Below are 72,089 nucleotides of genomic sequence, written 5' to 3'. Positions count from 1 at the left end.
CACCCAACTTTGTCCCACACTATCCACATGTGTCAGCATCATATGAGTCTGGATATGGGGGAGATGATTCCAGGAACCTAAACTGCTCGGAGTCACCAATCGAGAATTCGACTGGTTGGCGTTTCGGGGAACCATTTGAAGATGAAGGAGAACCCATCACTTGTGAGTCAGAGGATGAAGGAGGCGCGGTTAACCAGAATGTTAACCAAAGCTTTGGGCACGAAGAGAAAGACACCAACTCCATTTCTTTAGATTTGGAGATGGGATTACCCAAAACATCCCAGTACGTCGTATGTGAGAGTTCGGGAACCAAGAAAAAGAAGAAGAAGAAGATGAGAGGTCAAGTGAGTAGGAATCCTCCATGGATGGCAGAAGAAGGCGAGCTGTATCCCACTGGGGATACATATGAGTCTTTATCCAGCTACTTTGGCATGACAGATCTCTGTCTCGGCACTTCGTCCGATTCAGACTGCATACCTACTGGAATGACCTTCATTCCGGACGGTGTTCGGAAGACAAACCGCTGTACCGGATGGACCCCAGGGATGTACGCGAAGGCGAGTTATGATGACGAGGAGTAGAGCTCCAAGGAAGAATAAAGTAATCTAGGTGGTATTGTAATAGAACGTATTTTAAATTCCCGTTGGCTTGGGCTTTGAGCCAAATAAGTGGTTTATATACACCACATGTAATATAAGTTTGTGTGTGTGTTATGTATTATACAAAGTATATGCATAATAAATGTTTGTTTTGGATTTGCTTCTTGATTTCATTGTGTGACTAGTTCTGGGCATTGAGTTGAGCTCAGAAAGCATTTGCATGGTGTAATTATGAGTAATCGCTCTTTGTTACAGGACTAGGGGGAAATGGCGTTAGTAGAAACCGAGGAGGCTCGCAGAGAGCGGGAGGCAAGAGAAAAAGAGGAGGCAGATGCAGCAGCTAGAGCAGAGAATGCACCACCACCACACCCAATGATGCACCCAGACTTCCAACAGTATATGAGAGCAATGGAGGAAGATAGGAGGCGTTATCAGGAAAGTCAAAGCAAGAACATGCAAGACTTCTTTACCCACGTCATCAATGATAGGGGTAATGAAGGCAAGGGAGTAACCTTATCAGACTTCCAAAATGCAAGACCACTACCTTTTACATCAGCTCCAGAACCAATGGACGCTGAAGATTGGCTTATGGATACGGAACGGAAGCTGAAGACCGTTGGTTGCAACGATGAGGAGAAGATTAGATATACTACTTATCTGTTGTCAGGACCAGCAGCGTCATGGTGGGAGAACCTTGTAGCAGTACACCCTCCAGATAAGGTGTTCACCTGGGAGGAGTTCAAGAAGAAGTTCCGGGATGCCCATGTTCCGAACAGCGTGGTGGAGCTGAAGAAGAGGGAGTTTGACGAACTACGACAGAATACTGCACCCATCATGCAGTATGTTCGGGATTTCAACAGGCTATCCAGGTATGCACCTGAGGATGTTGATTCGGAGGAGAAGAGGAAGAAGCGGTTCATGAAAGGCATGAATCCATACATGAAGATGCAACTGAGGTTGGCACAGACTGCCGAATTCCAGGAACTGATTGACTCGGCAATCACTTTCGAGGATGATTACCGGCAAGTCCAAGAGGACAGGAGGAAGAGGGCTCGTATAGAGCCAAGGAAGTACGCAATTAGTAAACCAACACCTGATCGGAGTTTCAAACCCCGATACCGACCTACTACTGGTAATCAATACAACCGGGGAGGTCAGTCAGAATCCAATCAACCAGATCATCTGCAACAATTGTGGCCTAAGAGGTCATCTGCAGAAGGATTGTCAGAAACCCAGGATTATTTGTTATGGTTGTGGGAAGGATGGACACATCAAGCCGGATTGTCCAAACAAGGCGTCTTGGAGCGTACAGAGCTCAGGAGGATGAGGTGGAAACAACAACAACAACAACAACAACAACAACAACAACCGCAACAACAACAACAACAACAAGAGGGGAAAGCCTTATGGAAAGCTGAATTGCACATCTTTGGAACAAGCGGAAGAGTCGGATCAAACAGTCTTAGGTACGCTAAGCATTCTTACTCATCCTGGCAAAGTATTATTTGATACTGGAGCAACCACATCATTTCTTGCATTGGAGTTTGTGGAAAAATTCGGGCTTAGATGTTCTGAGTTAGAAACTCCTATAACTGTTCTATCCGCGGGGGGAACGATCTTAGTAACCCACGTGAAAGAAGCACAAGTCTTAACCATATGTGACTGTGTGTATTTCGCGGACCTATTCATCATACCCATGAAGGACATATCTGTCATCCTAGGGATGGATTGGTTGACAGAGAATGGAGCGGTGATTAACTGTGGAGACAAAACAGTATCACTTCGCAACTCCATTGGAGGTCGAATAGTGTTCCAAGGAGACAAGTATAGTGAGTTGGAGATAGGATTGGAACTCAATAGTCTGAAGGAGGTGAGGATTGAAGATATTCCTGTAGTGAATGAGTTTCAAGATGTATTTCCTAAGGAACTACCGGGGATGCCACCCGATAGGGAGATAGAATTCACAATCGATCTGATTCCAGGCACAACACCAATAGCTCAACCACCATATAAGATGGGGCCAAAGGAATTAGTGGAACTAAAAGCTCAGATTGATGAGTTAGAACAGAAGGGATTCATTCAAGAAAGTGTGTCACCATGGGGTACACCAGTTATTTTGTGGATAAAAGAGATGGAGGAAAGAGAATGTGTGGAGATTACAGAAATTTGAACAATGTAACTATCAAGAACAAGTATCCTTTACCTAGAATCCAAGACCTTTTTGTTCAAGTTCAAGGAGCTAGAGTCTTCTCAAAGATAGATTTAAGGTCAGGATACCATCAAATCAAGATCAAGAAGGAGGATGTACCAAAAACAGCGTTTGTATCAAGGTATGGACACCATGAATACTTGGTTGTACCATTTGGACTAACAAATGCACCAGCAATTTTCATGAATTTGATGAACAAGATATTCATGAAGTACTTGGACAAGTTTGTGATAGTGTTCATAGATGATATTCTAATCTATTCCAAAGATAAAGAAGAACATGCCAAGCATTTGAAGATAGTTCTGCAAATTTTGAGAGAACATCAGCTATATGCAAAGTTCAGCAAGTGCAAATTTTGGCTAGATAGTGTTGAATTTCTTGGACATGTTATAACCAAAGAAGGCATAGTGGTGAATCCAAGCAAGGTTCAGTCCGTATTGGAATGGAAATCACCTAAAAATGCTAAGGAAATACGAGGATTTCTTGGTATGGCAGGCTATTATCGGAGATTCATAGAAGGATTCTCGAAGATTGCAGGACCCATGACCAAGTTACTCAAGAAAAATACTGTGGTGACCCTGCATACCGCTGCATGTTGTAGTATGCCAGTCGTTGATATAACATTCACGAAGTACCATTCCGCAAATATTACATCCCTCAGAGTAGTACAACAGAACATAGCAGGTCCATAACTCATTCATTTATTATTACAAGCATATTACACATATTGTCTCAGAGCTCCTCTTGGGTCCTAAGAGAGATACTCCTGGGTTCGAGGCGAACCCAACCTAACTTACAATATAGAAGTTTCATCAAGTTATACATTTATTCTCTCGAGCAACTAAGTATTAAGAGTTCACGCTGCTCGGCTACTACTACTACTCGAGACGTTTAGGCTTGATCTCCTCCGGAAGCCTCCCCGGTTCCGTAGACTATGAGGTAGTCTACGCCTTCAATACCTCCAGAGAGGTCTGGTTCTTCATAGCCGATGATCTCGGCTCCTTCAGAGTTGTCGTAGTCCTCCTCCAGACGATTTAGACAATCTAAGCAAGGGATTTAAGAGTGGGATGAGTACGAGCGTACTCAACAAGTTCATTATAGATAAGAAGTGTTTAATGCACTAGCTACGATATTAGACCAGAAAGTCTAATACCAATGCAGGTTTTGATAAACATTTCTTTAAGAGATTGCTTTTATTTCAAAGAGCTATGTCCGTCAGCCTTCACCGGTTTACTAGAACTTCATGGAGCTCCTTTCCGGCCACGTTCGCAGTTCCATATCCTGGAGCAGGGAGTGACAGGTCACGGTTCTTTACACTCTGCAGAGGTGTGTTGCTTTACCCATAAGAGATCTTAACCTTGGTGCCAACCGGGCAGCTTTCCCGTCCACACTTCCTTCGGTGTGAGGCCCGGTATAAGGTCTAGCCAATCATGTTCCTCCGCTACCTCGAACACCCACCCTTTGTTGCATGCCCCGACCCTGGGTCCTCGCCGGTCCCATTATTCCCACTCACGGGTGGACCCCGACCACGACAACAGTTTGGGACTCGTTAACCAAACTCCTTCGCCGGTAGCTGCAACCCATCATAGACCGCAATACCGTGGGGACTTAAGGCTTCCCCAGCCAACCGCTTGTTCTTCGAGCGACAAGTGTCTACGGACTATGCCGTGGGGACTTAAGGCTTCCCCAGCCAACCGCTTGCCCTGACAGATACAAGTGTCTACGGTAAAGCGCATTCGTTGATGAACGAGAGGTGGAAACACTTTTGACTACTCCGTCCCACTCCGGATCTTATGGTTAACACGGGTATTACGGCACAAGAATCACTGGCGACATTTGTTGTTTATTCCTAGATGGATATAAACCCTTGCAATGGAACCTCCACCATATCAACACAATCCATGGTTCCATTGCCCACCACATAGTCATATTCATAGTTATGAAAGTAGTGGTTTTGGTTTTTTATGCAATAGTGATAATCATAGTACTTTGCAAGTAATTTGATAGAAATACTCAAATGACATGAGCAAGTGATGAACTTGCCTGAACACTGCAAAGTTTTGCAGTTGGATGGTGTGGACTGACCCTTGTCCTCTGTTTCTGAAAAATAGCATCATTGTCCGATAAGGGCAATGGTTAAAGAAGCAATTATGCATGATTCCAGTTTTAGGGTTTGTTCCTCCCCCTTCCGATGTCGTTATTATTTCATGTGAGAGGTTAATACTAAGAATAATTTGGAGATACTCTATTTAGGGTAAATACAACCTTGATATGTTGTCAAGGTGTTTTTAAAGATTAAAAGAACTTATGATCTTATTTTCATTATTGAAAATAATATGTGTGATTTGAATCATTATATAAATCATCAAATTAAGACTTATTCTTAATTGTCTTCAAAAGTTCTCTTTGATATTTTATTTAGATAGAGAATTTTATGCTGATCAGTTTTCATATTTTTATTTATTTTTTTTAGAGCTCAAAGTTTCTGGTTTTAATGGATTTATGAAAAGACCAAATTGCCCCTTGGGCCCCACCTGTCAAGGTGGCCCAACGGGTTAGGTCGGCCGACCCACCTGGTCCGGCCCGACCATCTCACTCTCTCTCTCTCTCTCGCGCGTGTGTGAAACCCTAACCCTAATCCCCTCTGGCGATTCTTGTCGCCCATGCCGTCGCCGCTCGATTCCGGCGAGCTTCGCCGGAGTTGGCCCCCGCCATGGTGCGTAATCGATGCGCCTCACGACGGCAGTTCTTCTCATCCGCGTCGATCTGGAGCGGTGCTGCTCCATCTCGTCTTCGTCTACCTCGGTGGCGGCTAGGGTTACGGGATCTGGCGATCCCGCTGCTCCTGGCGCTTTGGCGCCGCCGTGGCTTCGCCACCGTGTGCGCGAGCTGCCGTGGTACCGCCATGGCCTGGCTTGGCCTGGCGCTGCCGTGCTCCAGCGCGTGCCGCCGTGGCCGCCATGGCGACACTGTTCTGCTCGACTCCAAGTAAGTGCGCCTCCCCTTCTGCTCCTCTTCTGTGCCTGTCCTTCTTCCTCTGCTAGCTCTACTGCTGTGCTGTGCTTGCCTGCACAAGAGCTGTTGTGCTCTTCTGCAGCGCCATGGGTGCCTGCTCCTGCTGTGCTAAGCTGCTGCGCTATGCATGTGCTGCTGCGGTGTGAAGCCCTGCCATATCTCTGTGCAAGAATTCCTGATCTAATTAGTTGCTATGCTTTCCTTTCTTGCTTAATTCCCTCTCTGTGGCTCTGTTCTTGTTACTAAGCTCGCCAGATGCTCAAGTGTGTTCATATATGCTTGCTCATGAGCATCTTGTAATGCTCATGGTTTGCTAAATTGCTACTGGTCATGCTACAATTAAATCAATTGCTTGCTTAATGGCTCTGGTTGTTGTTATGGCTTAATTATATGTGTATGCCATCCATGTCTAGCTTGATCCAGTGGTACATCATGTATTTGATGTGCTTCTGGATACAATTATAAATCATCCATTTGATTATCTGTGAAGCAACTGTTGATTATGCGTGGCTATTTAATTAACTGGTCCATGCTCTGCTGCTCAGTGATGCTCTAACATGCACTGGCATGCTATAGCAAGCTCTGATGATCATATGATCATTTCTTGCTTGTGAATTAGTGGGTGCTCCTCTCTGTGACTCACTGGTGCTCATCCAGTGCTATTTGTGCTTCCTACAGGCTTAGCTGTGTGTCGGTGCTTGTCCAAGCATCGGTGATTTGTTGCAATGATCCTTTGGATCATCTGCAAGACCATGTGCATCAGTAGCTTGTCTGTTTCATTTATCTGCTTAATTTGCCTTGATATTTGGATAAATGATGTGAACTGTGACACAGTGATGATCATATCAATTAATTTGCTTGGGCTAGAGGGATGCCAACACTTGTTGGGGACCCTAGCCCACTCTGAACCCTCCTGGGCGATGATGCATGTGCTGGGCTTGGTGGTTTGACTGTTTTGGTTGGTTGAGGTGGCCTCAGCAGCCATTCTTGGCTGCTCAGGAAGCTCCCACCCCATGTTGGCTTACTGTGGAAGGACAACTGCTCTCTGGCTGATCCCTTTTTGTTGGAATAGCCAGTAGCCTTTGCTGTTGAGAATAAAATAGACATGGATTTGTCTCTTGTCGATGGTTAGTGAATCGATTAGTCTTTGGGTGAGTTTGGATGGCTATTTAGGATCAAATCCATGATGGATTTCTCTGGTTATGTCACTGTGTTGACACAACCAAGTGTTCCCTGGGTTGTTTTCCTTCTAGCTCTTACTTAATTTGCTGGCACCAATTGGTTTTGCAACCAAGTGATGATACATCCAGGGTTTCATACCCTCTTTGCCTTTGTGACCTATGCACATGCTTAATTATGAGCAAAACCATGGTTTGCTCATGCTTTTCTGGTATACCTCACTCCAGCTCCAAGATTTGTGGTTGGTGTAGAGGGTTTGCTTCTGGATGATGTGTGAAGCTTGCCCTGCTCCTCCTGCTGGCTTTTGATGCTTGATTTTATTCAGTGGTGTTATGGAGCAGGTTGAACAGTGAAGCTGTTCTTCCTATTCTTGTGTTCTTGGTTTGCTGTTCTTGCTATCTAGTTACTTACTCTGATGACTGTCGATGGATGAAGCAAATGTCTAGGGTTTTGGCTTGGTGAAAAGGTTTTATACCTAGCCCACCTTGCTCCCTTGGTCGACAACTCTTGCTTAGTCACTTTGGTGACTCTCCCTGGCCTTGTGTGGTGTTGGACATGCAGTAGTCCTTGTGTGCTGCCTGTGTGTGTGGCTTGGGACTTGGGCTGGTGGGAGGCTCAGCTCGGCAGACTTGATATTATCCACCATTTTCACTTTTCTTGCTAACCTGCCAAGTGGCTTTGCCACTTGGCTTAATCCTTGTTTGGTCTTTGTGTGTGTGTGCAGGGACAATGTGATGATCAAGATGAAGATCAAGATCTTCTTGAGCAAGAATTACATGATGATCAACAATGTAGTTTAGGACATTTAATTGACTTGTAATTTTCCTTTTTCTTTTTCTATTTCTTCAATTGAGAGAGGATTTGGTGACTAGGTGTATACGTGAGCACCCTCTAGATGCCGCACGATCTGCGTTGGGATCCGGTTCTAGTTAACTGGGTATGTTGCCTTGACGTTGTCTTATGCATCGCTAAGCGTACTTGGCGTGGGCTGCGGGTCCCGTGTTTCAATGATTGGTAGCGCCTACGTGATTTGGAAGTGTTGTTAGTGCTGATGTGGTTTGCTAACCCAACAATGATGATAACAGGGGTTGCTAAATGTGACACATGTCAGTCAATGGATGCGTGCTCACGTATACACCCGGTCACCAGGCTTCTTTTGTTCTTCAATTCTTGTAATGTGTTGTAGATTCATATATCTATTCTGGATATTGTAATGACATTGTATTATGTGTGTGATTATCAATAAAGCTCAAGTTTTCCTTAATGAGCTTTATGTAATTGTTGTATTACTTATAATCTTGATTAATGATAATTGTTTATTAAATTATCTCAAGTTTGAATTATGTGATAACCATTTGATGTTTGAATTTGAAATTCAAATTCAAATTTGGTTTGAATTCAATCATACAACTTAACTTGTAATTCAATCATGTAACTTAGCATTGTGATGCAATATCTCTCCCCTCTTCTCAAAACCCTAATCTAGTTAAGTAAGGACAAGTTCATCGCACTCTCGAAACCCTAACCCTGTAGGATGTCGAGAGAGAAACTTGTCCCCCTTCGATGCAGTTTTGTTTTAAAAGCGCGAAATTTCCCCGGAATTTACAATGCAATGCACATCCCTTTCTTAAAATCTACCCCTCGATCACCTCTAAACCTGGGACATTACAGCCTTTCCCCCTTAAAGAAAACTTCGTCCCGAAGTTGTGGTTGTAAGACCTGAAGAGTTCGGGGTATGTTTTCCTCAGGTCCTCCTCTTTTTCCCAGGTGGCTTCCCTCTCAGGATGATGCTTCCATTGTATCTTGCAATATTTTATAGCTCGATTCCTGAGTTGTTTCCAGTTTTCCTCGAGAATCTTTGCTGGCTTCTCGATGTAAGTCAAGTCTGGTTGTAACTCGAGCTCTTCATGTGATACTGGTTCATCTGGGGCCTTTAAACACTTTCTGAGTTGCGACACATGGAATACGTTGTGAACCTGAGATAACCTTCTCGGTAGTTCCAATTCAAAGGCTAACCCTCGGTTTTGACTCAGAATCTTGAAAGGTCCGATGTACCTAGGGCTTAACTTTCCCTTTACTCCAAATTTCTGAAGTCCTTTCATCGGGCTCACCTTGAGATATACCATGTCTCCAACTTGTGGCTCCCATATTCTTCTCTTCTGATCGGCATAACTCTTTTGCCGACTTTGAGCTATCTTCAACCTATCTCTTATGATGTCGATGATTTGTTGCTTTTCCTTGACGTAGTCAGGGTTGAACTCTTTGCTTGCTCCGGTTTCATACCAACATATCGGTGATCTACACTTCCTTCCATACAGAGCTTCGAACGGTGCCATCTTGATGCTGCTTTGATAGCTATTATTGTATGAAAACTCTGCTAATGGCAAGTGCTCCTCCCATGATCCTCCGAAGTCTAAGGCACACGCCCTAAGCATATCCTCTAGGATCTGGTTAGTTCTCTCGTTTTGTCCACCTGTCTGGGGATGATAGGCGGTGCTATAGTCCAACTTGGATCCTAAAGCTTCGTGTAGTTGCTTCCAAAATGCTGACATGAACACGGATCCTCGATCCGACACGATCTTCTTGGGCACTCCATGTTTACTCACGATCTCTTTGATGTAAAGATCGATGAGTTTCTCTCCTTTATCTTGCTGGTTCACTGCTAAGAAGTGTGCACTTTTCGTCAACCGGTCCACGGTTACCCATATCATGTCCTTCTTTTTATTGGTCATGGGTAGTCCGGTGATGAAATCCATTCCTATCTCCTCCCATTTCCATTCTGGAATGGGTAAAGGTTGTAACTTTCCAGCCGGACTCTGGTGTTCAGCCTTCACTCTTTGGTAGGTATGGCATTCCGCCACGTATTGTGCTATTTCTCTCTTCATATTATTCCACCAGAATAGCTCCTTTAGATCCATGTACATCTTTGTACTCCCCGGATGAATGGAGTATGGTGTTTGATGGGCTTCCCGGAGTATTACTTCCTTGATTTCAGCAATATCCGGAACACAAATTCTCTTCTGGAACCATCATGATCCCGATTCTCCGCGGTGAAATTCTGATGGTCTTCCTTCATCTATTCTTCTCATCTCCTCCACGATGAATGGATCGTCCAGCTGACCCATCATTATCTCATTCTTCAGGTTGACATTTAACTCATCGGCTACTTGTAAAGCCGATAGTCCTTCATGAGCTTCCTTCTCCCAAAGTTGTATTTGGGCTTGGCTTATTTCCTTCCTCAATTCTGGTGATATCTCTTGTTCCACTCCTCCGGTGCTCTTCCTACTCAAGGCATCTGCTACAACATTGGCCTTCCCTGGAGTATAATTGATGGTCAAATCATAATCCTTGATCAGTTCAAGCCATCTTTTCTGCCTCATGTTGAGTTCCTTCTGAGTGAAGAAGTATTTGAGACTCTTGTGATCCGTATAGAGCTCACACTTGGCTCCATAGAGAAAATGTCTCCATGTTTTAAGTGCAAATACAACTGCTGCTAATTCTAAATCATGTGTTGGATAGTTCACTTCATGAGGTCTGAGTTGCCTCGATCCATAAGATATTACCTTCCGATCTTGCATGAGTACGCAACCCAATCCATGCTTGGATGCGTCACAGTACACGGTGTAATCCTTGCCAACTTCAGGAACTGCTAACACCGGTGCTGTGGTGAGTTTCTCCTTCAGAGTTTGAAAACTTTTCTCACACTCCTCCAACCACACGAATGGTGTGTTCTTTCTTAACAGCTTCGTCATTGGTCCTGCTATCTTGGAGAATCCTTCAATGAATCTCCGATAGTATCCTGCCATTCCTAGGAATCCTCGGATTTCCTTGACAGTCTTGGGTGCTTCCCATTCTAGAACTGCTGCTACCTTGCTCGGGTTAATAGCTATTCCATCTTTGCTAATGACATGACCCAGAAATTCCACTTGATCTAGCCAAAATTCACACTTGCTAAATTTGGCATAGAGTTGATGTTCTCTTAGTGTTTGCAACACTAACCTCAGATGTTCAGCATGTTCTGCTTTATCTTTGGAATAGATCAAGATATCATCAATGAATACGATGACGAACTTGTCTAGATATGGCATGAAAATCTTATTCATGAGATTCATGAAAATTGTTGGGGCATTGGTTAATCCAAAAGGCACTACAAGGTATTCATGATGTCCATACCTTGAAACAAAGGCAGTTTTCGGAACGTCTTCCTTCTTGATCTTTATCTGGTGATAACCGGATCTTAGATCAATTTTGGAAAAGACTCCCGCGCCTCTAACTTGATCGAATAGATCTTGTATTCTTGGAAGTGGATATTTGTTCTTGATTGTCACATTGTTCAAATTCCTGTAGTCTCCGCACATCCTTCTACCACCATCTCTTTTATCCACGAAGATCACAGGTGATCCCCATGGTGAAACACTTTCTTGTATAAATCCTTTCTGTTCCAAGTCATCCAATTGCTCCTTAAGTTCTTTCAATTCCTTAGGCCCCATCTTATACGGTGCTTTAGCAATCGGAGCTGTTCCTGGAATTAGGTCGATAGTAAATTCTATCTCCCTATCTGGTGGCATTCCTGGTAATTCCTTAGGAAACACATCCTGGAATTCATTTACTACTGGTATATCTTCCAGCTTCACCTCCTTCATGCCGTTCAGCTGTAGCTCGACCTCTATCTGGGTATGCTTGTCTCCTTGGTAGATCATTCTACTTCCATCGGGGCTTTTCAAAGACACTATCTTGTTCACACAGTCGATCAATGCTTCGTTAGCTTCTAACCAGTTCATACCAAGAATGACATCAATGTCCTTCATCGGTAAAATGAACAGGTCTGCGTCAAACGCGCACTTATTGATCATGATGACTTGTTTTTGTTTGGTATGGGTTACTACTATCGTTCCCCCCGCGGAAAGTATAGTTATGGGTGTATCTAACTTATTGCAACTAATCCCATGTTTGATGATGAATTGCTGAGAAATGAATGATGTAGTTGCACCAGTATCAAAAAGTACTTTGCCAGGATGAGTGAGTATCTGGAGCGTACCTATCACCGCCTGATCGGAGTTGACCACCTCCTCCAGACTGGTGCAGTTCAACTTGCCGAAGGGTTTCTTATTCTTCCAGTTCCCTCCTCGGCTTCCTCCTCCTCCTGACTGACCTCCTCCAGTATTTCTCTTGGGGCAGTCCTTCAGCATGTGCCCCTCCTGGCGACAACCAAAGCATATAATCCTTGGCTTCTTGCAATCCTTGGCAAAATGCCCTGGAAGTCCACAGCTTCGGCAAACCATTGGATTAGCAGTCTGAAACGCTTGGTTCCTCCTGCTATTGTAGTAGTTGCTGTTGTTGTTGTTGTTGTTGTTGTTGTACCTTGGCTTGAAACTCAAGCTGGTATTGGGCTTGTTACTAACAAACCTCTTAGGCTCAAACTTGGCCTTCTTCCTCTTCTCCTCTTGCAGTTGCTTGAAATCATCTTCAAGAGTGATGGCTGCATCCACCAACTCTTGGAACTCAGTTGCTCTCATCATTCGGAGTTGTACCTTGTACTGGGGACTTAACCCCCTCAAGAACCTCTTCTTTTTCTTGTCCTCGGTGTTGACTTCTTCAACAGCGTACCGGGACAGCTTTAAAAACTCCCTGACATAAGTCAGGATGGCCTTATCCTTCTGCTCGAGACTTTCAAATTCTCGACGCTTCAGTTCCACAATGCTTTCAGGGACATTGGATTCCCTGAACTTCCTCGCAAACTCCTCCCAGGTAAACACTTTTCCAGCCGGATAAACGGCTACTATGTTGTCCCACCATGATGCGGCAGGTCCACACAACAAGTGTGTAGCATAACGGACCTTCTCCTGGTCGTTGCAACCAACAGTATTGAGCTTTCGCTCAGTGTCCATAAGCCAGTCTTCCGCGTCCATTGGTTCGGGCGCGTATGCAAAAGATATAGGCTTGGTATTCTGGAAGTCTGATAAAGTGACTCCCTGATTCTCGGGTCTCTCCACCCTATTCTGTTGCAGCAGCTCCTGGAAGAATTTATTCTGCTGCTCCAACGTGATACGTTGCCTCTCTTCCATCATTTGCATATATTGGACGAAATTCTGCTGCGTCATGGGTGGTGGTGGTGGCGGAAACTGATTCTTGGCTGCTTCCTCAGCCTCTTCCTTTTGCTTCGCTTCGCGCTCCATGCGCTGCGCTTCGGTCTCCTCTCCTACCGGTCCCGACATAACCCCCTAGTTCTGCAACACAAGATGATACTCATAATTACTCCATGCGCAAGTTTTCTGAGCTCAACTTCGTGCACAGAACTAGTCACGCAATGGAAATCAAGAAGCAAATCCAAATCAAACAGAACATATACCATGTATATACATACTTAAGTGGTCTTATTACAATACTCAGTGACGTTGTGAGTATGCAAACTCACTTATTGAAGTATATGTACAAATTTCTACAAATATTACATACTATAATACACGTGGTACTTGTGTATTATAGTCTCACCTCCCTTGGTGGTCTCTAGTCGTGCTTCACTCCCGGTACATCCCAGGCTTCCATCCGGTCGAACGTGTCGTCCTCCTGACAAAACCTGGAACATAAGGTCTCCCCGTCGGCTGGTAGTCAGAATCAGATGATGATCCTAGGGAGAAATCAGTGTTCACGAACTGGTCATTCAGTGCATCATAGTCCACCCATCGGGTGTACTCCCCTGTGGCTCCACCATAGGTATTTCCAATATTCGTATCCGACTCAACCTGTGTAGGATACTCTCCATCAACTCCTCCATTACTAGGATAACTCTGGTTCTGGGTCGTGGCGTCCTCATTCATCTCTCCGTCATAATACACTGAAGTACTATGAGTTCCAGTATCAGATCCCCAACGCCAACCCGTGGAGTTTTCTATAGGAGTCTCGGAACGCTGATTGTTTCCGGATTCCTCTCCACCCTCATAGCCTCTATAGGAACTATTAAAATAGTTCCCAGGTGTAACAGGTGTAGTTTCTCGTTCAAGAGGATCAATAGTAATGTAGTCACCAGCTGAGTAAACTGGTGTGTGCACCACATTCTCCATAGGTTCTTTCCCCCTAGTCTCCTCCTTGGGTTCAGTAAACTCCTCTAACATTGTATCAATTGCTCCCGTCAAATGATGGTTCAACTGAAAGAGCAATGATAGTAAGTTGCGGCTATTATCCATGTATTTTGCAGCTTCTACTGGTTTGCGTTTTGCATATTTGAAGTGGTTAAGCATGGGATCTTCTTCCTCCTCCATATGAGGAATGTGGGTGAATTCGGAACCCATAAGCTCTTTCGTCTTATGCTCCCGAATATCGGTGATGGCTCTCATAACGGCTATATGGTAGGCTGTGTTGATAGTTCTGGCTTCACCTGTTGGCATTACTACGCTCATTCCCAAAGATTCGGGAAGTCGCAGTCCTACCCTACACTTTGCCAATACAGTACCATCGTAGTACATGTATTTCTTTACTTGGATCTGGGGATCACACCCAAATTCAAGTAACATGGCACGTAGAATATCTGCAAGTCCTCCTTCATATTCATTCTGTGTGGAATCCATCACTTTCACGTTTCGTCCCGGACGTGAACTTGCCATTGTTGGCTGTAGAAATAGAAAGAATATAAGATTAGTAATAATGCATCATAATAGAGATAATAAAGAATTATCGCACTAAAAGATATGATTGTTGTATTCCCAATTGAATATACACCATATTTTTAGAGAATTCTTTACTAGTCCTATTTGACTCCTAACGTTTGGTCCCATTTACTAGGTTCCAACCTAAGGTCAAAGCTTTTGCTCTGATACCAACTGTGGTGACCCTGCATACCACTGCATGTTGTAGTATGCCAGTCGTTGATATAACATTCACGAAGTACCATTCCGCAAATATTACATCCCTCAGAGTAGTACAACAGAACATATAGCAGGTCCATAACTCGTTCATTTATTATTACAAGCATATTACACATATTGTCTCGGAGCTCCTCTTGGGTCCTAAGAGAGATACTCCTGGGTTCGAGGCGAACCCAACCTAACTTACAATATAGAAGTTTCATCAAGTTATACATTTATTCTCTCGAGCAGCTAAGTATTAAGAGTTCACGCTGCTCGGCTACTACTACTACTCGAGACGTTTAGGCTTGATCTCCTCCGGAAGCCTCCCCGGTTCCGTAGACTATGAGGTAGTCTACGCCTTCAATACCTCCAGAGAGGTCTGGTTCTTCATAGCCGATGATCTCGGCTCCTTCAGAGTTGTCGTAGTCCTCCTCCAGATGATTCAGACAATCTAAGCAAGGGATTTAAGAGTGGGATGAGTACGAGCGTACTCAACAAGTTCATTATAGATAAGAAGTGTTTAATGCACTAGCTACGATATTAGACCGGAAAGTCTAATACCAATGCAGGTTTTGATAAACATTTCTTTAAGAGATTGCTTTTATTTCAAAGAGCTATGTCCGTCAGCCTTCACCGGTTTACTAGAACTTCATGGAGCTCCTTTCCGGCCGCGTTCGCAGTTCCATATCCCGGAACAGGGAGTGACAGGTCACGGTTCTTTACACTCTGCAGAGGTGTGTTGCTTTACCCATAAGAGATCTTAACCTTGGTGCCAACCGGGCAGCTTTCCCGTCCACACTTCCTTCGGTGTGAGGCCCGGTATAAGGTCTAGCCAATCATGTTCCTCCGCTACCTCGAACACCCACCCTTTGTTGCATGCCCCGACCCTGGGTCCTCGCCAGTCCCATTATTCCCACTCACGGGTGGACCCCGACCACGACAACAGTTTGGGACTCGTTAACCAAACTCCTTCGCCGGTAGCTGCAACCCATCATAGACCGCAATACCGTGGGGACTTAAGGCTTCCCCAGCCAACCGCTTGTTCTTCGAGCGACAAGTGTCTACGGACTATGCCGTGGGGACTTAAGGCTTCCCCAGCCAACCGCTTGCCCTGACAGATACAAGTGTCTACGGTAAAGCGCATCCGTTGATGAACGAGAGGTGGAAACACTTTTGACTACTCCGTCCCACTCTGGATCTTATGGTTAACACGGGTATTACGGCACAAGAATCACTGGCGACATTTGTTGTTTATTCCTAGATGGATATAAACCCTTGCAATGGAACCTCCACCATATCAACACAATCCATGGTTCCATTGCCCACCACATAGTCATATTCATAGTTATGAAAGTAGTGGTTTTGGTTTTTTATGCAATAGTGATAATCATAGTACTTTGCAAGTAATTTGATAGAAATACTCAAATGACATGAGCAAGTGATGAACTTGCCTGAACACCGCAAAGTTTTGCAGTTGGATGGTGTGGACTGACCCTTGTCCTCTGTCTCTGAAAAATAGCATCATTGTCCGATAAGGGCAATGGTTAAAGAAGCAATTATGCATGATTCCAGTTTTAGGGTTTGTTCCTCCCCCTTCCGATGTCGTTATTATTTCATGTGAGAGGTTAATACTAAGAATAATTTGGAGATACTCTATTTAGGGTAAATACAACCTTGATATGTTGTCAAGGTGTTTTTAAAGATTAAAAGAACTTATGATCTTATTTTCATTATTGAAAATAATATGTGTGATTTGAATCATTATTTAAATCATCAAATTAAGACTTATTGTTAATTGTCTTCAAAAGTTCTCTTTGATATTTTATTTAGATAGAGAATTTTATGCTGATCAGTTTTCATATTTTTATTTATTTTTTTAGAGCTTTTAAACAATTTTTACTTAATTTCAAAGTTTCTGGTTTTAATGGATTTATGAAAAGACCAAATTGCCCCTTGGGCCCCACCTGTCAGGGTGGCCCAACGGGTTAGGTCGGCCGACCCACCTGGTCCGGCCCGACCACCTCACTCTCTCTCTCTCGCGCGCATGTGTGAAACCCTAACCCTAATCCCCTCTGGCGATTCTTGTCGCCCATGCCGTCGCCGCTCGATTCCGGCGAGCTTCGCCGGAGATGGCCCCCGCCATGGTGCGTAATCGATGCGCCTCATGACGGCGGTTCTTCTCATCCGCGTCGATCTGGAGTGGTGCTGCTCCATCTCGTCTTCGTCTACCTCGGTGGCGGCTAGGGTTACGGGATCTGGCGATCCCGCCGCTCCTGGCGATGTGGCGCCGCCGTGGCTTCGCCACCGTGTGCGCGAGCTGCCGTGGTACCGCCATGGCCTGGCTTGGCCTGGCGCCGCCGTGCTCCGGCGCGTGCCGCCGTGGCCGCCATGGCGACACTGTTCTGCTTGACTCCAAGTAAGTGCGCCTCCCCTTATGCTCCTCTTCTATGCCTGTCCTTCTTCCTCTGCTAGCTCTACTGCTGTGCTGTGCTTGCCTGCACAAGAGCTGTTGTGCTCTTCTGCAGCGCCATGGGTGCCTGCTCCTGCTGTGCTAAGCTGCTGCGCTATGCATGTGCTGCTGCGGTGTGAAGCCCTGCCATATCTCTGTGCAAGAATTCCTGATCTAATTGGTTGCTATGCTTTCCTTTCTTGCTTAATTCCCTCTCTGTGGCTCTGTTCTTGTTACTAAGCTCGCCAGATGCTCAAGTGTGTTCATATATGCTTGCTCATGAGCATCTTGTAATGCTCATGGTTTGCTAAATTGCTACTGGTCATGCTACAATTAAATCAATTGCTTGCTTAATGGCTCTGGTTGTTGTTATGGCTTAATTATATGTGTATGCCATCCATGTCTAGCTTGATCCAGTGGTACATCATGTATTTGATGTGCTTCTGGATACAATTATAAATCATCCATTTGATTATCTGTGAAGCAACTGTTGATTATGTGTGGATATTTAATTAACTGGTCCATGCTCTGCTGCTTAGTGATGCTCTAACATGCACTGGCATGCTATAGCAAGCTCTGATGATCATATGATCATTTCTTGCTTGTGAATTAGTGGGTGCTCCTCTCTGTGACTCACTGGTGCTCATCCAGTGCTATTTGTGCTTCCTACAGGCTTAACATGTGTGTGCTGGTGCTTGTCCAAGCATCAGTGACTGTTTGCAATGATCCTTTGGATCATCTGCAAGACCATGTGCATCAGTAGCTTGTCTGTTTCATTTATCTGCTTAATTTGCCTTGATATTTGGATAAATGATGTGAACTGTGACACAGTGATGATCATATCAATTAATTTGCTTGGGCTAGAGGGATGCCAACACTTGTTGGGGACCCTAGCCCACTCTGAACCCTCCTGGGTGATGATGCATGTGCTGGGCTTGGTGGTTTGACTGTTTTGGTTGGTTGAGGTGGCCTCAGCAGCCATTCTTGGCTGCTCAGGAAGCTCCCACCCCATGTTGGCTTACTGTGGAAGGACAACTGCTCTCTGGCTGATCCCTTTTTGTTGGAATAGCCAGTAGCCTTTGCTGTTGAGAATAAAATAGACATGGATTTGTCTACTGTCTGATGGTTAGTGAATCAGTTAGTGCTGGGTGAGTTTGGATGGCTATTTAGGATCAAATCCATGATGGATTTCTCTGGTTGTGTCACTGTGTTGACACAACCAAGTGTTCCCTGGGTTGTTTTCCTTCTAGCTCTTGCTTAATTTGCTGGCACCAATTGGTTTTGCAACCAAGTGATGATACATCCAGGGTTTCATACCCTCTTTGCCTTTGTGACCTATGCACATGCTTAATTATGAGCAAAACCATGGTTTGCTCATGCTTTTCTGGTATACCTCACTCCAGCTCCAAGATTTGTGGTTGGTGTAGAGGGTTTGCTTCTGGATGATGTGTGAAGCTTGCCCTGCTCCTCCTGCTGGCTTTTGATGCTTGATTTGATTCAGTGGTGTTATGGAGCAGGTTGAACAGTGAAGCTGTTCTTCCTGTTCTTGTGTTCTTGGTTTGCTGTTCTTGCTAACTAGTTACTTACTCTGATGCCTGTCGATGGATGAAGCAAATGTCTAGGGTTTTGGCTTGGTGAAAAGGTTTTATACCTAGCCCACCTTGCTCCCTTGGTCGACAACTCTTGCTTAGTCACTTTGGTGACTCTCCCTGGCCTTGTGTGGTGTTGGACATGCAGTAGTCCTTGTGTGCTGCCTGTGTGTGTGGCTTGGGACTTGGGCTGGTGGGAGGATCAGCTCGGCAGACTTGATATTATCCACCATTTTCACTTTTCTTGCTAACCTGCCAAGTGGCAAACCACTTGGCTTAATCCTTGTTTGGTCTTTGTGTGTGTGTGCAGGGACAATGTGATGATCAAGATGAAGATCAAGATCTTCTTGAGCAAGAATTACATGATGATCAACAATGTAGTTTAGGACATTTAATTGACTTGTAATTTTCCTTTTTCTTTTTCTATTTCTTCAATTCTTGTAATGTGTTGTAGATTCATATATCTATTCTGGATATTGTAATGACATTGTATTATGTGTGTGATTATCAATAAAGCTCAAGTTTTCCTGAATGAGCTTTATGTAATTGTTATATTACTTATAATCTTGATTAATGATAATTGTTTATTAAATTATCTCAAGTTTGAATTATGTGATAACCATTTGATGTTTGAATTTGAAATTCAAATTCAAATTTGGTTTGAATTCAATCATACAACTTAACTTGTAATTCAATCATGTAACTTAGCATTGTGATGCAATATCTCTCCCCTCTTCTCAAAACCCTAATCTAGTTAAGTAAGGACAAGTTCATCGCACTCTCGAAACCCTAACCCTGTAGGATGTCGAGAGAGAAACCTGTCCCCCTTCGATGCAGTTTTGTTTTAAAAGCGTGAAATTTCCCCGGAATTTACAATGCAATGCACATCCCTTTCTTAAAATCTACCCAAGAAAATAGTCTCAGATAGAGGTTCAATTTTCACATCAGCGTTTTGGAAACAACTACAAGAAGCCTTGGGATCCAAGTTGGATTTCAGTACAGCATATCATCCACAAACCGGAGGACAAACCGAAAGAACCAATCAGATACTTGAGGACATGCTTAGAGCATGTGCTCTGAACTTTGGAGGTTCATGGGAGGACCATTTACCTTTAGCAGAATTCTCATATAACAATAGTTATCAGAGTAGCATCCAGATGGCACCGTACGAAGCATTGTACGAAAGGAAGTGTCGATCACCAATTTGTTGGTTTGAAACAGGAGAAAACAAGGAGTTTACACCGGACTACATCAAGGAGAGACAAGAAGTCATCGAGGTGATCCGGGATAGACTCAAAATAGCTCAGAGTCGTCAGAAGAGTTACGCCGACTTAAAAAGAAGAGATTGGGAACCAAAAGTGGGAGACATGGTATATTTAAAGGTTAGCCCAATGAAAGGACTCAAGAGGTTCGGAGTGAAAGGAAAGTTAAGTCCTCGATATATAGGACCATTTAAGATACTCAGTCAGAATCGAGGAATAGCTTTTGAGTTGGAATTACCAGCGCAACTAAGTCAAGTTCATAATGTGTTTCATGTATCACAACTCAGAAAGTGTTTGAAAGCACCAGATGATCCTATCACATATGAAGAAATAGAATTGCAATCTGACCTAACTTATGTGGAAAGACCGGAAAAGATATTAGAAGTACAATGGAAGAAGTTAAGAAACAGAGCAATCAAATACTGCAAAGTTCAATGGCAACATCATCCTGAGCGAGAAGCAACTTGGGAGACGGAATAAGAACTCAGGAAGTCCTACCCCGAGATGTTCAGGTACCAATCTTCACTTCGGGACGAAGTTTCTGTTAAGGGGGAGAGGCTGTAATAACCCAGAACATAGGAACAACGAAGGGTAGATTTAGAAATGGGATGTGCATTTCATCGCAAAACGGGGGAAATTTTCGCGCCTTATTGCAACTAAACCTAAGAGGGATCGAGGTTCTCTCTCATTTTGCACTTAGGGATAGGTAATGTGAGTTAGGGCAATTTCGACATGATCTCTTTTGTATCTTATTACTTTGGGGAATGATTGCATTTGATAAGTGTCAAAACCTTTAACAATAAACATCACACAATATAAGTAATGAATTCATAATTCAAACACAAGTTATAAATTCAAATCACTTTGAATTTCAAAGTGAATATCAAATACAATATTTAATCAAGAATATAAACATTACATAATACCAAAAGCTCATAAACAAAACTTGAGCTTTATTGATATAAACACAAATTACAAAGTCTTTACAATATTCTTGGTACAAGAATTGAGAAATAATGAACAGAAATAAAAAAGAGGAAAATTACAAGTCTGTTCTAAACTAATACCTATACTAAATGACTTGAGGATGATCTTCTGGCTATCTTCCACTTCAAACCTGCAACATAAATAACAAGTGCTAGACCATAATGTAAGTGTTAGCAATTTCAGTTTGGACAGTTAACACAAATCATAGAAATTCAGTTTGGATAGTGAAACTGTCACTGCACACTTGTGCTTGTCCAAATTCCTGGACAGCACAAGATAAGACCAGGCAGACCAAAACTGAGCAGCCACAGTGGCTCAAGTTTCAGCATATGAAGGATGTTGCTAACCAAGCAACAGCAAGGCAATGCAAGGGGTGAGTCACAAAGTAACCAGGCCTTGTGTGTCATGGCCAGGTGATGACCCACAAGTATAGGGGGTCGCAGCAGTCTTCGCGGGAAGTAAATCCCAATTTATTGATTCGACACAAGGGGAGACAAAGAATACTTGGAGGCCTTAACAGCGGAGTTGTCAATTCAGCTGCACCTGGAAACAGACTTGCTCGCAAGAGTTTATCAGTAGTAACAGTTTTATAGCAGTAGCAGTAGTGAAATAACAGCAGCAGAGTAACAGAGACAGCAGTAGTGATTATAGTAAACAGCAGGATTAAAATACTGTAGGCACGGGGACGGATGACGGGCGTTGCATGGATGAGAGAAACTCCTGTAACAATCATAGCAGGGCATTTGCAGATAATAATAAAACGGTGTCCAAGTACAAAGCAATCTATAGGCATGTGTTCCAATTATAGTCGTACGTGCTCGCAATGAGAAACTTGCACAACATCTTTTGTCCTACCAGCCGGTGGCAGCCGAGCCTCAAGGGAATCTACTGGATATTAAGGTACTCCTTTTAATAGAGTACCGGAGCAAAGCATTAACACTCTGTGAACACATGTGATCCTCACATCACTACCATCCCCTCCGGTTGTCCCGATTTCTGTCACTTCGGGGCCATTGGTTCCGGACAGCGACATGTGTATACAACTTGCAGGTAAGACCATAAACAATGAATATCATGATGAAACAATAACATGTTCAGATCTGAGATCATGGCACTCGGGCCCTAGTGACAAGCATTAAGCATAACAAGTTGCAACAATATCATCAAAGTACCAATTACGGACACTAGGCACTATGCCCTAACAATCTTATGCTATTACATGACCAATCTCATCCAATCCCTACCATCCCCTTCGGCCTACAGCGGGGGAATTACTCACACATGGATAGGGGAAGCATGGCTGGTTGATGGAGAGGCGTCGGTGGTGATGATGGCGATGATCTCCTCCAATTCCCCGTCCCGGTGGAGTGCCAGAACGGAGACTTCTGGCTCCCGAGACGGAATTTCGCGATGTGGCGGCGTTCTGGAGGCTTTCTGGCGACTTTGACTTCTCCCCGTGCGTTTTTAGGTCGAAGGCAATATATAGTCCGAAGGAGGGCGTCGGAGGCCGGCCGAGGGGGCCACACCACATGGCCGCGCGGGCCCCCCCTGGGCCGCGCCGCCCTATGGTGTGGGGCCCTCGGGCCTCCACCTGACTTGTCCTTAGCTCTGTCGATGCAGGAAAATAGGGCCTTCTGCATAAATTCCGAGGATTTTCCTGAAAGTTGGATTTCTGCACAAAAACGAGACACCAGAACAGTTCTGCTGAAAACAGCATTAATCCGTGTTAGTTGCATCCAAAATACACAAATTAGAGGCAAAACAATAGCAAAAGTGTTCGGGAAAGTAGATACGTTTTGGACGTATCAACTCCCCCCAAGCTTAGCTTATTGCTTGTCCTCAAGCAATTAAGTTAACAACTGAGCGATAAAAGAACTTTCACGAACACATTTGCTCATATGATGTATATATTCTCATGATATGGCTAATACTTAAGCAGTTCATAATAAGATACATGCAAATAAGATCATCTAACAGCTATGTCAATCATGGAGAGGTACCAACAATTAATAATAAGCATCATGAATCATGTATATAAGCAGGATTGCAATGTTCATAAGAGAGTATGATAAAGTGGTATCTCGCTTGCCCGTATTTGATCGGCAAAACATAAATGCCCAGGCACCTCTGAAGTTCATAAAAAGACTAGAAGTAGTGATTGTCAAAGATAAAAGCATCAAAGTTATACCACAATCAATCATATTTTGAGACAAGCATATTATACTAAGAATGACAGTTGTGCTCTCAAGATAGTGCTCAAAGAAAGAATGGAGACACAACATAAAGGTAAAAGATTGACCCTTCGCAGAGGGAAGCAGGGATTAACATGCGCTAGAGCTTTTCAGTTTTAAAACAGGAGTAAAATTATTTTGAGAGGTGTTTGTTGTTGTCAACGAATGGTAATGGGTACACCAACTACCTCGCCAACCGGACTTCCAAGAGCGGCTCCCATGAATTATTTTTATGTTTATGTGGCACTCCTTCCAACCTTTCTTTCACAAACCATGGCTAACCGAATCCTCGGGTGCCTGCCAACAATCACATACCATGAAGGAGTGCCTTTTTATTTTAGTTTTATTATGATGACACTCCCCCCAACCTTTGCTTACACAAGCCATGGCTAACCGAATCCTTCGGGTGCCGTCCATCAATCACATACCATGGAGGAGTGTCTATTTAGTTTAATTAATTCGGGACTGGGAATCCCATTGCCAGCTCTTTTTGAAAAATTATTGGATAAGCGGATGTGCCACTAGTCCATATGAAAATCCGTCAAGAGTAAATGACAAGGTTGAAAGTTAAACACCACATACTTCCTCATGAGCTATGAAACATTAACACAAATTGAGAAGCATTTTGAAGGTTTTAAAGGTAGCGCATGAGAATTTACTTGGAATGGTTTGAAATGCCATGCATAGGTATTTATGGTGGACACTTTGGAACAACTTGGTTTTCAGGTGTTTGGAAGCACGAGCAGCGTTCCCGCTCAGTACAAGTGAAGGCTAGCAAAAGACTAGGGAGCGACAAATCAAGAGAGCAGTAACTGTCATAATCATGCTTGCGGCAAAATAAATTAACGGAGGCATAAAAGTGATACAAGAACTCTGAAGCAATATAAATCATCGAGGCTTAATTGACTTTTGTTCAGTCATATGTATGCGTGAGCATGTGCCAAGTCGATATAAATGAATTATTCAGAGGAGGATACCACAATGCCATACTTACTTATGAATAAAACAATGCAAGCAAACATCCATGACATGCTACTCATATTAATAAATTGGAGCTAAACATGAGAGATCATAAACTACTAGACTTTCTCAAATGACATATACCTCACATGAACCAACTAAGCATGCTCACATGGATGAGTATATGTACAAAAATGAAAACAAATAGAGTTCATACCAGCCTCTCACCACAATTCAATTGTCGTAGATCGTCATTATTGCCTTTCACTTGTGTAGCTTGGATAATATAAAATGAAAAGCACGCTCCAGCCACCGAAGACCATTGAACTCATGATGAACTTTACAAACCAAAGAAGAACAGCAAATATTTTTGGTGTTTTCGAATTGGAAACAAGAACAAAAGAAACAAGCAAACAAAGCAAAATCTTTTTGGGTTTTCTTATAGCAAACTAGCAATAGCAAATAAGGTGAAACAAATGCAAGAAACCAAAATAAACAAATGGTGAAGAGAAACAACAGAAATATTTTTGGTTTTTTTGTGTTTTGGGAAAGAAACAAAGCAAAAACAAGAAATAGCAAACTAGAAGAGTCACATAAACACAAAGCAGCAGAAATTCGTCAAACTTGACAGCAGTACAGTACCCGATTTTTAATAAATTCTTCCACTGCTCAAATCGAAAAGTGTTCAACTAATGAAAGTTATATAACAACCTGGGGAACATGCACAAAAATTTGCTTCGCACAATACTGTTCTGGCTATTTTTGAGAATTTTTTTGGTAACAGTCCAGAATCTGTTTTCAGGCAGCACTTCCCCAAATATCATCTTCCTCTCATTAGAAAACCACTAAAACAAACTAAACAAGTATATACAAGTATCCAGCAATCATAATATGCAAAGAATGAGTGATGCCGGTATACCTCCCCCCAAGCTTAGGCTTTTGGCCTAAGTGGAGTTTAATCCCATCGAGGCCATGAGGTAGTATCTCCGTAGTACGACGAAGATGGATCATATTCCGGGTATGTGCTAGAAGAAGCACCCGGATACGTGATGGTGTAGTCGTAGGAGGGCTCGGCGTCCTCGGAGTCATGTTGCTGGTGGAAGTCTTGTATCTTCATATGTTCCTCCACCTCCTCCTTAGTGCGCGACCATGGTTGCCTGTCAATACCGAACAAACCTGGCTGGGGAAGAGGGATTTCCTTCTCATCCCCGTCAGCAAACAACATTCTATAAACCATATTATCTAAAGTGGAATCAGTGGTAACAAAATGATGGCTTTTCATAGCAGCAATATCTAGTCTCCTAGGGGTTAATGGCACATCATTAGGATCAAGAGGAAGTCTTAGATGAGTTAAAACGCGCAATGCAATAGTTCCTCCAAAAATAGGCCCCCTGTTAGACAGGCGGCGAGCAATAAGAGAACCAAGATGATATGATGTCCGTCCAGTAAGTGCAGCATTCAAGAAAGCAAGATGATAGCTAGAAATATTGCTAGTGTTCTCCCTACCAAGAATGCTAGTAGCAATGTAATAGGCAAAATACTTAATGGCGGGGAGTTGAATGTTCCTTATCTTGCCACGCTGAATGGTGCGACAATCATCATCGGTGATCCCTCGATAGAGCTCCAACAGGTCCCGGGGGTTGTCATCAATCCTCCTTGCTGTACCTACAGGGGTAATATCCAATGCACGACAAAATTCTTCCAATTCCATAGTAACAAGATTACCATAGATCTTGAATGCAACCGTCGGCTCATATTGCTTGTTGTGGAACTTGAAGCTCTCGACGAAGATTTTGGTGAGCATGTAGTATTGCTCCCTTTCATCTCCCACATAGGCGGCTAAGCCCACCCTGTTGACAAGGGTGAGGAAATCATCCAATATCCCTGCATTTCTCAGAAAATCATAGCATGGAAAAGACGAAGCATTAGGAGCCCCATTGTCCTCTTCGGGTGCGAAGCTAGGCGCGATGATATCCTCATTGTACGATCGCCTAAATCGGGTGGCGGTCCTAGAAGGCCTCCCGGTGCTGGTTGTTCCTCTCTTGAACAATTCTCCAAAGTTAAATTTCTTCATCTTCCTTTTCTGAAATTTTTCAACAAACAATATAAAACTTGATTTGGTGACATATAATCAAGGGGAACTACTATAGGAACTTGCTACAGTACTAATCATGCATCAAAACTAGTTTATACAACTTAGAACAAGCATGCAAGCTCACTAAACATGTTACCTACAGCAGCAAAATATTCAAGATATACTCAACCAAACAAAATTCTACTCGGATAATCGGAGGAATCACATACCGGAGAGCAAATGTGCCAAATTTCAGACAGAAATCTGGGCTGAGCAAAGAGATCGAAAAATCCTGAGCTCTTGAGCAAAAACGAGAGTGAGAGAAAGCTGGTTCGAGTTTTTTCGCGAGAGAGAAGATTCTGGGAGAAAGAGATGAAGTAGTGGGGCAAGGAGGGGCCCACACCACAGGGTGGCGCGCCCCCCTCCTTGGCCGCGCCGGCTGGTGGTGTGGCACCCTGGGGTGCCCCACAGGTCATCCTCTGGTGCTCCCAGGTGCCTCTTCAAAAAATAGGACCAACGGTATAATTTTTGTGAATTTTTGAAAACTTTGAAAAATGCACATTTCTGGGTATTAAATTTATTATTGCTGGCCAGGAAATTTTTTGAAATCTCTAATTAACTAAGGAACTTTGCAAATCAAAAGTGCTACAGCAAATAAAACAAGTGGAGGAAGAAAGAGATGTTGTTTACCTCCTCTATGCATATAAAAAGTATTTGTTAACAAGGTTGATCAAGTCTTGCCACCAAATAAATGTTACATAGCATATGAAGAAATAAACCTCAAATCAATCATGTTACCTTGAATTGTATCGATATGGATCCAATCATAAGATTTTGATAACCTTCTTTAGGCTCATATATAGGACAATCAATAGTTCCAACTTTGATAGTTCTCACATTAGAAATAGTATTGACTCCACATACTTTATCAATCTTCTTGGGGAAATAGACGGTATGCTCTTTATCATCAACATTAAAAGTAACCTTTCCTTTATTGCAATCAATAACAGCCCCTGCGGTGTTAAGAAAAGGTCTCCCAAGAATAATAGACATATTATCATCTTCAGGCATTTCCAACACAACAAAATCAGTTAATATCAAGCAGTTATTAGTAACTTGAACAGGAACATCCTCACATATACCAACAGGAATAGCAGTAGATTTATCAGCCATTTGCAAAGATATATCAGTAGGTATCAATTTATCTAAATAGAGTCTCTTATAAAGAGAAAAAGGCATAACACTAACACCGGCTCCCAAATCACATAGAGCAGTTTTAACATAATTATTCTTAATAGAACAAGGAATAGTAGGTATACCTGGGTCGCCCAATTTCTTTGGAACCTTGCCATTGAAAGAGTAATTAGCAAGCATAGTGGAAATCTCCTCATTGGGGATTTTCCTTTTGTTAGTAACAATATCTTTCATATACTTTGAATAAGGAGGCAATTTAATAGCATCAGTCAAAGGGATTTGCAAGAATAAAGGTTTCATCCAATCACAAAATTTATTGTAGTGTTCTTCTTCCTTTGATTTTAGTTTCTTAGCAGGAAAAGGCATTTGCTTTTGCACCCAAGGTTCTCTTTCATTACCATGTTTCTTAGCAATAAAGTCTTCTTTAGTATACTTTTTATTTTTAGCGTGCTTTTCAGGTTCATCTTCAACTTCTTCTTTATCAGAAACATCATTCTTATCATTATCATTATCATGTTCATTTCCACTTTCAGTTTCAGCATCGGAAATAGAAATACTATTAGGATCATTAACAGGTTCAGAGGATTATACAACATTTTTATGTTTCTTCTTCTTTTTCTTCTTAGAAGGAGCACTAGGTTCAATTCCTTGAGAATCTTGTTCAATTCTTTTGGGATGCCCTTCAGGATATAGAGGATCCTGGGTAGAGACACCACCTCTAGTTGTTACTTCATAAGCATGTTTCTCTTTAGAATTATTATTTAGCAAGTCACTTTGCACTTTAGTGAGTTGATCAATTTGAGTTTGAACCATTTGAAAATGTTTAACAAGCATCTTAACATCATTGGAGGTTCTCTCCACAATATCATGCAAATTGCTAATAGCTTGAGAATTTTCCATTAGATGATTCTCTACTCTCATATTAAAATTTTCTTGCTTAACAATATAATTATCAAACTCATCTAAGCATTGAGCAGGAGGTTTTGAATATGGAATATCTTCCCTAGTAAAGCGTTGAAGGGAGTTTACCTCAATCATGGATGAAGGGGGAATTATCTCACATATATCTTCTATAGGAGGTAGATTCTTCACATCTTCGGATTTAATACCTTTCTCCTTGAGAGACTTCTTAGCTTCCCGCATATCTTCATCATTCAATTCAATTAAACCCCTCTTTTTCAATATTGGCGTTGGAGTTGGTTCAGGTGTATTCCAATCATCATGATTCCGGCTTATTCTAGCCAATAATTCTTGACTTAAATGGAGTTCTTTTCCTGAAAACACAACCAGCACAACTATCCAAATATGCTCTAGATTCAATGGTTAGTCCACTATAAAATATATCAAGTAGATCATTCTTTTCTAAATCATGTCCAGGTCGAGCTCTGATAAGAGAACAAAATCTTGCCCATGCCGCAGGCAATTTCTCTTCATCTCCCTGGTCAAACCTATAAATTTTCTGTAAAGCAATATGTTGAGCACTAGCAGGAAAGTACTTTCGAAAGAAAACATCACGCAAATCAGTTGGACTTTTAATAGAACCAGGAGGCAAATTATTATACCAAGTTTTAGCGTCATCCTTTAATGAGAAAGGAAAAATTTTAGCGACAAAGTAAGTATGCATCTTGACATCATCAGAAAACAAGCTACTCATAGAAGAAAGTTCAATCATGTGCTCTACAGCACTTTCTTTTTCAGTACCACAAAAGGGTGCTTTCTCTACAATAGCTATATGAGATAGATCAAGAGAAAAATCATAATCCTTATCCTTAATGCATATAGGAGATGTGGCAAATTTAGGATCAGGAGATAGCTTATGTCTAACAGTGTATTGTGTAAGAAACTTTTTAATTTTACTTGCATCAGCAGTAGCATTGCATCTATTAATAAAATCATCATTAAGCTCCACATAATCTTCATCAGGATCATCACTAGAATAATCAAGTTCAGGTGAACTAACAGGTGTAGTGGCATTTTCATTAGGAGTTTCAGCATTTTCAATTTGTCTAGACCTAGCAATTGTAGCATCTAGAAAGGATCCCAACGAACCACTATCATCAAGCACAACAGAAACATTATCAATATTATGAGAGTTTTCAGATTCAGCAGACGTACCAGCTTGTGGCGGTGAAACAAGTTGACTTATCACAGATGGTGAATCAAGTGTAGCAGAGGTACTCAGAGTTGTACCTTTTCTTGTAGTGGAGGGTAATATGGCGACTTTAGAATCGCGAGCTTTACCCATGATGGAGAATTTGCAGCGAACAATATCAATCCAAGTGAACTTCCAAATAAAGCTATGCTCCCCGGCAACGGCGCCAGAAAACAGTCTTGATGACCCACAAGTATAGGGGATCGCAACAGTCTTTGCGGGAAGTAAATCCCAATTTATTGATTCGACACAAGGGTAGACAAAGAATACTTGGAGGCCTTAACAGCGGAGTTGTCAATTCAGCTGCACCTGGAAACAGACTTGCTCGCAAGAGTTTATCAGTAGTAACAGTTTTATAGCAGTAGCAGTAGTGAAATAACAGCAGCAGAGTAACAGAGACAGCAGTAGTGATTATAGTAAACAGCAGGATTAAAATACTGTAGGCACGGGGACGGATGACGGGCGTTGCATGGATGAGAGAAACTCATGTAACAATCATAGCAGGGCATTTGCAGATAATAATAAAACGGTGTCTAAGTACAAAGCAATCTATAGGCATGTGTTCCAATTATAGTCGTACGTGCTCGCAATGAGAAACTTGCACAACATCTTTTGTCCTACCAGCCGGTGGCAGCCGGGCCTCAAGGGAATCTACTGGATATTAAGGTACTCCTTTTAATAGAGTACCGGAGCAAAGCATTAACACTCCGTGAACACATGTGATCCTCACATCACTACCATCCCCTCCGGTTGTCCCGGTTTCTGTCACTTCGGGGCCATTGGTTCCGGACAGCGACATGTGTATACAACTTGCAGGTAAGACCATAAACAATGAATATCATGATGAAACAATAACATGTTCAGATCTGAGATCATGGCACTCGGGCCCTAGTGACAAGCATTAGGCATAACAAGTTGCAACAATATCATCAAAGTACCAATTACGGACACTAGGCACTATGCCCTAACAATCTTATGCTATTACATGACCAATCTCATCCAATCCCTACCATCCCCTTCGGCCTACAGCGGGGGAATTACTCACACATGGATGGGGGAAGCATGGCTGGTTGATGGAGAGGCATCGGTGGTGATGATGGTGATGATCTCCTCCAATTCCCCGTCCCGGCGGAGTGCCAGAACGGAGACTTCTGGCTCCCGAGACGGAGTTTCGCGATGTGGCGGCGTTCTGGAGGCTTTCTGGCGACTTCGACTTCTCCCCGTGCGTTTTTAGGTCGAAGGCAATATATAGTCCGAAGGAGGGCGTCGGAGGCCGGCCGAGGGGGCCACACCACATGGCCGCGCGGGCCCCCCTGGGCCGCGCCGCCCTATGGTGTGGGGCCCTCGGGCCTCCACCTGACTTGTCCTTCTGGCTCCGTCAGTATTCTGGGAAAATAGGGCCTTCTGCATAAATTCCGAGGATTTTCCTGAAAGTTGGATTTCTGCACAAAAACGAGACACCAGAACAGTTCTGCTGAAAACTGCGTTAATCCGTGTTAGTTGCATCCAAAATACACAAATTAGAGGCAAAACAATAGCAAAAGTGTTCGGGAAAGTAGATACGTTTTGGACGTATCACCAGGGTAGAAGTAGGGAGCATATAAATAGAACACAAACCCTAGAACCTTGACAGTCGACAGATAAGATAATTCACCAGGTAAGGGTGAAGCTAGAGCCAACACAAGTTCATCCAGTTCATACTCAAGAACAGCACCAACACACAACCACTTAGCCACCAGGAATCATGGTGACCTGAGAAGATCAACCAGAACCTGGAGGTGAAGGGTTGTGCACAAAACCCCAAGTCTGCAACAACAAAACATCTCATACTTGGAGCTGGAACAAGGTATACCAAGTTCCTGGACAGATCCAATGGATCTGATCCATAATATATGCATGACATAATCATGGGATTGAGCAGATGCTCAAGTGGGTAGATCATCACTTGGTTTTCACCAAGGATTACTGCCAGTCTAAAAGCCACTAAAAAATGGAAATCATCTAGATACAGATCTTGTACACTGAAGCTAGTAATCATGCACAACTGCACACACTAGCAAGATCATATGCACAGACAACACCAGTAGATGTGTTGCAATGAATAGCAGCTAATACAGACTACACAGTAAACCCTAAGCTAGTAACCATCAGTAAACCCTAGATTTCATCGGGCAAGCATATTGGCATTCATATCTAGTATGATCCCCAAATATGCAAGCAAAGGTTGAGTAGCCACAAGATCCAATTAAATAGGTGAGCAACCAATCAGTAGCAAGGCTACTAAGGTCACATCACACTTAGCACCAAATAAAAGAAAGCCAACTATAGCACATCATTATCCAAGAATGGATTCAGATTCATTTGCTTGCTAAACAATCATGAATAGCAGATTCATTTGCAAACAAGTCATTTAAATCATTACTGCATAAGCAGTTCATCATAACTTAATTAATACAAGCATGAATTTATCACAGATCCATGCTTAGTACTGACAGTAGCATAATATAAGGCAACACAGTTTAATCACTGCATAATAGCTACTGGATCTAGTCCAGTAAGCTTGAATGAGCAACAGCACAAGTAAGCAGCAGCATAGTGATGCTTGAGCATCAGCATCAACAAAGAAAATGAATCACTTAGCCACAGAATTAATCAGTAAGCCATCACTGACATTTAATTGATCAAATGGATCAATTGAATCAAGTCAAGCCACACAGATAAGCTAGCCAACAAGCAATGGATGATCCAATGGATCATTAGCTTACACAGGAAGCACAGAAGCATTTCACAAACACCACTGGCACACACAAGTGTCACTGATGCACCACAGTACACCTAGACAAGCAAGTATGACATGCCAGTAAGCACAAGCAAGCCATAAGCAAATACAGCATGGCATAGCAAGCTCTTAAGCAAGCACAGCAGAGCATAGCAAGATTAGAGCAGGCTAGGAGCAAAAGATAAGCAAGCAAAGCATGAACAGCAAGCAAGGCAACCCTGGCCAGTACCAGAAATAGGTGCTTTGGCCATGGGCTTGCAGCAAATGAAAGTATAGGCAGATTAAGCAGCCATGGCAGAGCTCTGGGTGATCACAGGATCACCAGAGAGCCACAGAACATGAGGAGGAAGAAGTACAGTAGCAAGGGAGGCGCACAGACATGAAGGAGAGAAGGAGGAGGTGAAGAACTTACACACGCCTGGTGGCAGAAGCTAGGGCATGGCGAGGCAGTGCTCGCGCGGCCATAGCAGCTGCAAAGCCAGGGTACGCGCCGACGTTACGCCGGCGAACACGAACACACCACAGCAGCAGAGCACTAGAGACGACGGCACAAGAACTGCGAGCAGCACCTGCGCCAGGTCAGTCTCGGAGGCGCACACGTCGTCGGCGAGGACGAGAGCTCGCCGGAGATCGTCAATCGCCAGAGGCGATTCTCCACGAGATCCAGAGAGGGGCGATCCACTAGGAGAGGAAGAGATGGGGGAAACCACGCGAACAGATCGGTAGATCTTCACGCAGCGGTCCCGATTTGGTAAGTGGCTAGAGCAGGGGAGCATGGAGATGGCCGGAGAGTGGCGGCGGCCATGGCGGCGACGCCATCGCCACGGGAGACGCGAGAGAGTTAGGGTTAGGAACGAGCGAGTGTGAGAGACGAGTGAGGAGCGAGGTGGGCCGCTTCGGCGCCACCGACCCATTAGGGGACATGCCTTAGTGGGCTGTCCCTGGGCCTTAGTTAAGTGGGCTGGCCCAATAGGGGCCAGGGGTATTTCTGTCTTTTTACTTTTTAGAAAAAAGACCAGAATTTCACCAATTTTTAGTAAATAAAATACAACTCTAAAAATCTATTAAAAATTGGATTAATGAATGATAAATAAATCTTAACCAGAATAAAATATGAAATAGAATTTAAGAAACAAATTCAAAATTATGAATTTTAAGAATTTAAATAATAACTTGGAATTTTAAACCATTATTTCCTTGTATTTAAAATTCAAGGAAAAATCTCAAATAAGTTTAAATACTTATTTTCAAACATTTCAAAATGAAATTCTACTATTCCAAGTCATTTCTATTGAGAAAGGTATTTCTCAAAGAAAAATACTCTATTCCCTATTTATTCCAAAAATATATAGAGACAACTATATTATTTTAATTCAGTTTTGGAATGAATGATAAACCACCAAGTCAAATAGTTTTACTTTGAATTATTGTACTTTATGAGAATTAAAATGATTTACACTTTTAAATCTATTGCAAGTTACTGTCAAAGACATAAATCGTAACTCAACCCTAAATTGCTATAACTCAGCGAGGTAAAGGGATTCAACATAAAATAATACATCCATGATTGCATTATTTGGATTTTATAACATTGTCCTTACCGGACAATGATGCTTCTTACAGAACCCGAGGTCTAGGTTCCATCAACTGCATTGAACTGCACTATCTCGCAGTCCACAGGCAAGTTCACCCTTGCTCATGTCAACTTGATTATTTTCTACTACTTTAATGCAAAGCTATATACTTATCATTCCTGCATCGCAAATGAAATGTTACTTTCCAACTATGAATATGACTATGTGGCTGGCAATGGAACCATGGTATGTGTTGATATGGTGGAGGTTCCATTGCATGGGTTATATCACCCTAGGATTAATTACCAATGCTGTCCAGTGATTCTAGCGCCGTACAAACCGCGTTGACCATGAGATCTATAATGGCTCTGGGGAAGCCAGCCGTATCTTTTCCCTTCTGCACGCCAACGGATCTGTAGAGCCGGTGGGGTTTTGGAGGCACCGCCGCAATAGGTTGGGATATCCTTTTAAATCCCCATCCATTAGTGATGATAAGCTCTACGATCTATGAAGGATTGTCCGGAGTACACCGTGAGTAAAGCCGTATTATCGGGAGAAGTCTACTGGGGGTGTACGGTTGGACAAAAGGGTGGGTTTGCAGTCGCGGAGAAGGCGGTGTGGGCTTGGATTTTCATACCTGGCCTCACACCAAAGGAAGTGTGAATGGGGGCAAGTCCCTGCGGATGGAAAAAGGGGTGGAATCTCTTATGGGAAAAGTAACGCACCTCTGCAGAGTGTATTGATACGTCTCCGACGTATCGATAATTTCTTATGTTCCATGCCACATTATTGATGATATCTACATGTTTTATGCATACTTTATGTCATATTTATGCATTTTTCGGCACTAACCTATTAACGAGATGCCGAAGAGCCAGTTGCTGTTTTCTGCTGTTTTTTGTTTCAGAAATCCTAGTAAGGAAATATTCTCGGAATTGGACGAAATCAACGCCCAGGATCTTATTTTTCCACGAAGCTTCCAGAAGACCGGGGATGATACGAAGTGGGGCCACGAGGCGGCCAGACGCTAGGGCGGCGCGGCCCAGGCCCTGGCCGCGCCGGCCTAGTGTGTGGGCCCCTCGCGTCGCCCCTTGACCTACCTCTCCGACTATAAGAAGCCTTCGTCGATAATAGTTCCAGTACCGAGAGCCACGATACGGAAAACCTTCCAGAGACACCGCCGCCGCCAATCCCATCTCGGGGGATTCAGGAGATCGCCTCCGGCACCCTGCCGGAGAGGGGAATCATCTCCCGGAGGACTCTTCACCGCCATGGTCGCCTCCGGAGTGATGAGTGAGTAGTTCACCCCTGGACTATGGGTCCATAGCAGTAGCTAGATGGTTGTCTTCTCCTCATTGTGCTTCATTGTCGGGTCTTGTGAGCTGCCTAACATGATCAAGATCATCTATCTGTAATGCTATATGTTGTGTTTGTCGGGATCCGATGAATAGTGAATACTATGTTATGTTGATTATCAATCTATCTATGTGTTGTTTATGATCTTGCATGCTCTCCGTTACTAGTAGAGGCTTTGGCCAAGTTGATGCTTGTAACTCCAAGAGGGAGTATTTATGCTCGATAGTGGGTTCATGCCTCTATTAATCTGGGGGAGTGACAGAAACCCCTAAGGTTGTGGATGTGCTGTTGCCACTAGGTATAAAACATTGATGCTATGTCCGAGGATGTAGTTATTGATTACATTACGCACCATACTTAATGTAATTGTCTGTTGTTTGCAACTTAATACTGGAAGGGGTTCCGATGATAACCTGAAGGTGGACTTTTTAGGCATAGATGCATGCTGGATAGCGGTCTATGTACTTTGTCGTAATGCCCAATTAAATCTCACTATACTCATCATATCATGTATATGCATGGTCATGCCCTCTCTATTTGTCAATTTCCCAACTGTAATTTGTTCACCCAACATGCTATTTATCTTATGGGAGAGACACCACTAGTGAACTGTGGACCCCGGTCCATTCTTTTACATCGAATACAATCTACTGCAATACTTGTTCTACTGTTTTCTGCAAACAATCATCATCCACACTATACATCTAATCCTTTGTTACAGCAAGCCGGTGAGATTGACAACCTCGCTGTTTCGTTGGGGCAAAGTACTTTGGTTGTGTTGTGCAGGTTCCACGTTGGCGCCGGAATCCCTGGTGTTGCGCCGCACTACATCTCGCCGCCATCAACCTTCAACGTGCTTCTTGACTCCTACTGGTTCGATAAACCTTGGTTTCTAACTGAGGGAAACTTACTGCTGTACGCATCACACCTTCCACTTGGGGTTCCCAACGGTCGCGTGCTGTACGCGTGTCAAGCTAAATTTCTAGCGCCGTTGCCGGGGACGTGAAGGAAAATTACACCACAGAGATTTCTAACTCCCACGTCAACTCCACGCCAGCAAGTAAATTTCTGGCGCCGTTGCCGGGGAGATCAAGACACGCTGCAAGGGGAGTCTCCACATCCCAATCTCTTTACTTTGTTTTTGTCTTGCTTTATTTTATTTACTACTTTGTTTGCTGCACTAAATCAAAACACAAAAAAATTAGTTGCTAGTTTTACTTTATTTTACTGCCTTGTTTGCACTCTATATCAAAAACACAAAAAAATTAGTTACTTGCATTTACTTTACTTTTAGTATCATGACTAGTCCCGTAGTTGTCACTCTATCACCAGAGGAATCAATCTTCACTTTTAAACAAGGTGGTGAAGAGAATTTTAAAGAAGCTTGGTCTAGAATTTTTGATTCTTATAGTAAAACTGAACCTAAAATGACCCTAAGTTTGCTTCTTAGTAACTTTTATTTTGGGCTTATTCTTCGCTATAGATATGCCTTAGATGCTGTAGTGGGAGGAGATTTCCTTCATTGTGATGGGGATCAAGCTTTTAATGCCATAAGAAAATTGATTACATCATTTAGCTCCGATAATAATTTTGATCCATCTCATGCTAGCATGCATAATAGATTAAACACTCTCGAAACAAATATATCCTGTTTAAAAGAAGTGTATAACCAAATTCGCGAATACTATGATTATGTTCCATTAAGCTTCGAACCTTCAATGTGGGTGCCTACCGTTAAAGTTGTTATTGGTGGTGAAACTTTTCATGCTCGTTGTGATATTATGTCTGAGTTTTGCCTTATGCCTAAAAGTATTTATGAATCTTTGACACTTTGGGAACTTACTGAAGGGGGAGAAGAAATAACTCTTACTGATAACTCTGTTATAATTCCTAAGGGTATAGCTGAAGGTGTTTTCACAACCTTTCTTGGAAGGACGGTATCCACTGATTATCTCGTTATTGAATGTGTAGGGACAGGACAAATCACGCTTGGAAGATCCCTGCTGAAACTCATGGGAGCAATCATAGATGTTGGGAAAGGCACTCTAAATTTTACCTCTACACCTGGATGTGGTCATGTATTCCTAGACCCAAGAGTAGGAATAAGAGTAAGAAGGGCAAGAGCAACGCCCCTTGTAAGAATGTCAATGCTTCGTCTCTTGATAATACTTGATACACACTTTCTGCGCCTAGCTGAAAGGCGTTAAAGAAAAGCGCTTATGGGAGACAACCCATGTTTTTACTACAGTACCTTTATTTTATATTTGAGTCTTGGAAGTTGTTACTACTGTAGCAACCTCTCCTTATCTTAGTTTTTTGCATTGTTGTGCCAAGTAAAGTCGTTGATAGTAAGGTTCATACTAGATTTGGATTACTGCGCAGAAATAGATTTCTTTGCTGTCACGAATTTGGGCAGAATTCTCTGTAGGTAACTCAGAAAATTATGCCAATTTACGTGAGTGATCCTCAGATATGTACGCAACTTTCATTCAATTTGAGCATTTTCATTTGAGCAAGTCTGGTGCCTCAATAAAATTCATCTTTACGAACTATTCTGTTTTGACAGATTCTGCCTTTTATTTCGCATTGCCTGTTTTGCTATGCTTGATGGATTTTTCTATTCCATTAACTTTCAGTAGCTTTGTGCAATGTCCAGAAGTGTTAAGAATGATTATGTCACCTCTGAACATGTAAATTTTGATTGTGCACTAACCCTCTGATGAGTTGTTTTGAGTTTGGTGTGGAGGAAGTTTTCAAGGATCAAGAGAGGGAGATGATACAATATGATCAAGGAGAGTGAAAGCTCTAAGCTTGTGGATGCCCCGGTGGTTCACCCCTGCATATTTTAAGAAGACTCAAGCGTCTAAGCTTGGGGATGCCCAAGGCATCCCCTTCTTCATCGACAACATTATCAGGTTCCTCCCCTGAAACTATATTTTTATTCCATCACATCTTATGTACTTTGCTTGGAGCGTCGGTTTGTTTTTATTTTTTGTTTTTGTTTGAATAAAATGGATCCTAGCGTTCTTTGTGTGGGAGAGAGACACGCTCCGCTGTTGCATATGGACAAATATGTCCTTAGGCTTTACTCATAGTATTCATGGCGAAGGTTGAATCTTCTTCGTTAAATTGTTATATGGTTGGAATCAGGAAATGCTACATGTAGTAATTGCTAAAATGTCTTGGATAATGTGATACTTGGCAATTGTTGTGCTCATGTTTAAGCTCTTGCATCATATACTTTGCACCTATTAATGAAGAAATACATAGAGCTTGCTAAAATTTGGTTTGCATAATTGGTCTCTCTAAGGTCTAGATAATTTCTAGTATTGAGTTTGAACAACAAGGAAGACGGTGTAGAGTCTTATAATGTTTATAATATGTCTTTTATGTGAGTTTTGCTGCACCGGTTCATCCTTGTGTTTGTTTCAAATAAACTTGCTAGCCTAAACCTTGTATCGAGAGGGAATACTTCTCATGCATCCAAAATCCTTGAGCCAACCACTATGCCATTTGTGTCCACCATACCTACCTACTACATGGTATTTCTCCGCCATTCCAAAGTAAATTGCTTGAGTGCTACCTTTAAAATTTCTATCCTTTACCTTTACAATACATAGCTCATGGGACAAATAGCCTAAAAACTATTGTGGTATTGAATATGTACTTATGCACTTTATCTCTTATTAAGTTGCTTGTTGTGCGATAACCATGTTCCTGGGGACGCCATCAACTACTCTTTGTTGAATATCATGTGAGTTGCTATGCATGTCCATCTTGTCTGAAGTAAGGGCGATTTACCACTTATTTAATGGTTAGAGCATGCATAATGTTAGAGAAGAACATTGGGCCGCTAACTAAAGCCATGAATCATGGTGGAAGTTTCAGTTTTGGACATATATCCTCAATCTCACATGAGAAAATTAATTGTTGCTACATGCTTATGCATTAAAGAGGAGTCCATTATATGTTGTCTATGTTGTCCCGGTATGGATGTCTAAGTTGAGAATAATCAATAGCGAGAAATCCAATGCGAGCTTTCTCCTTAGACCTTTGTACAGGCGGCATAGAGGTACCCCTTTGTGACACTTGGTTAAAACATATGCATTGCAATGATAATCCAGGTAATCCAAGCTAATTAGGACAAGGTGCAGGCACTATTAGTATACTATGCATGAGGCTTGCAACTTGTAAGATATAATTTACATAACACATATGCTTTATTACTACCGTTGACAAAATTGTTTCTTGTTTTCAAAACCAAAGCTCTAGCACAAATATAGCAATCAATGCTTCCCTCTGCGAAGGGCCTTTCTTTTACTTTTATGTTGAGTCAGTTCACCTATTTCTCTCCACCTCAAGAAGCAAACACTTGTGTGAACTGTGCATTGATTCCTACATATTTGCATATTGCACTTGTTATATTACTTTACATTGACAATATCCATGAGATATCTCTACTATATAAAAAGGAGGAACTTCCTCCGTTTTCTGCCATTTTGGTCGTCACTTTGGTCGTCCGTCCACCCAACCAAAACAGGGAAAGTCAAGCAGTCTCACGTTCCATGCAAGGAAATATCAATCAGCAAAAACGTGTACGGAAACCAATCAACCAACCAAATCATCTCCCCCCTCACGTACAAGGAAATATCAATCAGTGAAATCAATCAGCCAAAACGTGTACGGAAACCAATCAGTCCAACCAAATCATCTCCCCCCTCACGTACAAGGAAATATCAATCAGTGAAATCAATCAGCCAAAACATGTACGGAAACCAATCAGACCAACCAAATCATCTCCCCCTCACGTACAAGGAAAAAATCAGCCAAAACGTATATGGAAATCAATCAGACCAACGAAATCACCTCCCCCTCACGCTGCCGTCTCTTCTCATCCTCACGCTGTCGTCTTTACTCCGACGCCTGCCGTCCGGCAACCACCTCGCTGCCTCGTGGTCTGAGATCTCTTCTTTGACGCCTGCCTTCTGGCAACCAGCTCGCCGCCCCGTGGTCTGCCGTATCTTCGCCGACGACTGCAATCTCTCCATCGACCTTGCTGGTTGCCAACGCCGACGCCCCGTGGTCTGCCTCATTGGTCTACCGCCTCGCCGACGCCCCGTGGTCTGCCTCATTGGTCTGCCACCTCGCCGACGCCCCGTGGTCTGCCTCATTGGTCTGCCGCCTCTTCTTTGACGCTCAGACATCGCATCAGTTTCTTACTTCTTCTGGCATACAATTTACAAAGATCATTAGATCACTCACGTTGGGGCAATGAATGCACAAATGTCATAGAGGTCACTCAGTTTATCTACATTTCTAGAATTGAGCTTTATGGATAGGCTAACATGTTGCCATTGATATATGCACGAAAATGCCCGAGGCCTGATTGCATGACGATCAGCAGACATCAATAAGTTTAGAAGATGCAAGCCTCTCGATACTTGATGTATTCTACCAGTTTATGGATAGGCTGCAAGCATACATAAACTGATTTGTGCCTTGGGGTGGTGTACTGACACAAACCTTGGCTTTGGACATGACATAGTCTATATCCTGATATGTCCTCATGTCATTCCAGATCCTATCGAACTCATAAAGGTCACACGCCAGTACTTCCGTGCTTTTTTATCAGGACACCTGCACATGTAGATCAATAAGTTAGTGGTGTTGCATTAAACTTTACTATTTCCTCAGGGCACGTGCACATGTATATCAATAAGGTATTGGTGTTGCATTAACTTTACTACATATAGAAGTCAAAAGTTATTAAACTTCAGTAGACCCACGAAAAATAATAATTAGCACTCAAGTTCATCAGCAAGCGCACTGGTAGGCTGTGTGGTGTACTGGTGTAACTCTACTCGATTTCATGAGCAGGACTCCAAATATGAACTAATTTCGTATTCACAACTGCATTCAGATTTGGTAGTTTTATATCTGATAAGCTAGATGCAAAATTCTAAGTTGTACTACAAAAATTGAGTATATTATCTTTAGGATTAGCAAAAAGTCTGAGTTGTACAACAAATCCTTGATGAACAGGTTGCTCCACATTCAATTGGCGACAACAGAACCAAAAGTCACAATAGGCCAACACTCCTGACATTTTGGATGAGCCATCGAAGGTGTTGATTCTGAATTGGATAGTGAAAGGTACACTTATGTGCACTTGCTTCATGCCTTTTTGCACTTTCACCTTAGTAGTAAAACCATTAGGAGGTTCTGAACAGTAAATGTTTCATGACAGAGAATAAGTATGCTGTTACCTTGCAGATGGAGCCGTCGAAACACTCGACTGAACGAACTCCTTTCAAAGACTTGTCCAACACCATCTCCACAAGTAATGGAGGGGAGCCTACTGATGCGAAAGAACGAATCAAACAACAGCGTAGACAGAGATATGCAGAAATGGATAAACACAAAAAAGAGGAGCTACTTAAGAAGCGTCGTGAATCCTATCAGCAGAAGAAAGCTAAACTACAAATCACACCATCTGTTACAGCCACGCAAGAGTCACATGGATATCCATCTGCACTTTCTCAACTACAAAACACTCCTGCTCTTAAAGGTGCAATTTTTAGCCAGTATGTTCAATTCATGTGTATAATGCCACTAAACAACATTCTCCTTGGGTTTTAACCAGGAGACACTTATTGGAACAAGGAAAATGTTGTCCCTGTTGAAAAAGACGCATACCAAATGCAAACACCTCATATGTCATCTCAAGGGCAAGGAAGTCTCGTCACTGGTATGACGATTCCTAAAATCTCTATAAAAATTTGGTTCAGCTATCTAATAATTTGTATGTAATTTAGCTACAACATTCAACAATGAAAATGAGGTTCCTTCAGTGAACAAGAAAAATGAAGTTCCTTCTGAAGATGATGAATGGCTAAGAAGGAATGACAGCTATCAGAGGCAATCAATTCCTATGGCATTTCAAGGGCAAGAAATCATCCCTACTGGTATGATTGCAACTTATTCTAATTATTATTGCGTGAAGTTGCAGGGCCATATATAGAATGATGCAAAATTTCCTGGGCCAGCTAACGCGACGACCCGGACAGCCTCAGTCGCCTCCACATCTTGGAGCTAGAAGAAGGGGTGGCCGGCGGTGCGGCCGATTCGTCGTGGAAGACGAAGGCCCGGACGGTGGCAGGGTGCGCGGCGGCCCGGCCTCACTCGCCGCCACGGCGCGGACGGTGGCAGGGCGCACGCGGCGGCCCGACCTCAGTCGCTGCCCACGGGGCAGACTTCTGACGGAGGTGTGGTTAGAAATGACATCAAGAACAGTGAATTCCCAAGAATAGGCGTGTACACCACTCCTTCCTTTTCCTGTACACAAACAGAGGAAATAAGAATGAAGGCTTGCTAATGTTGACAGCAGATATTCGAACTTTATACTCTGAAACAAGATACTGAAGACAACATTGGAGTAATGCCCATACTCTATAATGTAAGCTCTGTATAAATTAATTTCATGTTCTGATCGTAACTGTCATTCCCAGCAGGACATTTCTGATTTCTCCATTCAAATTACTCTAGGAGTACATGACAATGAACACTAATGGGCAGCAGCAATAAGACTATTGCAGATAAAACATGATGCATTACAGAAGGAGGGATGGTAGCTCAATTTCAGAAAAGTACAGAAGCTCAGTGTCATCCTTTGATTACTGTTGTACGGAGTACGTACCTTTGATTAGAAGCAAAGTGCCTGGAGCACCGAGCATGGTTACGATTGGAGTTTCGCACCAATCTGGCATGCTTGGAGATGAGAGCCGCTGCTACCTGTCGCCCCAGGTGTCCCACTACGTCGCGCTGAACCACCACCACCACGTCCAACCGCCGCTCTCGTTGGCGGAGCTACCGCATCCGCTGGAGGCGCTGCTGCAGGGCCAGCTGGTCAGCGAGCCGCAACTGGACGGGGCCGTCTCCTGGGGCCGCGCCAACTTCAAGCACAACAACCTCTCCAGCTTCGTCAGGCAGCTCAACAACAATACAATAGGAAGAGACGGGCGCGGGAGACGGCGCCGACGCTAGCTGTTGGCGACGGCTTTGGCCGAGATCTGGGAGGAGGTCTTCTCCGGCTACGATTTGAGCTCCGCACCACCACCACCACCACAATTGGAGCTCGGCACCTCTGCTCCAAAAATCGACCACCGCCGGTGCAGATCCGACCGTGGGAGGAGGAAAAATATGACCTTTCAACTCGACCTTGATGCGGCACTTCTGTTGGAGAGAGCGGAAGAGGCGACGAAGCTTGAGGAAGAGTGCGGCGACGCACGCGGGCGCCGGCGACGCGGGTGGGGGCCGGCGACGCGGACGGGCGCCGGCGAGGGAGGTGAGAGACGGGGAGAGGGGGATGCGGGCGAGAGGTTGAGAGTGGGAGCGAGTGGGCGAGTGGGCGACGACGGGGCCTGTCGGTGCAGGGGTAGAAAAGGAAACTCATAAAATTAGATATAGCACAAAAATATTTGACCGTGAATCCGCCGACGTCTTATAATTCTGCAGAGTAGATATCAGTTTGAGACGAAGCAAAGTCAGAACCAGATTTGTCTGCCCGTTAGAGGACCCAGATTCGGCAGCGTATCTATCCAGAGCAAAGATACACACACTTGACGAGAGAGAGGGGCAGTCTGTGTGTATTTGCATCTTGTCGTAAGGGTACTCTGTGTGTATTTGTGTTTTAAAATCATAATTTAAAACCATTAAAACTTCTTGATAATTTGTGAAATAAAAATTTATCATAAAAATATCATGAAATTCTAGACAATAAGTATTTTGTCTAACATTTCTGGGTAGATACATCTCACTCGCTATCATGACTACTTAAAAGTGAGTTTACTCGACTCGACATCAACGTCGCTAGACTCCAGCATGTGAAGGAGCGAACTACAAATGCAACACAATGGAGGTTTTAATTCTAACGAAAATCACGCGCCTAAAAATCAAGGCTGCGACCAAATTGCTTACCCAGATTCATCAGGCGCGGGCCACCGTCGAAGATAGTAACATAGCGGTGGACTTAGAGGAATCGCACGGCGGAGGGCGCGGTGGAATGGCTGCCTTCCGTTTCTGCTTTGCCGCTGCGGCGGGCCCTCCTGCCTTTGATTTCCGTAGCACCCGGGCAGCCTTGGCCATTCACGGGATAAATTGACGCATTATGTTTGTTTGTCTAAAAGAATTTTTTTTTAAAGTTAGCTTTCAATAACCAGTCACGGTGTATCTAAAAAAGTTAGCATTACAAAAAATGTTCATATTGTCCAACAATTGTTCACGGACATCCAAAAAAATGATCATTATTTTACAAAAATGTTCTATGTCCGAAAAAGGTTCACCAATTTCAAAAACAAGTTCATGCATTTTAAGAAATGCATGTTTGTTGCAAATTATATATGTGCATTGAGAAATAAAATTTAAAGACCCGTGGCAACGCACGGGCATTTGTACTAGTACATGTTATAAGTTGAAAGCAACCGCTGAAACTTAATCTTCCTTTGTGTTGCTTCAATGCCTCTACTTTGATTTATTGCTTTATGAGTTAACTCTTATGCAAGACTTATTGATGCTTGTCTTGAAAGTACTATTCATGAAAAGTCTTTGCTATATGATTCAGTTGTTTACTCATGTCATTTACATTGTTTTGATCGCTGCATTCATTACATATGCTTACAATAGTATGATCAAGGTTATGATGGCATGTCACTCCAGAAATTATCTTTGTTATCGTTCACCTGCTCGGGACGAGCAGGAACTAAGCTTGGGGATGCTGATACGTCTCCGACGTATCGATAATTTCTTATGTTCCATGCCACATTATTGATGATATCTACATGTTTTATGCATACTTTATGTCATATTTATGCATTTTCCGGCACTAACCTATTAACGAGATGCCGAATAGCCGATTCTTTGTTTCTGCTGTTTTTGGTTTCAGAAATCCTAGTAAGGAAATATTCTCGGAATTGGACGAAATCAACGCCCAGGATCTTATTTTTCCACGAAGCTTCCAGAAGACCGGGGATGATATGAAGTGGGGCCACGAGGCGGCCAGACGCTAGGGCGGCGCGGCCCAGGCCCTGGCCGCGCCGGCCTAGTGTGTGGGCCCCTCGCGTCGCCCCTTGACCTACCTCTCCGACTATAAGAAGCCTTCGTCGATAATAGTTCCAGTACCGAGAGCCACGATACGGAAAACCTTCCAGAGACGCCGCCGCCGCCAATCCCATCTCGGGGAATTCAGGAGATCGCCTCCAGTACCCTGCCGGAGAGGGGAATCATCTCCCGGAGGACTCTTCACCGCCATGGTCGCCTCCGGAGTGATGAGTGACTAGTTCACCCCTGGACTATGGGTCCATAGCAGTAGCTAGATGATTGTCTTCTCCTCATTGTGCTTCATTGTCGGGTCTTGTGAGCTGCCTAACATGATCAAGATCATCTATCTGTAATGCTATATGTTGTGTTTGTTGGGATCCGATGAATAGTGAATACTATGTTATGTTGATTATCAATCTATCTATGTGTTGTTTATGATCTTGCATGCTCTCCGTTACTAGTAGAGGCTTTGGCCAAGTTGATGCTTGTAACTCCAAGAGGGAGTATTTATGCTCGATAGTGGATTCATGCCTCTATTGAATCTGGGGGAGTGACAGAAACCCCTAAGGTTGTGGATGTGCTGTTGCCAGTAGGGATAAAACATTGATGCTATGTCCGAGGATGTAGTTATTGATTACATTACGCACCATACTTAATGCAATTGTCTGTTGTTTGCAACTTAATACTGGAAGGGGTTCGGATGATAACCTGAAGGTGGACTTTTTAGGCATAAGTGCATGCTGGATAGCGGTCTATGTACTTTGTCGTAATGCCCAATTAAATCTCACTATACTCATCATATCATGTATGTGCATGGTCATGCCCTCTCTATTTGTCAATTGCCCAACTGTAATTTGTTCACCCAACATGCTATTTATCTTATGGGAGAGACACCACTAGTGAACTGTGGACCCCGGTCCATTCTTTTACATCGAATACAATCTACTGCAATACTTGTTCTACTGTTTTCTGCAAACAATCATCATCCACACTATACATCTAATCCTTTGTTACAGCAAGCCGGTGAGATTGACAACCTCGCTATTTCGTTGGGGCAAAGTACTTTGGTTGTGTTGTGCAGGTTCCACGTTGGCGCCGGAATCCCTGGTGTTGCGCCACACTACATCTCGCCGCCATCAACCTTCAACGTGCTTCTTGACTCCTACTGGTTCGATAAACCTTAGTTTCTAACTGAGGGAAACTTACTGTTGTACGCATCACACCTTCCACTTGGGGTTCCCAACGGTCGCGTGCTGTACGCGTGTCATGTATCAAATTGTGGCTGTCACTCCCTGTTCCGGGAAGGGAACTGCGAACGCGGCAGGAAAGGAACTCCACGAAGTTCTGGTCAACCTGTGAAGACTGACGGGCATAGTTTTCATAATAAAAGCAACCTTTTGAAGAAATGATTTCAAAACATGCATTGACCTGCGATTTCCTGATCAATGGTCATAGCTAGTGCATCAAACACCTTTTTACTCTTTTAGAACTTGCTCAGTACCCCTGTACTCACTTTCTTTCGACACCCTTGCTAGAATGTAATCCGGAAGTGGAGGCCGTCAACGATGGAGCACCAGAAGGAAGTTACGAGCTGGTTTACGAGGAACCTGATCTTACCGGCGGAGTGGAAGGAGTAGACTATGGGATAGTCTACGGATCAGATGACACGGAGGTGGAGGAGTAGTGACATACCCTAGCATCATAGAGCCGAGCAGCGTAGAACTTACTTAAATAAGTTGTTGAGCTCTCTTTATAGTTGTTATAAGTTGTAATCGTACTTAAGTAGTATCTTAGGGTGTTCTCATAGGACCTGTGAGAATACCAACTTGTTAAGACAATGTTTGTAATAAAGTATTGAGTGTTATGACCTGCAATGTTTCTGTTGTACCACTCTGAGGGATATGGCAATTTGTGAAGAAGTCCCTTCACAAAGATCATATCAACGACTTGTATACTACAACATGCAGTGGTATGCTGGGTCACCGCACAACCCCTCTTTTTATCGACTCCATGCCGTTGCTATTTTTATTTGACATCCATATCTATATTGTACAGGGATAATGGTAATTGGGGCTAGTTCATCTGACGGATCAGGTACTAGTTAACTGCTCTGGTGTTAACTCGACAGGTGCCGCTTAAGGTCTTACCATTCTATCGAGTCCCAGTCATATTTTATCGGGTACCTAACGCGTCCGTTAGGATTTTTCTTCGTATCTGTTGATACGGATAAAAGTAGCAAACCGACGTCAGAGATGGCGCTACGCCACACAGAACGGATCTGGGGTCTTACCTTCGCAAAGTTTTGCGGCATTCAGAAATTGTTCGCAACTTTGGCGTTCTGAGAATATATTGTCGAGTGCCTTGTTCGGCTGATGCAATGACCCATTTTGCGGGTTCTTCTATATTTTTCTCAGGCGTGATGAGATAGCCAAATTTATTGTGTTCTTCTATATTGTCGTCAGGCACATCGCCGATGCTCTTGCTCAGAACAAATGACGAGTCAATGGACCCAAAGATTTGTCCATCCTCTTTTTTTCCCTCCTTTTTTCCCTTTTTTTTTGTTTCTCCTTGATGATAATTTCGTCGAGTTCCTCCCTCAGGAAAATATCTTCGGGTCCTCCTTGAGGACAATTCTTTGGGTCCTGTTCTTTCTTGAAGACAATTCTTCGGGTTCTCATTGAATAAGATTTCGTCGGGTTCTCTCAAGATTTCGTCGGGTTCCTCCCTGGAGAAGATTTCGTCGGGTGCTCTTTTGATTTTGTCGGGTTCCTCCCTGAAGAAGATTTCGTCGGGTGCTCTTTTATATACTTTGAATTTTACTTTCTCCTGCACAAATAAACAACCTTTTTCTATTTTTTTCTTGACTCTCTTTTTCGCATACAGTGTCAGATGCTCGGATTTGATGATATGTAAAGTGAAATATATGTCGCGCAGCCCCCGAGTGTCAGATGCGACGAAAGTAAACGATAATCAACTTTGTGCAAAATAAAAGAACACTTAGCGTTTTGGACATGACGAAGTCGATGCATGATGAAGTCTTCGAGTGTAGATAAAAAATCTAGCCAAAGTAGAAACCACCAAATAGCAAAAGTGGAGGCCGCGAAATTGTTGATGAAGAAATAGCCGAGCCCTCGAGCGTTGCTTAGGTGATGTCATGATTGTTGTGTCGCAGTCGTGACGCGAGGCGAAATCGTTGTCGAGCCCCCGAGCGTTAAGCGTGATGTCGAAATAAGTTGATGGAGTCGCGGCGTCATATTTGGTGAAGCCATTTAAGATGAAGCCATAGACAATAATATACGAAGATGAATCCCAGATGAAGTATTTGAGATGAATCCATATTGAAGATTACGCCATTAAATATAGAGCATATATTGAAGATAAATCCGTCGATATCATAGAAGATGAATCCATTGGCCCGAAGAATCCAGTAATAATCATAGAAGATGAATCCGCTGATATCATAGAAGATGAATCTATTGATCCGAAGAAAATAGTTCTAGTAATAACCATAGAAGATGAATCCATTGTCCCGGAAACGCATCGGGTAATATTGTATAAGTGAACCAATTATTAACCAAAGAAAACCAATCCAGTAATCCGAAGAAATTAAATCCACTGAGCCGAAGAAGATAAAGCCACTAAGTCGAAGAAAATAATTCCATTGAGCCGAAGAAAATAATTTCACTGAGCCGGAGAAGATATATCCAGAGCCGAAGAAAAGAAATTCACCAAGTAACTGAGTATATTTGTGGTAACGAAGTAATGACACAACCCCCGAGTATTCTGGTGTGGCGAAAGTAAACGATAATTAACTCTTGGAGGAGGAACACTTAGCTTTTTATCGGGTGTGGCGGAGCCGATGTGGAAGCATATCGTGCGACAGACACAATCGATGTTCGCGACGTCCGGCCGGAAGTAGTCGATGAAGAGGACGCAACCAATGTGATGGATCCTCGACGAGTAAGCCCTCGAGTGTGTTGAGTTAGTGATGTCGAGTCCGCTACAAGCCAGCAATGACGAGCCCCCAAGCGAGTGCGCTATGTCGAAGTAATCGAAATTTGTTCCGATCTGTAGTTGTAATGAAGCAAAAATATTCTGCGCGCAAATAACAGTGCGATCCAAAAAAAAAAGTTTGGCCACATATTTTTTAAAAAATAGTAATTAACTGGAAATATAGCACATGATGTTTTTGTATCGGATGTTTGTCGCTGATGGATTCAGATGGCTTGATCAGGTAGATGTAGTTGAAGTAGCCGCCCGGCGCACTGGCGAATTTGACCATCGGTTGCTTTGTGTACGTCTTCTTTTTTCTTTCGTCCAAAAGTGCACCAAGTAGAAAGATCACATGAAGTTTGACCAACATGCACGTTGTCCTGGAGTCTGGCTTGCTTGGCGCGTGCTGCTGCTGCGTGGTCTGCAACGACTTAGAATGGCTTATGCGTACCTAGCCGGACAACGAAGGGTCGGCTCACCTGCCGGGCGTTGCTATGCATCTTGTAGATTGATCTGATGAGGTAGATGACGTCTTCCGTGCTCGATTTGTCCCTTTACGGCCCAATCGTTCGGGACCATGGGGTACAGCAGATGTTGTTTTTTTTGTCGGTGAAGAGAGAAAACGGGCTTGTTGGCCTCCAAGTAATCTTCTGAAGAGCCCGGGACTCCATGACGCACAGCAGCGTGCACGCGTGATGCGCACTCGCCGAATCCCGCGATTTCCCGGCTGCCATTAATTCTTTGACGAAGCTGAACAAAGGCGAGTAAACCAGATGCGATCTAGATGTTGTTGATGACAAACTTAACGGATCTCGCCCGGATGACAAAATCCCGATCAATCGTGCGTAGCTCAGGTCGAGAGCGGCCTTGGAGCGGCGGCGGGCGAAGTTTCCCGGGAAGAAGCTCACCGGAGATGAGATCTAACGGGCGGCGCTGGCGCGAGGTAGGAGAAGAAGTGGTGAATGCGGTGAAAAATGAAACTTACCGAACGCGAGGGGTATTTATAGACCCTGCGCGGTGATTCGTGAGCCGGATCCAACGGTGGAAACGGAATGGTCGCACCGTTGGATGACCGCCACGTGTCTTAGGTCAAAGCGGTGAAATGAACGCAATGGTGACCTAACTGCGCGCCACCGAAATTTCCGGCTGAAGATTCGCATCTCCGAAAATTTAGCGCGAGAAAAGAGGAAGTTGTGCGCGACGTGGGCAAAAAATTTGCTAAGTTACCATTACGGAAGAACGAATGATTTCCAGTTGATTGAAGTCGGAAACGATGAAGTTTTGGAGGCTCTTCAAGATTCTCTTCGGATCCGGACAAAGCTAGACGGAGGAATGATGAATCTCGGAGAACTTCGGGGGCTACTGTTCTGGGTATACTTTATGGGTATACCAACGACGTGGTCTAGATCCGGCAAGCCCGGGTGGCCCGAAGATGGTGATGGTGGCATATGGCCCATCGGGCGGCCCAGTTGTTGTTGATAGAAGATGGATGAAGTCCAGCCCAGGAACAGGAGCCAGATCTCAACCGACCTATACGGAAGTCGGATCCGTGAAGGCCCATGAAGTATCCGGATCCACTACGGCAAGTAAGGAAAGGTGGATCCTTGACGTGCACGGCAATGTAATATTCCGTAGATAGACATCTTGTATTCCGGCTAGGACTCTCTGTGTAAACCCTAGATCCGAGCGCCTTTATAAGCCGGATCCTGGGAGCCCTAAAGGCACAACCACAACTCATTGTAACAACGCGAAAGCGCCCAGATAATTCTAGACAAGTAGCAGTAGGCCCTATCCTCGAGCAGGTGTTTCGAAGCTGGGTAAATTGCGTACCACCGTCCCGAGGACTCTCCGCCCTATGGCCCCTACTTCTTCTCCCCATCGTGAGGACCCCTCCTCCGAGGCACCGTCGAATAGGCAACGACAGGCACCCAACACCTTGCTCTTTTTGCAATATTATGGACCAACACATTATGCATGCTAGTTGCGGTATGAAGTCATGAAAGGACAATAAAGCACTCAATACTTCCTCATGAGCTAAAACAAAACACAAAACATGTGGTAATTTTGAAGGTTTAAAGGTAGCACACAAGCAATTCACTTTGAAGTGGAAGTGAAATACCACATATAGGTATGTATGGTGGACTCAATTGGCACTTTGGTTGAGCTCATACTCAGTACAAGTGAAGGCTAGCAATAGACTGGGAAGCGATAATCAAGAAAGCAGTAGTTGTCATAATCATGCTTGCGACGGACAAAATTAACGGAAGCATAAAAGTAATACAAGAACTCCGAGGCAAGATAAATCATCAAGGCTTAAATGGCTTTTTTTAGTCTTATGCATGCTTGAGCATGTGCCAAGTCGATTCAAAGCATTCAGAGGAGGATACCACAATGTCATACCGTTATATGAATAAAGCAATGCAAGCAAACATCTATATGACATGTTACCTACTATTAGTAAATTGGAACTAATCATGAGAGAGCATAAACTACTAAGCGTCATTAAGTAACATACACCTTACACAAATAAACTAAGCATGTCCATATAAATGAGTATATGTACAAAAATGAAAATAAATAGAGTTCATACCAACCTCTCACCACAACTCGAATTGTCGTGACCGTCATTATTTGCTCTTCACTTGTGTGGCTTGAATAATATGAAATGATAACCAAGCTCCAATGAAGTCACGGAAGACCATTGAAGCCCGCATCAACTTCGCAAAACAAAAGAAGAACAATAAATATTTTTGGGTTTTCGATTTTTAATCAACATACAAAGCAAAATATTTTTGGATTTTCAAATAGCAAGCCATAATGAGAAAATGAAGCAAACTAAAGAAGCAAATGAAGAGAAAAAACAGAAATATTTTTGGTATTTTTGTGTTCTGGAAATTAGAAACAAAATCAAGAACAATAAAAAGAAAGAAAACTAACATAAACGCGCAAATGCAACTAGTGGCAGAAATCTGCCAACCCAGAACAGCAGACAAAGATAGATTTTTTTTGAATTTGTTTTGTAGCTCAGCTCGAAAAGTGCTCAACTAACGAAAGTTAGATAACAACCTGGGGCATATGCTCAAAAATGGGCAGCTTCCTGTGAACACTAAACAAACTAGATTGTGGTATAGGAGCCTCCCTTTCTTCTCCATAAACAAATAGCCTTCTATATACTATACTTCCTGCACAAGAGTTAGCAGTAACAAATTGATGATGTTTCATAGCAGCAAGATCAAGTCTCTGTGGTTCCAACAACACATCATTTGGATCAATAAGAAGATCCAAGGCAGTTATAATACGTATAGCAGCAATTCCTCCATAAATGGGTCCTTTAGCAGTTAAGCGAAGAGCAATGAGAGCACCAAGATTGTACTTAGTACTATTGTTGAGTGCAGTAGCTAGAAAAGCCAAGTGATAATGAGAAATATTACTAGTATTTTCCCTACCAAGAATACTAGTGGCAAGCTAATAAGTAAAGTATCTAATAGCTGGGAGTTGAATGTTCCTTATCTTGCCACGCTGGGCTCTGCGGTCATCATCATTCGCCACCTCCCGGTAAAGCTCCAACAAATCAGCGGGATTGTCCTTAATCTTCCTTGCTGTCCCAATAGTAGGAATACCTAGGATTTCACAAAATCTTGACAAAGACAAAGTGACAGACTTGTTATAGATTTTAAATAACACTCGGTTTGAAGACAATGTTGCTAAAGGAGAAACTCTCAATGAAGGTTTTAGTGAGCAAAGCATATTGTTCACTCTCATCATTCATGTAAGTAGTTAAGCCAACCCTGTGAACAAGGAGCAAGAAATCATCATAGATCCCTGCATCTATCATGAAGTTAGCGCAAGGGAAAGTGGATGGATGTGCATCTCCATCACCCCTTTCACCAATGTCCGGTGCAATGAGATCTTCATTATAATATTGCCTAAATTGGGTAGATGATCTTGAAGACCTTCTTGGCCCAGGTGCTTCTCTCTCAAAGATTTCTCCATATGTGTGGTTGTCCATCCTTCTCTGAAATTTTAAGCAAACCTCATAAAAAGTGATTTTAAGACAAACAAATAAAGGAGAACACTATGAATACTTATAAGAGGACTAAACATGCATCAAAACAGCTTATCCAATCATAATAAAAGCATGCAAGCTCACTTAACATGTCATCTACAACATCAAAATACTCAAGATATAATCCACCAAACAAAATTCTACTTGGAAAATCGAAGGAACAAGTTAAGCAAATAAAAACTGTAATAAAAGTATAAACTATGTATTCATGGCAGAGCAAGTTAAGCTACAAGTGAAGAAAGAAAAACCGGAAGCAAATTTTGCCCCAAGGCTCATATACCTCTTCAACTTTGACCTTCACCACTGCAACCTTCTCCTTTGTTTCTGAAATACCCTTCCTCAGAATCACACCCGTGTTGGCAGCAGCAGAGATGAAGCGTTCCTGCACGGTATCGCCTGGTGGCGGCGGTCGCTGCCTAGCATCCTGGAAGATAGCCCAACGTCTCTTCACCACTGACCCGACCTTCCCAGCGACATCAGCTATGTTATCCCCTGCAGACTATCCTGCCTGCTTCAGCTTGAAGCCTGCACCCCCGAAACATCCACAACCAGCATTCAGAATCGAAAGGGGAATTCACATATAAATAAATAGAACACAAATATGGTTCTGTGACACGAAACAACACTTCTTTTAGTAATCCAGCAGTGCACACAAACACAACTTCACCCAATATATATATGCCATGCCAGTTCTAGATAAGTAGGCATGAGAACAAACATCGAACGAGGAGAGTGCTACTGTAGCACGTACTGGATGAAGAGAAGAAATCGGTGGCCTTCCGACGCCACTGAGGGGATTCCACAAGCGACATCATCACCACCTGCATAACAGAAGGTACGAATCAGGGGAAAACCACGGTGCACAAAAGGTACGTATACTAAGAGCAGGATGCGCAAATCTGAAGCAATCCCCTGGCTAGACTGCTTGGCATGGCAGCAAACATATTAGGGCGACTTCTTTTGGGCTTATAACCCTGCTTCTAGGTGCCAAACCAGTGAAGCCCAAAAGAACTGTCCAGCTTATGTATAGCTTATTTGGACCGAGAAGCTAGCCCCAAGTGCAAATTGAGAAACTCCTGGAGACCTGTTTCCCGAGCTTCTGGTTGAGAGAGGCGAACCGGTACTCGAACCTGCACCTCAAGTTCGGACCATTTTACAGAGAATGCCACTCCGTAGTGGCTGCCGGTCAAAAAAGATTATAGAACGAAAAAAAAAGAACGTACCTTATCTCCCCCATCGAGCAGTCCCAGAGAGAGAATCCCCATCGAGCAGAGTCGCCGCTCCCCGCCGCTCGTCGCTGGCCCGATGCCCCGCCGCCAGTCCACCACCACCGGCTCCTCCGCCAGTCCACCACCGGCCCGGCGCCCCGCCGCCCGTCCACCACCGGCCCGACGCCCCGCCGCTCGCCGCGGCCCCGAGCGCCGCCGCAGTCCAGCACCACCGGCCCGACGCCCGCCGCCGGTACACCACCACCGGCCCGACGCCCAGCCGCCAGTCGCCGCTCGCCGCCGCCCCGTCGCCCCGCCGCCGCTCCACTTCTCGCGTCGGGTTCATCTCCCGCAGCACGGACAGGACCACGCCGATCTGCCGCTGCCGCCGGTTGAAAGCTCGGCCAACTCGATGGCAACCCCTATGCCCACGGTAAGGCTCTACCCTTCCAATTTCAGACCATGTACATCAGCAAATCTTCCAATTTCTGTCCATGTACGTGTTTATTGATGTGCTAGTTCTGGTTATTCTGTACATGTTCATGGTTCTGGTAGTTATAGTTTTAATTTCGTGATATGTTGCATTGCTGCACATCAATTCTGGGCAGTATGATGTACTGATGTTGTATGGACTGATGCTCGGCCTAGGTTCGCCAATTATCCGCACCCTCCTCATGGTAATGCCATCGCATATGAAGTATATACAAGAAATATTATGTTGTGAATAATTGATTGGAAGTTTTGACATCACTTCAACATGCAGGAAAATACTATCTTGTCGACTCTGGATATCCAAATAGAACTGGTTATCTTGCTCCATTCAAAGAGCAACGGTACCATGTTCCAGACTTCCAAGGAGCACCTCCACAGAACATGGAGGAAAAATTCAACCATCTTCATTCATGTTTACGAAATGCAATTGAAAGAGCATTTGGTGTTCTAAAAATGAAGTGGCGCATTCTTCTTTCCATACCACATTTCCACGATCCTCTGACGCAAACGAAGATCATCACCGCATGCATGTGTTTGCACAACTTCATTCGCGACAGTAAGCTACATGATGCCCATTTCGACAGGATCGAGCGGGCCTCATATATCCATGAGGATAGCGCATCTTTTACCAGCGGACACACTTCCTCTTCTGCTGATGGCGCCATGGCTCAACTACGTATTGCTGAGAGTTTAGTTGCGTGAGATGTTCTTTTATTGTAGTTATGAATACACTATGACATTTGTTTTATTTTGGATTGTACTAAATTATACTACGACACCGTATTCTCATTATTATTAGACTTTCCTTAATTTTCCTCATTCATTTATAGCTGATTTTTCACTAAAACGGACCATATCTATGGTATTATAAGTTATTTCGAACACATATCCATTTTAGGGACATTACAGGCATTTCACAACTCAACACCTCAAATAAGCAAAATTCCTAGAAGCCCAAAAGAATAGGAGGAACTTGCTTCTAGGAGCTTCTTCCCACCACAGTTTCTCCTCACCATTTTCTATAAGCTAGCTTCTGCATAAGCAGGAGCCCAAAAGAAGTCGCCCTTATTATCCAGCAACACGTATTTTAAAATTAGAAACGACAAATATCGAAACCTTCAAATAACCGTTAAGGCCCATTTTAAAAAATGCTAGTACATAAAAAAAAATTACATTCGAGTTTTTTTTATTATATTAGAGATTTTTTTAGCATATCTGGCTGTAGCCAGCTGATGGCTAGCGTTTGCCAAATTTTATGGTTCCCAACCTTTTTTTTATAGGAACGGAGCAGATCAATATGACCATCAAACGCAGCCCAATTGCAGAGGCGCTGGATTGATTCCAGCGGAAACAGCCCAGCCCAGGAAGGCAACAGCGCCTCCATTCTCGCCTCCTCCAAATCGCAGGAAACCCCAATTCATTCATCACCCACACATCCACAGGCCGCACGCACCCATCCCCGAGCTCAGACCCGAGGGAAAGGAAGAAAAAAAAAAGGAAATGCTGCGCCACGCCGCCCACCGCCTGACCTCCCGCGCCGCCGCCGGCTCCATCAGCCGCAGGGCCCTCGCCACCAACAAGGAGGTATATTCTATAGCCCCGAGCACGCCCCCTTCCGATCCCAGATCTGCGCGTGTGCGACCAGGGTTTCGGGGTGTTCGCGCGATCTAGCAGCTGGGTTATTGTGGTGCTAGATTACTGAGGGAGGGGAGAGGGGCCTCCGCGATCCGGTTCATCCCGCGGGATAGTTGGAACCCTAGGTGCAATCTTGTTTGGGGTCGTGATGGTTTTGATCTCGTCATTGTTCATGTCGAATGATTTGCCCTCTGGTCAATTGCTGCATAGGCTGGAGTTTCTTGGTGAGATTGTTAGATAATATATACTATCAGGTATCCCCATTGTCCGGTCGGTAAGCCTCGCCATGCCGTACCTGATATTCTTGGTGATATTCTTTAGCAGCGGCAGCCCGACTAGATCTAGCAGCACTAAATCCGCGGTACGTGCTCTCGCCTCGAATCAGCCCGTTCATTCCCCCCGCCAATGTACTTCGTAATCGCCAGCTCAAACCGAATGCTGGACTGGACTACACTACAGGATTGTATTAGATTCGTCGTCGCTAGGCAGGGCTATACATATTAATGAAGCTGGCTCACGCGAGGTTTCAGTTCAGACCCTAGGCTAGGCTCCCTGCTTGCTGGAATGTGGCTTAATTCTCATGCAGCTTTGCTTTGCTAGGGCATGATCGGGACCTACAAATAGAGAATCCAATCTGAAGGAATTCTTTCATTTGTTAGTTCATGTCGATTTTGAACTAGAAGAAAACTGCTTTAATCTGTTGAAAGCATGGTTTAGCCTCTGTTAATGTTTCTTCACCTTTGGGATGAAGCCTCTGTACAATTTTCATATATCCTTTTGACTCTATCTGTTTAATTCATTAACATTTTCCAGCCTCCTGTAGATCCTTTTTTTTGTTTGAGATTTGTAACCTATTATAGCGCATGCCATTAGCACATGACAATGACTTTCATTTTTGGAAACAGTTTAACAACACAGCTCCTGCCATATATACACTTAGAGTGACAACAAAACAAGGCCACTCAAACTTAAAATGTCGGTGCTTTGCTTAACTTAGTTTTACACGGTCAATTAGGGTAACATGTTGGAGAAATATTTGGTGAGATGGGGCCTATGGTGCAATCTTAATGCAATCCATTATAAAAAAAGTTACAAAACTTCTGTTAATTATTATCTCTAAATTTGCTCTATGTTTAAAATTTGAAGTTTAAACATGACCTTTGTTCAGAGTAAACATAAACAAGAATATTGTAACAATGTTTAAGAATTATCGCTCTCTGAATTTTCTCTTAGCCATTACTCCTACATAGGTTGTGTCTAAACTTACATTTTGAAAGATAGGTAGAGTAATACTAGAATTATTGTAACAGGGTTGGTGTATCTCTGAATTTGTACCTGCTTTCGACAGGTTCAGTTAACTGTAGTGTTTCAGTATCGCTGGAGTCGTGTTTAGTTGGGCCTTGGGCCTGGGCTGGCGGTCTGTGTGCTGAGTGTGAGTGGATATACATGTAATGGCCAGTGAGTCCAATGTTGGAACGACCTATGAACTTATGAAGGAATTGAATTTCAGTCTTGTTCCTGTCTCTTCTTCTTCCTCCTCTTGAAGTTTTTCCTTGATCCTAATTCCCTTCGCCACAAACCCTAGCTGTGGTCACCACACCGTAGGCTACGCTGGACATTACAATGATGTGTACAAATTTTCCAGATTTTTTTCCATGAGTTTCGGTAGTAGATTGCAAATCAGTATATATATCTTACTGAAGGAAATAATATTAGAAAAAAGTCTACCGGATTAATTGTTGAGAAGAAATTTCGTGTATACTACTTTTCTTCTAACTAATAGTACCAGGTTTGTTAATTGATGTAGGTTGGCAAGCCTATTGAGGAGACCAAGGAAGATGTGTACCCAAAGAGGATGCAGTCTGAAAGCTTGCCTGCCAAGATACGCATCGTGATGAAATCTTTCAATAGCCAAAAGGACAATCTGAGTGGGCTTGAGCCTTACATGCGCAAGGTTGGGTTGCCTGAATCGCGATCCTTGTACACCGTGTTGCGATCACCTCATATTGATAAGAAATCCAGGGAGCAATTCTCAATGCATGTGAAGAAATGTTTCGTGGAAAAAAAGGCGGAGACACATGAATTGGCCAAGAAGTTCTTCTGGTTAAAACGGCTGCGTATATTGGGGGCTCAGTATGAAATCAATATTAGCTTCAAGACCCGTTTGGATAAAAATGATTGGCTGCCGCAAAAGTGTGGGCCTGCTCCGACAGTATTTCCAAGCCAAAAAGGGAGGCAGGTTAGAAAAAGAAGGTGGTTGGGTTATTGAGTTATCCCCTGGTTCAGAATAAATCGTACTAGGCTGGTAGCTGGTTGATTAATTGTTATTTGCTTGCGGTGCTTTCTTGCCTTATAGGTACTAGAGCTGCTTCAGGTCTTGGTTTGATCTAGCACCTACAAATATGTTCTATGTAATGTCACATGAAACTCTGGATGTATGTGGCCTATCATCATTATCATATTTACTATCTATTGGTTAAGTGCCATTAAAGTATATCTGTAAGTGGAAACGGCGGGCCACGGTGCCGCCGCCCAAGCCCAATTACCTGCTAAATAGACATCCAACAAAAGCAAAAAAATCGTGGCAGCAACTCACGGTTCGCCCGCTACAGCCGCCATGCCGCTCCCGAGTCCCGGCCCCTTCCATGGCGATGGAGGCTGCCGCCGCCCCACAGCCTCCGCTCCCTCACTCAACTCCTCTCTCCACCGGCGGAACAGCTCCACCGCCGCCGCCCCATCCCTCCGCTCCCCCAACCTCTCTTCTCCCGTCGCCTCCAACCCGTCCCTTGAGCAGCCGTTCGGCGAGATCTGTGGGGAACCACATGAGTCTGTCCATGCCCATGAGGAGGAGCAGGATGGGTGTCTGGTGCGGGAGAAGGAGCAGGGATGCAGCCAGATTCGTCACACGAAGAGCCGGAAGAAGGTAAGAGCAAGATCACGATTTTCATCTTGACCTCGATCTCCTGATGATTTCTATGTATAATGCGGAGGCAGAGCGAGCGACGGGAGCGGGCAGGTGGCCGGCCGCTAATAATAACGGTATTATATGAACGGGCTGCATCGTTCAGTTTAGGTTGAACGGGCACAATCGGCACTTGGTGGGCCGCCACGAGCGTGGCCACTTACAGGTATACATTAAAGTGACCATCCACGTATTTTTGAGATGATGATGATAATAAAATGTGGAGAACATGATTCACGATGTCTGGCAACATGCGATGTGCTATCCTCAGAATATGCCTTAAGCCTGAATGTATGAGCTAGCATGAATGTTTGATATGCACGAGAAATGAAGAGTGAAGACACCGATTCTGATTATCTATACCTAATTTTCGTCTAATTTTCCATTGAACCAATTTACCCTCCCACCAATTTGCCCTCCCACAATAATAAAGGAGTATTATATTGTAGTCCGTACGTCATCAAAAATGTTTGATGTCAAAGATTAGGAGCATTAAGATTATCCAATCTTATCTTAACATCCGGATTAATATCTAACCGTCCAACTTTAGGAGCATTAAGACTACCAGAGAAGGAAGTAAACAGGTCAATCCGTCACAATCAAGGGATGGGCACGATCAGGAAATCGCCACAATCAGGGGTGATCGGTTTCTTTCTTTTCTGCTTCTCTTCAGTTTGATCCAATCACAATTTTTGGTTTGTATGTGTCTTTTCTCGCCGTTTGATTGCCTTCTCTTGCGCAAGTGGGTCATCTAATATCATTCCTTCTTTTTTCCTGTAATCAGTCCACTTGCCAAACTCAAGATTTCTATTTCATGAAAGCATCGCTGTCTTTTTCTATCACTTATCATCCTATCCAAAGGATAAGTTGGAGCGACTCACAGTCGTCTGATATCATTCCTTCTTTGTTCCTGTAATCAGTGCACTTGCCAAACTCAAGATTTCTATTCCATGAAGTGCCGCTGGCCTTATCTGTCAACTTATCATCCTATCCACCGGATAAGTTGGAGCGGCTCACGGTTGATCTTCCTGGAGACTCCGCGACATTGAGTACAGGCAAGAACAGTATGCCGCCTTCGATTTTCTAGGGTTACGATTAATTTGCTACCCAATTTGTCAATGTCAGGGACGGATTACCTCGACGGCATCTTCCTGCTTATCGAGATCCCCGCCAATCACCATGAGCGCTCGATGTTTAGCCAGTACCCTGACCTCACTGTTGGCTGCGAGGTGAAGAACCTCCATGTTGAGCTCATTGCAGATCCTACCATTGCCGCCTCGTCGGCCACCGTCCGCTTGACCGCTTCCACTGCCCCACCACCGTGTGCCTCTCGCTGCGCCGCGTCAATTTCTCCGACCTCCATTGCAGGGCCGTGCACCCATGCTCCGTCCCCGAGATCATCTGACTGCACTTCATCCAGTATGATGACACATGCATGGCAAGAATGTTGGTGTTGTGCCCCTGTCTCCGCATCCTCGGCCGGCACTCCTGCAATGACTTACGTGCAGTCTGTGTTACTGTGGTCATGGTAATGAACCTGAACGGCAGAAGTTGTCATTAAGCACCAACGCAGGTAGACAGGTATGAACCTGGAGTGTTGACTTGTCATATTTTGTTGCTTGTGATGATGCTAGGGCAAGGAACCCGTGCATCTTTATCTGTTATTGTCACATTATCCTCAATTAGTTCCGGAGGTTGAACACTAAGCTGCCCTCCAGAAACACTAACATATATGGTGCGCATAGGTGATATATGAAGATTGATGCTAGAAAAATACTACGCCAGACTCTGTTGTTTACATATTCAATAAGCTCACATGGTATGTCAGATCAATATCTCTGCATATATTATTCAACAAGAGTTCAGGGCAAGTGGTAAGGGTACCTGGTAAAAGTGACAACTTCATCTTCATTGTCTACTCCAGACTCAAGTGGGCAGAATAGAATTGCATAAGATGCTTTCTTAAGAACAATTGCTCCTTCTCGTGATTACTCTATGTTACTTGATTGCCTTATTTCGTGCAAAATTATCTTACCTTCATCCTTAAAATCTCCATTTATGATACCATATTTCAATTTGGAACGAATAAATGATCTGTAACCAATGGATGTTGGTCATTACATGCAACTTAAGTGAACATCTTTGTACACTTGTTTCCTGCTATTTTACACCCCTTCAAAATAAATTTGACATTTTGTTTTACTTACTTTACACAATGTTATCTTCAAATTTATAAATCCACTCATGAACTCGACATGTTCTTAATTTAGACATGTACACTGATGCATCAGAATAATTCATAAAGTCATTGGTTTTGGGACTTTGAGGAGAGTTAGAGCTTCCATCTGCATTGCATCTTAACTCTTTGAACTCCTCCAACTGAACATGTTCTTTCTACAAAATTAATTGTTGTTTCCGCATATAGTTCAGTGAACTTTGACTGAAACGAACTGGAATCAAGCTTCTTCTTTATTGTGCTGGAAAGCATAACATTGAAGAAATTAAGCCTGTTAGCTTAAGATAATCCCTACGTGTAAAGAAAATGGTTCTAATACTTGTATTTGCATAAATTTGTAGCTAGGTCATTTACGTGTGTTGGTTTGTCTTTGTATTCATAATCCTTACAAGTGCCAGATTTGGCAAGTTGTAATTTAAACTTCCAGTGTAGAACAGATAACACCATTAAGCTGGTCTACCTTTATCATACCTAATTGTTTAATATTTACACTCATGTGTCGGTTTTCCTTTTCTTTCTAAGTGGCGCAACTGTGCAATTTAATTCTTGAGGTATTGTCGTTGACTCGATGGTGTGGTCTAGCCACTTCAACATGGTACATAGTGCATTCAGACTTTATGAATAAAACACACAAATGTCTTGTATGAGGTCGTATGAATCTTTACCTAAGATAGAGCTCAGATCTCCCTTACTAAACTCAGTATACCGGCTAGTATGGTGCATAAATTCTGGAGATGACAAACTTTGTAGTACTAAGAAAAATTTCAGTTATTCATTGGTGTACAAAGTCAACCTATGCCATGTACGTTTTTTGAAAATATCATCTTTTCTTATCAGAAGTGTGCATGGATGGTTTTTCATTGGCAAAAATATTTTAGATACGAAACTATGGCCTTGGCGTAGGAAGTCAATGAAAGTTCAGAGATGGTAAACCTAGAGGCGGTGAATAGGTTTCTACAAATTTTAATTTTTTCTTTGCAATATTAGGCTTTGCGGAATATGAAGGTGAGCCTAATGCAAACTAGGTGAGGCACCCTATATGATGATACAAGTAACTCAAGCACGAAGGCTCTCACATGTAGTTATATCACAAGTAAGGAGTTCGGTTAGAGATAACCGATAGCACGCGGAGACGAGGGTTTATTTCCGTGTTCCCTTCCTTTGCAAGAAGGTATGTCACGTTTGGAGGGGTGGAGGTCCCACGAAGGATTACCCAACGCCACGAAGGCTCACCCTATTCTCCGGAGCCTATCCCACGAAGGAATAGCTCACTCACTTGTGGTAGACTTTGAGGTAGCCTCCAAACCTTCACAATCTTGTCAGGAGCAAATCCACAGCCCGGATGCTTCCAGACCTCTTTTGCCCACCTAGGGTTTCCAAGGAACCCTAGAGAGCAAGTTTCTTGATGAATACAAGGGGCAACAAGATTTGGCTCGGTAGAACGGTAGATCAGGGCCTCCTCTAACTTTTCCTCGGAGGGATTTGAGTTTGAGTGGAGGAGGAGGGAGATCTGAGGCTGTTGGTGTTTCTATCAATGGAGTATGAAAGAGAGAGCTCAAGAACATCTTGTAGTGTAGTGCCTAACTGTTCAGAGGTAGGAGAAGGGGTTTTTATAGTGTCACTTGAAATCTGGCCGTTGCAGCTTGACACCTCAGCATTTTCTTCGAGGAACCTGGTCAACCGAGTCTGGGGCCGGGCCACCCGGTGTGCGGGCCAGTCAGACCGGGCCAGGGGCCGGACCGTCCGGTCCATACCGGACCTGGCGCCGGGTCGTGACCGGGGCCGAACTTGTCGCTCAGTACATGGCCCTCAGCTGCCACCAGTGTTGAAGTCGGTCCTGACCGGGGCACCCGGTCCACAGCCCGGTCCAGCCGGGCGTGGGACCGGGCGGTCAGCCGGGCAGGCACCGGGCGAAGGGAAAAGTCCCCTGGATTGTGCCCCGTGTGCACCGGTCCAGGGGCCGGTCGGCGCCGGGCTGGCCGGTGCCATGGCCGGTCTGACCGGGCCAGTGACCGGCCTGTTGCTGAGGAGACCTTCTTTATTTTTGACGAAGTGGGGGGTCTACCTTTTCCTTTTTGTTCCATTGATACACCATTATGCCTATTTGGCTAATACCTGGAAATAATCTCATAGACATGTATTAGTCCAATTACTCTATCAACGGTGTCATTGTTACCAAAATAATGGATAAGGGTAAAATACCCTTACAGTCAACTTATACGATATATGTTTGTGAAAATACCATCTTTTCTTATTATAAGTGTGCATCGATGGTTTTTTGTCGGCAAAAATATTTTAGATACTAAACTAAATGACGTTACCTGGATATTTTTCAGGACCTTATTCTGCAAGATTAAACTGGGAAACCTTCGGGGGTCATCGCCGTGATGGTGGTATGTCACTCTTCCCACCAACAAGGGATACCGGACAAGGAGTTTTTCTTACTACACTTCTGAACATTTTCGTAAGGTATACCTATGTGTTAATCAAGGAATCCTTTCAGGACTGCCGCACATTTTTTGCCGTGCTGTGTGAAAGCACCAACTTGCAAGGAGCTAATGGCATGCGAACTGAATGTTTTTTGATTGCTCTGGTCAGGGCCGTGTTGGAGGCGGAGTGGAGCTAAAAACAAAGACGACCATTGTTTCCATCCGCAGGTGTATATATTTGTCTAATGTCTTTCGGTTTCTAATAGTAGACGAGGGGTGTTTGATTGAAGGAGATTAATGAGAGAAAATGTGACAGATTGTATACCGCAATGATATTAGAAACCATACTCATGGTGCCAGATGGGAGGGACAAAAGAAATACATTCACATTGGTCCAAACTTAGCATACGTTGTGCTCTATGCATTTGACGAAATATAGCAACTCATATGCACACATACTAAGCTTCTTTTCCGTGGTAACATACACGGTTATTTTGTTGTTTCACAATATGATCTTATGCGACGGTAAATAATTGGTCCATCCAATATGCACGGTGGATATTCTATGTTGCATATATTTTATTTTATTCAACATGAAAAATTATTGTTGTGCATCAATGTTACGAGTTCCGGAAGAATTTCTTGGTACTCTTTCTCAAGTATCATGAAAATGAAGCAGGAGACAATATCTCTAATGTTGTACGACAATATCTAAGTAGATATTAGTTAATAAAAATAATTAATCAGGTGCTTATTTCATATTCACACGATATCAATTATAACAATTGTCCAAATATAATTGAAAAAATGTATAATCTCTGATGAGGACATCCCTGCCAAACTACTACCTCCGTCACTACAAGATAAAGACGATGTTGTTGTGAAGCTCAAGTCCAATGAAGTTAGGATTTGACCTATGACAAGAGCTCGTGCGAAGCTACTCAAACAACAAGTGAACTTGTTCTTAAATGATACTTTGATCGATGAGAACTTTATACTGTCTAAGTCCTTTTAGTTATGTATGATTAGGTACAAAGAGGGAGCAAGCATCGCATAAGGAGAAGAGGAGCAGCTGGACATGGAGCTGGACATGAAGACATCCCATGGACGCGCGAGAGAGGAGAGGGAGGCATGCGCGAGGGAGGAAGATCAAGTCCAGGCCGGCGCACAGCCCGATCAGACCGGCCGTCACGCCGGCCTGCCCGGTCCCAGGCCCGGTCCAACCGGACCCCACGCTGGGAGTGGCCGGCGCCCGCCGGATCCAGTGTCGATGCCAACTGGGCGGGTGTACTGAGCCACCTGTCCCGCGCCCGGTTTCCACCCGGTCCCAGGCCCGGTCCAAACCGGACCGGCCGGTTCCTGGCCCGGTCGACCAGCCCCCACGTCGACCGTGTCCGAGTCAGTCTCGACCAGATCTCGATCTGGGTCGGTTTTTAATGTATTTTCTCGACCCCTGGTCGTCCTGAACCCCTATATAAGTGCTCAAGACGCCCACAAATTAGGTTTAGACCATGTTTAAGATAAACCTTAGTTCATAGTTGATTGATTTGCAACTCTATTGAATCAATACACCAATCCGCATCGATCCGGTCTTTTGCTACTAAAGTCTTGTGTGATCTGTTGTTCCATTGGGGATTTGAAGATTGCAACTTACCGCTTCGTGGTCGGCGGCTACGTGCGCAAGTGTGTGGAGTTGCAAATATCTTGCAGGGTTAAAAGTTGTTGCATTGGCGACAGGGACTGATCGAGAGACTTCATCGGCATCATACAAGTTATCTCCACCTCCTCATAGTATTATCTCCGCTGTGTTCATCGTGTGTTCATCACCATCACCGTCGCTTCCTGAGAAGATCGGGCAACCCCATATCATCTTGGTATCAGATTTCAGCATTTCCTCGGTAAGCCATCCACAATCCACCCCATAGTTGAGTTGTGAGTGTTTCCTATCCAGAAAAAGCCAAAAATATTAGGTTTAGGGTTTACCATAGCCTTAGATTGCACTAATTTCGAGTTTTAGTTGCTTTTAGTAGTTGTTTTTGCGTCTCTTTTTCTTCCATCTAGTAGATTGTTAGGGTTTGTGTTTCTGCTATCATCTAGTGTCAGTATTTGTTGTTCTGAGTCCACATAGCATACAGTTTGCGTGTTCCCAACCATAGACACAACCTATCGATATAAGTGACTAAGAACTTTCCCACAAGAGACTAGTTTTACCGCTCGACAGGCTGCTCGTTAGGGTTTTGGTGCTTTGCAATCTCTGTTTGCCGTGTTACAAAGAGTTGAGTCATAAAAATAAAAATAAAAAATAGAAAAGAAGCAAACAAGAGTTACAAGTGCTGCGTGTGATAAAAAAATCCAAAAAGAAAACTTAAGTGCTAGTAAGAGATCAAGTGAAGGCCTAGTTTACTTTTCTGCACCTGTAGTTGAGCAATCTTGTGCCTGTTTTGTTGAGCTTTGCTAGTGTCTCTCGAGTGCATTGCAACATTTTCATCCATATAGTTGCATTGCCACATTTCTCGCCTTGTGTGAGTATCATTGGTTGTTCTACGGTCAGCGCTAGAGCTTGTTATTGGTGCAAATATGTAGCCTACCTACAGGCTCACATATATCCTGCTTTGTCCTGTGATTGTTCTTATAGCCTTGATATTCGCTTCGCTACATCCGTGCACTAGTTGTCACTACAAGTGGTAAGAAATACTAATTCACTTTGGAGCGGTAAGACTACCTTTTCTTATCAGTTTTGAGTGAGTTGTGAGCGTATTTCGCGAATTCCGGCGATGACTGGAGAAAGGGAACGGCTAAATTCACCTAGCTCCATCCTCCCCTTGATGCTGGGCTCCTCCCAGATGATCTACACGATGAGGCGCACCTCCTCGACCATGCGACAGGCTCCGGGGTGGCTCCATTCTTCGGTTTCTTCCTCGACTCCGGTGACAATCTCCAGACGAAATCAAGAGGTAGAGATGGATTGAGGGAAAATGGAGTGGTGTCGAGGTTCTACGGTTTCCAGGCTAAACTTGTGGTACTTTTTAGGGCTTGGAGAGGATGGAATCGTCGTTTCCATCACCGGTGATGGCTCAGATGCGCCAGCGATGTCGGTGAGGGTTTTGTGCACGAGTCTGGATGTTTTCAGATAGACTCGGACGTGGAGGATCTTGTATGCGCCTCTGGTATGGTCGTTGATGTCCGTGGCGGTCAAGAACGGCGGCGATGATGGTACCGTCGCGGTGTCGGCCTCGCAGAGGAAGACGAAGACATCATCCAACCTTGCACGAACTTTAAAGCAGGTTGAAACGGTATGGACTTAGTCTTGGCTATGCTTGGGCTAGCATTGATGGGCTGCTCGGTGGGCTGCACGGCCATGTAAGCTTCTGTCTCTCTTTTTCTTTTATATGTTTTATTTTTCTGTTTATATTTCTTATTTGAATTCTAATTTGGTTTTCCATTTAATTTGCAGGATTTTAAATGTGTGGATCCTTTTGGAGTTTATAAACATATTAGTATAACTAATATAAGATCTGAAAATATTTTATATGTGTATTGATAACCTTCTTTGTTTGATGTTATTAGAGTTTGGAAATGGGCATCTACATAGTCATGATTTCCAATATCAGCTTAGGATGGTTCAAACTTTTTTTCAAAAGGCTCTTCTAAGTACCTATTGATAGTTAAGTTTCCATTTTTATTGCTTGTCAAGAAACAATTTTACAAGGCATAGCTTATTATTTAGTTTCTTATTTAAGAATTTGATCTCATGACATTATTTAATGTGCTCATTTATCTAATAAGGACTTGGGACTTAGGTTAAATCTATTCCAAGTTTACTCCTATTATTATATTAATCTAGCTTTGAAATACCTATAGTGGGTATGGTTTTCATCATGGTTGCCTTTGATTATAAGGATGAATGGTTGATCACCACACATGGGTTTAACTATAGGATTTAGCACTAGCTAGGTTTTTCTTATGTTCAATAATTGAAGCATAAGATTTAACTAGTGAGAAATTCCAGGGTTCTAATTATATTTACCTAATGGCACATGGTTTGAAACTCAAATGTGGCCTAGGTTGTAATTTTGATCACCCAAGTGATGCACAAACTAGGATTGAGATATAGGCCTAGGTTATAGAGATGAGATGACACCATATTGAATTTGCTAGGGTTTAGTCCCCCTCACTACTGACAGTGTACTTGCATCTAAATACTACTAGAGTTGTCACAAGTTCTTGGGCTAGGCAAGGTCTTAGTACAATGTCATTACTTATCTACTCATGATATGAGAAATGGTTTAGGGTGATAGTATTCTCCCTATGATTTTATGTGATGGGTGATATATGCTTATCAAATGAATCTTCACTAATACTTATATATTTCCAAAGCATGATCATGCATGAGAGATGATCATCTTATTCTACACTAATCTCTCTTTATTATCTTCCTCTTACATACTTATTCTAGACTCTTAGGGTTTACGATCATTACGAAGTTGTGATGATCAAGGATTTGGTTTCCTAAGGAGTTACTTGATAAAGTATGGTTCTCACTTCCAATGTCAAGTGTTTTCTTAAACAATTAGAGTGTAACACTCGTCTTGTATTCTCTTGCATAGGCATGTTTACTCAAGGGTTTATGAGATACTCATAAGATCTCATTAGGTATCTAGAATAAGGCTCCACTTGGCTATATTGGTTGGATTAGTCTCATCCTTACTTCATCAATTCATGGATATGATCTTTTTCAGTTTAATACTGGATGATCTCATCACCCCAAGATGAGATAGATTATACCCTAATGACATAGGCGTCCCGAATGGGCTTGCGGAATAAGGTACCCGGGGATAACTGAAGGCCCACAACCCGAAGATGATGAAGTCCGGAAGCCCAATAAACATCGGTAGGGAAGATAGAGATAGATTAGGAATAGAGAGTCTTGTAATAATACGTGACAGACTCAAGTAGCCTCCCGGATTTTATAACTTGTATGATACGAAAGCCTCGGTTCCACCTCCTATATAAGGGGGGACGAGGAAGAAAGAAGGGATCGAATCATTGTTAACATAAACCCTAGTTTTCATAGTCGAGCACTTTTTCGGCTGAACCTTCGAGATCTACTTCCCCTCTACTTTCTGTGAAACCCTAGTCTACAATCTGTAGGCATTGACAAGTTAAACCCTTGTCACCCAATGCTTTAGTTCAAAAGTTATCCTTGATCCTTTAATAGGTATGACTAAGGTTGGTATCAGTAGTTTCTTTCACTTAGGAATGATTGAAATACTACCCTAAGGTTATGCTCCAAAGATAATGATGTGATCATCAAGATCTATGATTAATGGATTCTATCTCTATGAAATGTCTTGAATAATATCCTGGGGTTCTTCTTAAAGATGATGATGTGAGCATATGGATATATATCCAAGGGTTTGTCTCAAGTGTCGATATTGCTTCTCTAATAGATTTAGAACTCTCTCTTCTCTAGATTTTGATGTATGATAGTTTGAATAGAGAAGAATATAATAAATGGAAACTAGAGAACAATACTAGTGTTGATTTCCTTGTCATGAATCCAAGAATGAAGTGGAATGAATACCATGAGGTTCATGGTAGGAACATAGATTAGTTTAAGACATGAAAAAGATAAGTCAAGAATAGTTTCTCCATTTTGTTGTTACTTGTTTTACAGTTGAATAGATGTTCATATGTTATGGCAAGGAATACCATATTATGATCTTTTATAAGATCAAGTAGTTGATCCTTGATTAATGTGTTATTAGTTAGTTTTAGTTCCATTTGATCTAACCCATTAGATCAAATCATCTCTACCCAAAACAAGGTTTTAGCAAGGGTCACATTGAGGTTTAGAACACTTGACTTGATGATCTACTTCAATTCCATCAACTCAAGTGAAACTCCAGTTAGTGTGACAAGTTTTATTTGAAAGCGCGAAAATTCCCCGGATTTTCTATCCATGAATGCAATGCACACATGTGTTTCCTCTCTTTTTGTAACCCCAAATCCTGGGATATTACAATGCCCACATGATAGGTACCCGGATAGTTGTGGGGAACGTGTGCAACCTCTGTAGAGTGTAAATCTATTTGAATAGCCGCGTCCGCGGTCATGGACAGTTGGAAAGGCCGTTTCTTGGTTGTGTTGAATTTGATTTTGAAAATGATTTCAAAAAGCAAAGATGAAGTCGTTTTCGGTGTACCGGAAGGGTATGGAGGAAAGTGGAAAGGTTTTGGGTCATATGGTGATGACCGGAGAAAGGAAAATAGGGTTACCTCATCCTAGTGGTTTTAAGTTTAATCTTCTTTTGAAGTATCTTCTTCAACAAAGATATAAAGATGATATCTCCACAAGAGAAATTGTCTCTTCCACACATGCTATATCCACGAGAGAAACTGATGAGAACATCCCATCTCTTGATACAACCGCTGTACCTACAACCACACAAATACAAGGACCGATCACTCGAGCTCGTGCCAAACAACTTAACTATCAGGTACTTTCGTTTCTTGGAACTATTCCTCACATATATGACAATAGGATGCTGCCTAAATCAGATATATTTGTTACTCTTAGGAATGATGGACCAAGCATGGATGAGGAGGACAAGCATTGGAGCATGATCACGCATGGAGGAGATGGCAGCAAGCATTTGAGGATTGAAGATGACGCCGCAAGTGGAGATTTCAGAACTTTGAAGCCACCATAAGAGGAGATGAAGACATGGACGGAATATAGAGTTTTCCACTTCATAATTTCATCCAGAGCATAATATGGTGCTGCGTCACCTTTAGTTTTGGGCCAGGCCCATGTTATTTGCTGCAGGAATTAAGTCAGCCACTTTTTAGAGTCCGTATTGAAGGGGGAAAGGCCTTCTAGGGTTTGGTTCGGCCACCATACGTATGGCTGGTCGAAACCCCACATTTTCCTCCTTTAAATACCCCCATAGCCATCACGTTTAGACTCGGATTTTGATTAGACTAAAAGTTAGCCATTCCTGCAACTCTCGCGTACTTCTTTTGAGGCCAACGCCCAGAACAAGACCGACTATTCAGAATCCCACCTTTTTCAATAAAACTTTCATCTATATCCGCAATATTCTGATTGCAATATTAGTTCTTACTTGTTCTCGATTTCAGGTAGGAATTAAGACCCTCGCTGGTCAGGCTGATCGCGCATCCGCAAGATCAGTAACTCCCGGAGATTGTCCTAGCGATTGCATTGGCGCACGAGCTTTGCACGTGTAGTCGGATCATCAAGCACGAACTCCACCAACAAATCGATCTATCCACGTCTCATCGAAAGATCGGCCACCTTTACCCTATCAAGTGGTATCAGATTTCAGGTTGCTCGGTGAGAATTTACTGTTTTCTTAGTGTAGATTGCATCTGCCATCATACTCATAAACCACGAAAAAGCCAAAAAAATACAGTTAGGGTTTAGATCATATCGTCCCATAAACCCCCTGCCACGTCTTTGCATTGTCTTTCAGTTTTGCATAGTTGAATTTGTGTCTG

The 72,089-nt window shown here is 43.2% G+C and overlaps 2 protein-coding genes and 1 long non-coding RNA gene across 5 annotated transcripts; 2 read left to right on the top strand and 1 right to left on the bottom strand.

Annotated features, from left to right (window-relative positions):
- Positions 1–39,999: 39,999 nt before the first annotated feature.
- Positions 40,000–41,980, bottom strand: LOC127295000 (uncharacterized). 2 transcript variants are annotated; one of them, XR_007847364.2, is made up of 4 exons: positions 41,720–41,980; positions 40,977–41,090; positions 40,597–40,678; positions 40,000–40,557 (listed from the first exon to the last, which is right to left on the bottom strand). It is a non-coding gene; the product is annotated as an uncharacterized lncRNA (long non-coding RNA). The 2 variants fall into 2 exon arrangements; XR_007847363.2 differs by having other exon boundaries at positions 40,000–40,678; positions 41,720–41,974.
- Positions 41,981–56,719: 14,739 nt separating this feature from the next.
- Positions 56,720–59,422, top strand: LOC127295001 (small ribosomal subunit protein uS10m). Of its 2 annotated transcripts, none has more exons than XM_051324901.2 (2): positions 56,720–56,891; positions 58,750–59,422. In XM_051324901.2, the coding sequence occupies exons 1-2, from the start codon at positions 56,808–56,810 to the stop codon at positions 59,209–59,211; spliced, it is 546 nt and encodes a 181-aa protein (XP_051180861.1). In that variant the 5' UTR covers positions 56,720–56,807; the 3' UTR covers positions 59,212–59,422. The 2 variants fall into 2 exon arrangements, with proteins under 2 accessions (XP_051180861.1, XP_051180862.1); XM_051324902.2 differs by having other exon boundaries at positions 56,752–56,891; positions 58,732–59,422.
- A 1,026-nt stretch (positions 59,423–60,448) lies between these two features.
- LOC127295003 (uncharacterized) lies at positions 60,449–65,023 on the top strand. The gene is made up of 5 exons (XM_071819083.1): positions 60,449–60,543; positions 60,825–60,959; positions 61,030–61,485; positions 64,477–64,609; positions 64,739–65,023. The coding sequence occupies exon 3, from the start codon at positions 61,095–61,097 to the stop codon at positions 61,434–61,436; it is 342 nt and encodes a 113-aa protein (XP_071675184.1). The 5' UTR covers positions 60,449–60,543; positions 60,825–60,959; positions 61,030–61,094; the 3' UTR covers positions 61,437–61,485; positions 64,477–64,609; positions 64,739–65,023.
- The last annotated feature ends 7,066 nt before the right edge of the window (positions 65,024–72,089 follow it).

The sequence above is a fragment of the Lolium perenne genome, chromosome 4, assembly GCF_019359855.2.
Source record: "Lolium perenne isolate Kyuss_39 chromosome 4, Kyuss_2.0, whole genome shotgun sequence".
Lineage (NCBI taxonomy): Eukaryota > Viridiplantae > Streptophyta > Magnoliopsida > Poales > Poaceae > Lolium > Lolium perenne.
Note: the sequence above shows the minus strand (reverse complement) of the source record. Positions and strands in the feature narration are given on the sequence as shown.

Coding starts and splice junctions, on each gene's coding strand:
- LOC127295001 (XM_051324901.2), top strand. CDS start 56,808: ATGCTGCGCCACGCCGCCCACCGCCTGACCTCCCGCGCCGCCGCCGGC. Junction 56,892..58,749: donor CCCTCGCCACCAACAAGGAG/GTATATTCTATA, acceptor TAATTGATGTAG/GTTGGCAAGCCTATTGAGGA.
- LOC127295003 (XM_071819083.1), top strand. CDS start 61,095: ATGTTTAGCCAGTACCCTGACCTCACTGTTGGCTGCGAGGTGAAGAAC.